The following is a 70,326-nucleotide window of genomic DNA, read 5'->3' on the forward strand; positions in this document are numbered from 1 at the left end:
AAACTGCAGCAGCTGTGGCTGCTGGCTCCGCCCACCTCAGCTTCCCAACATGGCTACGTTTACCGCCAGCTCTGGGAGCTATCGTGGGTCTATGCTTTCAGCCAAGCAGCGTGTAGCCCAGAAACCTCTTTTTTTGTTTTGTACTAGCAAAGGCTAAATCCACCATGCAGCTTAATGTGCCACTTGCAGAGGCCTCATTCCCGCCGTATGGCGGCAGGTTGAGCGCACACTCCAGGAACCCACCAGTAGCTCAAACCAGCAGCTACCGCTCATTTGAGAGAGACAATTAGGAACTGTTTTTAGCTTCGTTTTAGAATCTTTTTTCTCAGTTTTTAGGTGGAAACTCTTGCCACCACATTTGATGCCATTTGTAGCTGGAGTTTTCCTGCCTGGCCCACAGTCAGGACAAGTCTCTCTCACCTGTCAGTCCCACAGCCGTCAGACCCGACCAAGTAAACACAGAGACTTATATTGGTTACAAACTGTATGACCATGGCAGGCTTCTTGCTAACTGTTCTTACAGCTTAAATTAATCCATTTCTATTAATCTATACCTTGTCACGTGGCTCGTGGCTCACCGGCATCGTCACATGCTGTTTGTCCTCGTGGCGGCTGGCAGCGTCTCTCTGACTCGTGGATTCACCTGTCACAGAGCTCCCTCCATTTTTGTGTCCGGGTTTTTTTTGTTGTTGTTTTTTGTTTTTCGAGACAGGGTTTCTCTGTGTAGCTTTGCACCTTTCCTGGAACTCACTCTGTAGACCAGGCTGGCCTCGAACTCACAGAGATCCGCCTGGCTCTGCCTCCCGAGTGCTGGGATTAAAGGCATGCGCCGCCGCCACCACCCGGCTGTATCCATTTTTCATTTGCAAATGACTCCACTCTTTTTAATTCCTTCGTGTACCCAGGACACCAAGTGTAGGCAGCAGCTGCGTCTCGGCGACAACTGGTGGCCTCCATCCACCCGAGAGCCCTGTGTCCCCACCTGGGAGGCTCCAGAGCAAGAAAAATGCACTGATATCTCCTGTTTTCCTCTCTGACTCCCTGAAGGTCCTGATGGAGATGGTTCCTTGTGAGGAGGAGGATTTGCCTCTTATGAAGGTAAAGTTGTCCTTGTCTGAGATAGAAATGTTGTTCACTTGGTTTCTGTCTGTCAATCAACTTCAAGCCTGAAACTACATACCGTGTACAGGACTTGGCAGAATTGCCTTTGCAAAGGATGGTAAAGTGCAGGTGTGTTGCCAACTGATGCCCAGTTGTTCTCACCATCTCTTACCAAGTTTGCACAGCGAGCATTTTGCTCAGCATTCCTTTCCCCCTTCAGAGAGAATATTGTATGTGCTACCCAAGACGGACTTGAAAGTGCTTCCATACAGTGCCCTTCCGTTTCCTTAAATTCTCTCTGCACTTCACTTGGGGGTCATGGCCTTCACCTCCATTTCCATCCAACCCTAGTGTCACTGAAGTGCTGTGCAAACAGGACTTGGTTTAATCCGGCCCTCTTAGTGTCTTTATTTCTGTAATGGCTAGGAGACTCCACAGACAACGACAAACATACATATTCCCAACTAACTCACACACTGAGAAAAAGTTCATGTTAAGAAAGGTTGAACTTTTTGCATGGTTGTGTCGAACAGTATCCATCTGGTGGCTCCCAGTTTCCTTTTGGATAAAATGAACGGGAGTTTGGTGAATGGAACCTGTGGTCCATTGAAGAATACAGACTATTGCTGTCCCCAGGAGCAGCTACATCATTTTGGTGGTGTGTGGATTTGTGGGCATGAGGGCGGGAAGGCCTCTGGGAGAGTCCTTGTGAATGTGTGCAGATCTGTGTGTATCCTCACAAAATAGATTCCCACAGGGAGATGGAACAGAAATGAATGGCCCAGACTAACTTAACGTGGATCCTGGCACTGATACTCGGAGGTACACCTACATTCATCACTCAGCCATGGTATCACTTGAACACCAAGGACTGGATCCTAAGCCTTTGTCTAGTAGGAGGATAGTCTGTGGGTTTTCCCAGGCTCTGCCCATCATCACAATGTGGTCACATTAGACACATTAACCAGAAGGTACATGTAGAAGCAGACACAGCTCACGTGGTTTGGTTCAGGATAGAGATTCTGACAGATTAACATCTTCCAGCACTCTGGTCCTTCTGACCCCACATGCATAGCCAATGCACATCAGAGCCCTGTTGTTGTATCTAATAACATGATGCAGATGCTCAGTTTCATTAGGGGACACACCCAAGGGCCATTGACAGACAGCTCAAAGCCAACTTGTTCCTTGTAGTCTGGGGCACAGCGTCCTTGGCCCACATCCCTGGTTCAGCCAGAGGAGGAGTGCTGGCACTTACCACATGCCGAACTCTGTGATGAACTGTCACGCTGATGGAGCTAGCTGACCTGGGCAGCCGTGACTTTGGACAGAAAAGGCAAACGGGAAGCAAAAATGTTACCTGGCTAGTCACAGTGACTTGTTAATGGTAGCACGTCTGTATTTTCAAATCATTTTTAGTTAGATATTGTCATTTCTAAATGATTAGCCAGTAAATGTAACGGAACATCTGCTTAGAATCAGATTCAGACTCTGAACTAAGGATGACGCTAATCAAGGACAAACCGTCAAGAGATACAGTACATACAGCAGCGTACGTGGATGCTATGGGAAGCAGAAGGCGGGAACTGAGCTCAGCCTCTGGGTGCAGAGGCAGGGTGGGCTGGGCCCTGACCTGCAGCAAGCCCTTCAGGCACACACATGGATAAGTTGCCTTGAGCTTATTTTTTCCTGCTCCTCTCTCCCATCTCTTCTTGCTCTGTCTTCGGGTTCCCTGAGCATCACCGCCAGTGTGCTGACATCCCCTCCGGGTCCTCCTGGCTGTCCCCGGGGTCTCGCTGGACTCCCATGCAAACCTGGGAAAGGCTCACAGTGTTTGATGAGGACGTGCTTCACAATCACTGTTCCTGGAGAAGTTGAAGCCTCATTTAACTGGGAACATCATCCCGCTGTGCCCTCTGTATCTGCTCATGGCATTTGACTGGCCAGAGTTCTTCACTGACAGTTTCCTTATTCACAAGTTGTTTTGAAAATGCCTCAAAGTTCCTTTTCCATGACCCATCTTTAGCATGAACTCTGGGCTGAAAGTTCCTCCTGAATAGGGCCTGGCAATGGCCAGAGATGATACCACATTCTGGTGGGAATCTGAGACAAGAGAAGGGCAACCAAAGTTGGCCCTGAGATAGAGGTTCACAGGCCCAAGCATCCTGAGTATAGACCAGGCACCCCTCTCCATCTTTCATCTGCTTCCAGATACCTACCATGTGGTCCTGATGTTGACACTACTGTTAAAGTATTTTTTTGTTCCAGAAACAAATGATGCTCACCTGGGATAAGATATTACTCTTTCTGGAAATTCCACCCCTCAGCCTGTGGTGCCCAGATGCAGACAGCTGTCCATCCGGGCTCTGGCTAGGCTCAGGAGAAAAGAACGGCTCCTGGATTGAGCAGTTTGTCTTCATTCTATCCCTGACATTTCTATTGCGTCTGCACACTATGCCCATCCAAAGAGTGTAGCTAGGCCTTGGCGTTAGCATCACTGAATTAGTGTCCCTAGCACCTCACAAAAAAGCTAGCCTTGCATGCATGTACCGAGGGAGGACTTGAGAGTGTGGAAGCTGATCAGGGCAAGCGAACTCTGCAATAGAACGCCAGGAAAGGGCAGGTCAGTTTTTCTCATTGTTGGACTCTCTTTGTCTTTGCGACCCAATACCATAGCTATGACAAAACGTGCTATTTTACATTGATTTAAATGAGATTAATCATTCAGAAGCTCAGCCCACTCCCCACATTTCATGCTTGTAGAGAAAAGTGCTGGCTAAAGAAACCCACCCTGACCCTGAAGTCCAGAACCAGGGAAATAAACACACCCTGGATCTGGGACCTGAGCCAGAGAAAGAAACACTTTATCCCCAAACCCAGAACCAAGGAAACATGCCCTGACTCTGAAACCAATACCAAAGAAACACACTTTGTCCCTAGAATCAGAGCCAGTGAAAGAAATATGCCCTGGCCTTAGAATTAGCGTCAAAAAGCTAAGAAAGGCCAGTGAAAAAAACACAGTTTGGCTCTGAAATCAGGGCCATCTCTGCCCCTAACCCACAAAACTAACCAATCCCTGGACAGAAAAATCTTCTCCCTGGAGAAACTCTGCCCCCGAGAGATCCTATATAAACCACCCTGCCTGTTCAGCTGTTGGCTGTTCTTTCCCACCCTGGTAGAGGCAGGCCACTCTCTGGACTCCTCCTTCCCAAATAAATCTCTTTCTCAAAGGGGTTTTGGGTGTGAAGATCTTCATTTGCCAGCACAGAGAAGAACCTTGCTAAGACATCCCTTAGTGGACTGAATACACACACACACACACACACACACACACACACAAAAAAAAAAAAAAAAAAAAACAACAACAAAAAAACCTTGCAGAGACGTTCTCTTAGTGGGGCTGAGCAAGGAGGAGCTGAACAGAAGAAGCTGGCAGAGATGTCCCTTAGGGGACTGATAAAGATGGAGCAGAAAAAGTAACTTTTCAACTGAGCATGAGGAGATTGCTAAGTTTCTGCAGGGATTTCCCCTTCAGCAGAGTGAAGCAAAAGAAGTAACATCTAGGGTCAGATAAGCAGAGCTCCGCAGGGAAGCCCCCTTAAGTGGGGGCTGAGTAAAGATCAGCTCTAGTAGCTCTCCAAGAGAGGAGCAGGATTGCTATATCCTGCAGGGAGATCATCCTCCATCACAGCAGGTATAGCCTGACTCCAGGAACAGTCAGGATACCTTTCCCTCCAGAGCTGAGCTGTCCTAGCAGCTCAAGGTATTCTCTGGCTCTGCCTAGCAGTCAGGATTCCAGCCATCGTCCCCAGTGCACAGTGAGGTGACTGTGGCTGGTGGGGGGGCGGGGATAAAGATGTGAGGAATCCCTGGGCTCTGAGACACCAGGAGCAGCGAGCACTCCCTGGACTTGAACCCTGTCCTCCTTTCCCCAAGGCCACTCCATCATGGTCACTGTCCTGGTATGTTCAGAAGTATGTTTCGTGGATTCTGAGGATTAAGAAAGAGGGAACAGAAACTGGTATGTAAATTATCCTCTGTGTTTCTCTATGTGCTTTCAATTTTTAAAATTTTGATTCATCTATATCATTATTGGGTTTTATTATGCCATTTTTATAGAAGTATCTCATTCCCATTCTAGCTCATCCCCCTTCCCCCCCCAATATGGTCCTCCATTACTATCACAGCACACACACACACACACACACACACACACACACACAGTAGCTCATATAGAAATACAACTTGGGATAATTCTTTAAATTGTATTTGATGTGAACTGTATACTTTAGTTGGTTATAATATATTTCAAATAAAGATTTCCTTCAGAAATCTTTGCTGCTTTTTTAAAGTTTTTGGTCATACTCCATGATTCCTATAAAACAATGCTGTAAACAATTTCAAGGAAGGAAAGAAAATGTTTGAAATTTTAAAAAGCACGAGGCTGGGAATATCACAATACCTAACTTCATAGTGTGTCACAGAGCCACAGGGGACAGAGTGGAGGAGCCAAAACACACCCCATGGGAGTAGTCACCCGATTTTGATGAATGTGCCCAAACACACTGGAAACAAGACAGTCTCTGCAGGTGGTTCGGGGAACTTGCACATCTACTTACAGAATGAAGTAGATGGCTGCCCCTCATCCTGGAAAAGATGAGTTCAAGGAGCCAGTGGTATGGCTCAGTGGTTTTGTAAAAGCACTAACATGCAAGCCCAAAGAGGCAAGCCCCATCCCCAGAACCCATGCACAGGTGGAAGGAGAGAATGGACTGGGGCAATATTTTGTGTACCCCCATAAAGCTTGCCTGGGGATCAGAGGACAGAGCCTGCCCTATATTAAACACAGAGCCAGGCGTGGTGACACATGCCTTTAATCCCAGCACCAGGAAGGAAGGAAGATGGCAGGGCCCAGAAAGGTATAAAAGGCGTGAGTAAACAGGAAGTCTCTCTCTTGAGGCTGAGGATTTTGTGGAAGTAAGAACGTGGCTGGCTTGTCCTGTTTCTCTGATCTTTCAGCTTTCACCCCAATATCTGGTTCTGGGTGTTCTGTTTTTTTTTTTAATAAGACCTTTTAAGATTCGTGTCACAACTGACTCCACAAAATTGTTCTCTGACCTCCACCATGTACCACAGTGTGGGTCTCCCTATGTCATCCGCACATGCACAGCAACAGCAAAAATAGTCAAGAAGGGGTCAGAGACCTCCATGTAAGACAACAGACTTTGTGAAGGAGAAACATGGGGAAGGCACATCAAGAGACAGGGACGGACGAGGAACCCCCAGGGAAGACTCTTAATGGTTCGGGGAACGGCAACAAGGATTGTCAAATGGGACAGCACGAAACTTAAAAAGCTTCTATACAGCACAGGAAGCAGCAAAACAAGCAGCAAGACAAGGCACTGATTGGGAGAACGTCTTTGCCAGCTATCCACTCGATGGTGGTACACACACACACACACACACACACACACACACACACACACACCAATATATGAAGAATTCCGGGGACCCTCGAAACCCAGATGATCTAAGTGATAAACGGGCAGATGAAACGAAGAAACACCAAATGAAGCACACATGACCAATAAAGGTACGAAAAATGTTCAACATCCTTCACCATCCTGGAAACAGGAATCAAAACTGCACTGGTATCCCATCTCAACCCAGTCAGGACAGCTATCCACAAGAAAGCAAAGCACTGTGAATGCCAGCAAGGATGCAAGATGGAGACACATTTGCACAGCGCTCGTGGGGATGGAAGTGCAGTCACTGTGGAAATCACAGGGAGGACCCTTGAAAAATTAAGACCAGAACCATCATGCAATAGAACTAGATCCGTCCTGGGAATATCCCCAGGAATCCAAGTCAGCATGCACAGAGAGACCTACACAGCCGTGAATGTGGTCCACTATGCACATCAGCCACATGATGGAATCAGATGTCCATTCACAGATGAACAGATTTGGAAAATACGGTGTATATATACATAGAAGTTTATTCAGCCTCTTTATAAAAAAGAATGAAACTGTATCTTTTGCAGGAAAATGGATGGAAGTGGAGAGTCTCATGCTTTCTTGCATGTGACACACACACACACACACACACACACACACACACACACACACACTTCAAACATACTAGTCAGAGAAAGTGAGTAGAAAAACCAGGTGTGATATTGCACATCAGCAATCCCAGTCTTCAGGCGGCTGAGACAGGAGGATAACCATGAATTCAAGGCCAACCTTGAGTAAAGAACTATCGCCTGTCTCTCAACATACACACACACACAAAAAAAAAAAAATTGGTGAATTATTCCTACTAGTAACTGTATCAAAGATGCACAGTTCAAAAATTCTAGATAACATCAATCAATACGTACTGCAGATTTATGGAAACACTTTTTTTTTTCTAAGACAGTGTCTCTATGCAGACCTGATCAGCCCGGAACTTATATGTGTCACAGGACAGCCCAAACTCAATGGCAGTGTCTTAGTCACTTTTCTACTGCTGTGACAGGACACCATGACCAAGACAACTTATAAAAGAAAGCATTTGATTTGGGGCTCATGGTTCCAGAGAGTTAGAATCCATGACCGTGGTGGTAGGGAGCATGGCAGCAAGCAGGGAGGCATGGGAGCTGAGAGCTCACACTTGCTCTACAAGCACAGGCAGACAGAGAGCTAACTGAAAACGACACCTGCTTTCAATACCCCCAAACCCACCCCCCAGTGACACACTCCTCCAACAAGGCCACCCCTCCTAACCCTTCCCAACAGTTGACCAACCGGGGACCAAGAATTCAAATATATGAGCCTACAGACGCCACTCTCTTTAATCCACCACAGGCAGTCCTCCTGGAAGTCAGTCTCCGATGTTGTTAATAGAAATATAATCAGCATAGTTCTTTTCCTCAAATGTCTTTTTAATTCATTTTCTTAATATCGGCATCTTCGCTATCTCTTCATTCCCCTTCTCAACATGTAATGACTTCCCTACAGGTGCTGGTCTCACATGAGTCCTAGAGAGTCAGTGTCGGTTAAGGCCCTAGACAGGTCCCACCTTTTGACATAAGTGACATGCTGTTGTCAAATAAAGTTTTGTTTTGTTTCCTAATCACACGGACACGCACACACTCGTATTTTCAGTAAGTTTATGATTTTGGGTGGGGGCACACTCATAGCTGTCTCCCACCTCATGTGGCCAGTGGCCCACAGGTTATACATGTCTACCAGGCTGCTCAGCCTCTTATTGGTAAGAATATTTGGGAGTAGCCAGGTGGTAGTGGCGCATACCTTTGATCCCAGCATTCAAAGGGAGTTCCAGGACAGCCAGAACTGCTACACAGAGAAACCCTGTCTTGAAAAACAACAACAACAACAAAAGAGAGATAATTTGGGAAGTAGAATGAGGATGATACTTAGCTTAAGCGCTCATAGCAAAGCCTAGAAAACTCTGGTTTGAGATGTTAGCCCCTCCGGACACTCGTACATGTATTCTGTCTCACGTCTCCTTTAGGAGTGCCTTGATGCAGTTGGGGCAGATGATGATCCCTGTTCCATTGCTTTCAAGACTGGATGGGAGAGTGGAGTATTTGCCTGTCTTTAGAAACAGTTCTGCCTTCCCCGCTGGTTTGTTGGGGAGGAAACACATAGAAGGGGGTTCCCATAAGTTACGCCACTGTAATCGTGGAAAAGTAACCACGTTTACCTGAATACACCAGCTGTCTGCACACATTCGGGAACAACGGTTGATATTTCAGCTGAGGAGTTGAACCTCTTTTTTATTCTCAACATGTTCTTTTTGTTTGTTTGGTTGGTTAGTTGGTTTTGTTGTTGTTGTCGTTGTTTTGTGTTTTGAGACAGGGTTTCTCTGTATAACAGCTCCGGCTATCCTGGAACTTGATTTGTAGATCAGGCTGGCCCTTGAACTCACAGAGAGCTGCCTGGCTCTGCCTCCTGAGTGCTGGGATTAAAGGTGTGCAACACCACCGCCCAGCAAATTGTTAGGATAGTTCCCATCCTTCTTTCATCATATTTCCGTGATCAAGGAAAAAAATAGTGGCAGACATTCTTTACTCACTTGTTTTAATAAACACGGACAGGAGTGGAGACTGCCTGCTGGCTAGCACCAAGTTCAAGCCACAACATAAAAGGGAAAAACAATGTTAAGCACAGTATATAATACCGTGTGGGTCTGGGATCCAGTTTTTGAAACAAAACACATCATCTTGCATGACACACGCGGACATGTGAGACACTTCCCACGTGGCACTACAACAGCATCCCATAAAAAGGCAGGTGCTCTGAACATTCTATAATGAATGGTCACCGTGGCAACGTGCGTACGCACGTCTGGCCTTCCAACTGTCTCTGCGTACTGAACGGTTCACGTCTGAGAGCAGTGCAGACAGGTTTTAGGTTGGTACCTAGAATTCTCTTGAGATGGGAAATCTGAAATGCTGCTACAGAGGTATGCCCACTCACCTCAGAGGAGCCAGTTTGGTGTCACATGATGTATTTCCCCTGCGTGTCACCGTCCATTTCCAATTTCCTACCGACTTTAAAGTTCGTTTTTCATATTACTTGACACGTATTTGTAGTTCTTCTCTCAGACTGGCTGACTTAAATGTTTTACTAGTAGTATTAGTACATTTCCTGCTTCCAGCTTTTGTACAGTCTCCTGGAGAGTGGGCACAGGACAGCATGGCCACCCGGGGGAGAATCTTGACACTCAACCTAGCCATAGACACTCCATGAAAGGACAAGAGAAACTCTTCTCGATATCCAAATTCAGGACTGGGGAGACGGCTCAGTGGGTAAAGAGCTCATAGCAAGCCTGACAACTTGAGTTCAGATCCCCAGATCCCCGTGTAAAAGCTGAGCAAAGTCGTGCCAGTGTGTGTGATCCCACCGTACCCGCCCCTACTGGGAGTGTAAGGACCAGCGAGCTTGTAGTACACAGCAGTGAACAAGAGAGACCCAGGCTCAAGTATGAAGGCAAGGTATGACACTGGAAATTGGCATCTGACTTCTGCACACATACCATGACATGAGAGAGAGAGAGAGAGAGGTGCTCAGAGCCAACATCATATTATAGCACTCAAATTCCAGAGTTGCTAGAAGGAAACTAAGTGGGATTTCTGTGGAGACGGGCTTCAAGCTGTCTGGGAGTTGCTGAGACACTGGTGACATGGTACAGTGCCCTAAGTTCAATGAGGTACTTACTTAATGATGGAGGCAGAGAGGGCTTGGCTGGCATTCAGAAAGTGTCCTGTGTGGCGTCACAGGCTGTAGCTAAGATACAACACGTCCACTCTGCTCCCGTGAGTGGGCTGTGAGTAGGAGGTGTGGCCACTGCTCATTCTCTTCCAAGCCTTCGTCTAGATGCTCAAACCAGATGACATGGGCACATACTGACTTCCTCCACTGAGCCCCTGCCACTTTAGGCCCAAGAGGACTTCAGGATACCACATAGACAAGACAAAAAACAAAACAAAACAAAAAAACAAAAAACTTCCCCACACAGAACAAAGAAAGGCTATTGGAAGCTGCAAGAGAAAAAGGCCAAGTAATCTATAAAGGCAGGCAACAGTAGAGCAACAGGTGATTGGACAATAGACACTTTGAAGCCAGAGTCCCTGGAGAAATGGATTCAAGCTCTTAAAGACCACAACTGTCAACCGGGACTATTATACCCAGCAAAACTATCTGTTAAAATTGAACAAAACAAAATAAAAACTCTCTATGATTAAAAAAAAATAATCAGAATATAAGAATTTATGATCGCTAAGCCAGCTCTACAGAGGACACTGGAAGGACTAGAGAAAAGGACACACACACCCAAGGGGCCGCACGGGACAAACAGCACTGGGACAGTGAATCAAGAGGTCTGAGGAAACACCGTAAACTCAACAAAACGACAGAAACCAAGACCCAACTTACAGTGACAACTCTGAATGTCAATTGTCTTAATGTCCCACCCAATTGGTGCTTTTTGTTAAGGACAGTCACAGACTGAACAGTAAAACCCCAGAACTTGGGCTGGGGAAATGGTTCAGCAGTTAGGGGCATCTTCTGTCCTAGGGTTCAGTCATCAGCAACACATCAGGCAGCTCACAACCACCTCTAACTCCAGCTCCATGAGATCCAACACCCTCTTCTGTACACACACACACACACACACACACGATTTTTTTTAAACAACATATTCCTAAAGTCCACCTGTAACATGGCCTTCTCAGTGTCTGCCAACCACAGGTCTACTCTTACCTCACGGAGATCCATTGGTTTTTGTTTTTGTTTTTGTTTTGTTTTGTTGGTTGGTTGGTTGGTTGGTTGGTTTTATTTTGTTTTTGGCTTTTGGAGACAGGGTTTCTCTGCATAGCCCTGGCTGTCCTGGAACTCACTCTATAGACAAGGCTAGCTTTGAACTCATGGGGATCCGCCTGTCTCTGCCTCCTGAGTTCTGAGATTAAAGGCGTGCACCACCACTGCCCAGTGAGTCATTTCTTAACATCCCACATGTGAGATGGAACAGACTTTGCTCTGTATCTGGCTTATTTCACTCTATGTGATGTCCTCTAGTTCTACCCCATGTTGCCCCAAATTACACAATTAACCTTCACCACAAACAGTAATGTGTAAGTCATGTTGAAAATGCTATCATTGGATGATAAACATATTTCATAACAGACTTGCCTCAAATATGCAGTTATTATATGCCAGTCAAGACAGTGTTTTACTATAAATAACTATTAAAATTTAGCCAATGTACAATGTCAACAATTGTCTTCAACCTCTTCTGTCTCCTAGGTTGTTGCATCCCAGATGAAGATGTTCCTCAGAGGAAGAGACATTTTGTCCATGGAACAAGGATCCGCTTGTGGCCACCCAGCAGGGTGGAGCCCACATATCCCAATGACGGTGTGTGAAAATTCAGTCCTTGAATCAATAATGACTCTATATAGTCAGTGTTGTGCATTTCAGAGAAAACTGTAACTGTGTTAGGTCACACATTTCTGTGTTCGATGAATGTAAATTCAGTCAATCACTAGTAACCTCAGAAACAAACACCTATTTACAACAGTATGTACCCTGGGTTGGTCTCCAACCTCTGGATAGCCTCCTACCTCAGCTTCTCGAGTGCTGAGGATACTTGTGTGCCTCACCACAGCTGGGTTTTAATGTGGATTTTTCAGCGACATCATTTGATGACAGCCAATGTTCAGTTCAACTGGGCCATCGTTTTTGTTCTTGCTGGGTCAGTCAGTACTGTTTAAGGGTTAGTGGAGTCTTCCTCTCTGGCACTGCATTCATCTGTGCCACGCTGCAGGACTTTCTAGTACCTTCCATTTCCTTCTGGGTTCACTCCTTTTTCTTCTTTGACCCACAAAGGAGCGTGTCCCAGCAGCAACTGAAACCACATGTCAATGGGCCCCCTCCGCCCCCTCCAGCTCTGTGTCCACACCACACAAGTTCTTGAGTCTCTCGTCAGTAAGGCCAGTGGACTGACAGTAGCCTGCTTCCTACCAGTTTCCAACAGGGTCATCATGGAGGTAGTCCCCTGTGACTTCTCAGAAGAGGATGAGGAACAGTCTATCTGGAAGGTAAGATGTGTCCTCCTTTGTCTGAGGTAGACACGTTGTTTTACGGATTTCCTTCTTTGGGGATCATGGGTAGGTAGACATTAGACATTAAACTCTATACACAAAATCTCCTTTCTGGAGAAATGCCAAGTGCAAGTCTGTTGCCCACTGATGCCCAATTCAAGACGATCTTCCTAAGTATCAGTATCAGCTACCAACGGGAGCCAGCTCTTGTCTAACTTCACTTTAGGGACGTTGTGTAGATCACTGTTCCCCATGCAGTTTTCTAATGCCACCATAGTGAACGAGAGACCCGAGCAAACAGGACTGGGTACGATCATCTGATCCTTACGTCATTCTCCTTTCTGTGACTACAGGTGGAATCCTCAGACAAGGAAAACAGTAAGTGTTCCAAACTCATATGCTGAGGTCATTTTAAGTACTACAGAGGGATAGATTTTCCTTGCCTGTTTTTGTTGAGAAATCCATCCTGATTATAGATCCCGGTTAGAAAGGAGAAATGGGCTATAGTGAACAGAGTTGGTGATGCAAAGAGAAGTTAGGACCGTCTGCAACTTCTGGAAGCAGCTATATTATTTTGGTAGTGTGTATTTGTGTACATGAGGGTTGGAGGTGGAATAAACCCCCACACTCCAAAACAAACAAGACAAAAACAAAGTGCACACTTCACATAAGTTTTTATTCCTTCAACCCAAGCATGGCTTAGTGTCAAGATCAGTTTCATACATGCAGAGAGACTGCAGAGCTGATTGGTCCAGGCTCATGGCTCTGTATGGTCAGAGGCCAAAGAGGAGCTAGGCGTGAGTCCCAAGGTGGATGCTCTGAGCTCCAGACCCATAGTCTAGTCCAAGTCATGGGATCTGTAGTCACCATGCCCGGGTGTTTAAGCTCAGGCAACCACCTGGTGCGATTCCACCCTATGGAGCTCCCAACACCGCCCATCACTGGAAAACAGCCACAGTGTTCACACAGTCCAAGGCTGCAATGCTGCATTCAAAAGCACACACGGAGGGAGGCCTGCAGTGCTGGGGCACGCCTTTAATCCCAGCACTTGGGAGGCAGAGGCAGGCGGATCTCTGTGAGTTCAAGGCCAGCGTGGTCTACAAAGTTAGTTCTAGGACAGCCAGGGCTACACAAACTCTGTCTCAACGCCCCCCCACCCGAAATAAAAAGCATACACAGAATTCATTAATGTGAAATTTGAATAGCCCCCGTGGGTAGGTGAGGTACCTTTAACACAATGTAAGTCAACATCTGCCAAGGCTGCGTGAGCTCTTCCTCATCCCTTGCTCACAGCAGATAAGCATCTTGGAGTTATTTGACTGTACTTAATGAGATGATCATCTAAACCCTTACAGACACTCAAATTCCCTAGCAGGCATGTCTAAAAGACCTTGGAACAAAAAGTTCCAACTGGCTGTTACTCTTGAGTCCAGCTCCCTTGTAGCACACCTGTGGCATACCTTAGATAGGGAGTGGAGCCACCACACACTAACTAAGCTGAATTGTCCCCCTGTGGGAGCCTCATGTGAGCTCGTCAGCCATCAACCCCGTGGGTCCACTGCACCTTCTGTACAAAAGGAAGACAAGGAAAATTGCCATACCTTTGAGGTGGTTATTTGGAAATGACAGCCTTTCATTGTTTCCATAGTTAGAAATTATCTCAAAAAGAATTCCATTCTCTTTACAGACTTTTTTTTTTTTTTTTTTTTGGTTTTTCGAGACAGGGTTTCTCTGTGTAGCTTTGCGCCTTTCCTGGAACTCGATTTGGAGACCAGGCTGGCCTCAAACTCACAGAGATCCGCCTGGCTCTGCCTCCCGAGTGCTGGGATTAAAGGCGTGCGCCACCACCGCCCGGCAACAGACGTTTTTTTGTTTTGTTTTGATATAAGACATCACTTTGTAGTCCTGGCTGGCCTGGAACTATGTAACCTTGAACACACAGATTTACCTGCCTCTGCCTCCTGAGGGATAGTATTAAAGGCGTGCACCACCATACCTGGCAAAGGTCACATTTTTGTCTAGTAAACGAATCCTTTAGGAAGAGGATACCCACAGAAGCAAACGGAGATCTGGGGAAGAAAAGGTCCCAGAAGTTACCGAGAAGATGATGGCAGTCGAGGTCAACTACTTACAGGACAGAGGAGGCAGGGGACTAGGTCCCTGGGGCCCAGCATACGCTTCATGTTCATCCTGTTTAGATAGTGTTACATGCTAGGATGCCTGGAGAGCTGGATTTCCTGCCTCCCACTCCCCCCTCCTCCTCCTGCCCTTGGCCTTCTGTCTTTGCCCAATCCCTGTCCACGGATGCTCTTGCATGATCCATGAGCAGCAGCCCCAGGAATACTGACGGTGCCTCCCTCTCTTCCTAGTAATCCTGGAGACCCTGAGGGATCACTTCCATCATCACAGAAGATCAGAGGAACCCATGGAATACTCTAGTAGGTTGATTGCATCTGTGTAGAATACAGAAGTAGCGTTCTAGCAGGTGGTGTTTCCAACGGTATCACAATACGATTGTGAGAACACAGACACATGGCACAGCACAGACAGACATGCCAATGGGATTTTACGGGAGTGGCAAATGTCACAAAATGTCACAAACATTCCGTAGCAGCTTAGTCCTGATACATCTCTTTCCTCACTAGAAGACCGTTTTGCATTAGCCAACAGTAACACAACAGCAGACATCATTCATGAACACCTCAGGTTTCTTTTTTTTTTTTCAGTTTTGTTGTTATGTGTATTGGTGTTTTGCCCGCGTATCTGTCTATTCACTATGTGCATGCAGTGCCCACAGAGGCCCTCAGAGAGTCTTGGATCCCCTGGAACTTGCATTACAGATAGTTACGACCTGTAATGGTACCACTACGTGGGAGCTGGGAATTGAACCTGGGTCCTCTGGAAGAGCAGCCAGTGCTCTCAACCACTGAGCCATCTCTCCAGCACCACCTGGTGTTTCTCGACAGGAGTAGATTTGCACCATGCCCTTGGATTCCCTTGAATTGACCACGCTTTCACATCTCCATGTCTGTGTCCCTGTGTGAACAGAACCCACTTCACAGGACATAGCACAGGCTGATCTCCATAATGATCCCTCTCTCTGTTATTTATGGGTCAGTGGTCAGTGCAAGGGGAAATGGAAAGAGAGAGGTACAGCACAATCCCTCACCCGCTTCGGGACAATCTAGACGAAAGAAGGGTGGGAGTGTCCTGCTGGCTCAGTGTGGACAGCCAACTTGATTTAGCTTCCTATTATGACTGTTGAGGATCAGATGAGAAGTATGACCAACCTCTGCACTCCATGAGAGCAATGGTGCTCCTTTTAGGTGGTGTAGGGTTGGGCAATGGGGGCATAGTGTGTCTATGTGTGAATCCATGCGTTACAGCCCAAAGGTCCCTCTGTGTGACTTCATACACATTTGGTTGTTTAGCAAGTTTCATTCCAAAACAAAATGTGATCCCCATGGGAACGTGACTGTATATTACAAAAACGGGCAGGACAAACACAGGAGGAAGCTTCCACACACGAGCAGCCTCCCACCGACAGACATTCGAAAGGTGCTCAGGAAACCTAAAAGGTTATCCTAAATTGTATATGCATGCAGTTCTTTGATGTCACACAGACCTCAAGGAGCAGCAACCACAAAAATAGAACCCATTCACTCAAAGATGTTCACTCGGTTCTCAATGGTCAAGGTGTGCTTCACAACTGTGGTCAAAAGATAAATACCCTTATTGCTCATTAATGAAGCTTTAACGTCATTAGCCTCTGAATAAGATCATAGCATTTGATTGGCGAAGATTTTTCACACCGATCTCAATTGAAATCCTCTACTGTCACAGTACTTAGAAGCCATTTTTCCTACCACAACATAAGCATGGAGAACTGGGCACGGCCCTTTGTTAGGCGTGAGACCTCTGGTACAGCCACAGGTCACTCCGCATTGTGGTAGGAATCTGAGACAGGAGGATCGACTTCAGGGTGGCTCCTGAGACACAGGTTCCCAGGCCTAAACTCCCTGTGGTCAGGACAGAGATAGCATCTGTGGCTCACTTGCCATAGGAAGTCCCCTTTCCAACTGGTCCTGGCACACTGAAACTGGATGGAGCCTCCAAGGGTACAGCCAGTACAGCTGAAAGGTATTGGTCTCTCAGGGAGGGTAGGGCATGAAGGCATGGCTCCAATAGAGGCCAAGCTTAGTATATTGGTGGGGCATGACCCCTCGCTCCAGGTTATTACATTAGCTCTCATGTGTGGCCCTCAGAACATAACACTGAAGGCCTCTGTTACATCTTTACATTGCCACTTCCAAAAATGTTCTTCATACTGACAGGCATTCTGGTCATGACTCTGACAACAGGACCAGAATTTCTCCTTCTCTATCAGCTCAGCTCTAGACAACAATCACACTCCTCATGAGCATCTCCTGAGCTGGGATGTTGCTCACGTGCAGAAAGCAGAAAGCTCCCTCCTCACCTTGTTCGGCCTACTGTGCCCTACACAGGTCCAAATGTCTACTGGCTATGACCAGCTCAGGGGTGAGGGTGGCTCCTGAAGTGAACACCTTGCCCCTTCTGTTTCCAATGCTCTCATTGCTTCTGAACAGGATGGCCCTGGGCCTTGCTGGAGTCCAGCTGGGCCTCCAAGTTAAACTCATTGATTCAGTATCCAGAGGACTTTACAGAATGCCTAGTCCTTTTGTACATGCCCAGTGAGCCTTGTAATGTGTGATGAGATGCGGCAGCAAATTCCTCTACAAGAGAGCATGAAGGGAAGGGAGGTTCGGATCTCCTCATGTTTGCCCTCTCTTTCCCATCCAACACCATAGCCACCCAAACAACGCATTATCCGAATTATATCAGTTCAAATACATAAACATCGAGAATCCCAGCCCTGTGGCTGCAGTTCATGTCTCTGGTGGACATATGTTTACAACGCAGGAGAATAATACCATCATCTCATGGGCACCTGGCCTATGTTCCCTGATCTCAGCTACTTCAACACACACACACACACACACACACACACACACACACACACACTAGCACGGCAACAGCACCTCCTGGCTTTTGTGAGCATCATCTAGGCTCATCCCAACACTTGTACATATGAAAGAAAGGGGCAGTAAAAGGTGAAGTACAGGGGAGTCAGATGTGACGGGAACTAAGCAGGGTCTGAGCACACCACAAGAACGCCACATTGGGGTGATGGCCCAGTGACCTATTTGTGACATTCCTTTATTTACTGTGTGTGAGTGTGGATGGGCCTGGGGGAGCACGTGCTGCAGCACAAGTATGGAGGTCAGAGAGCAACTTGTGGGAGTCAGTCTTCTTGCACCATGCGGATTCCCGGGGTCAAACTCAGGTCATCAGGCTTGGCGGCAAGCACCTTTCCCCTGCTAAGCCAGCTGAGGCCACATCCCACCTGAGGCCACTTCCGAAAGGTTTTGCCTCCCTTCAACACTGCTGCACTCACCGCTGGAGGGCACACCACACCTCCAAACCACACCCCACCATCACGACAAGAGACACAGAAGGAACAGGGAAGACTGTCCACTGACTGTCTCGCTGGTGTTTGTGTTTCTAAAGGTTGGCATGTCCACAGGCAGTGGGACTGGAGCAGCGACGAGGAAGACCGTGAAGGTACATGACCTCTTGGGGTAGAACCATATGGGAAAGGGTTCCTGGGAGGACTGGGGTGTGTGTGCTGCTCTGGGGACTATGAGAGGGGACAGGCAGGGAGTAGAACCAGACAGCAGAGATGCCTACCGTCTTTCCTTGTTTTACGGTGCAAGAATCAGTGCTCGCTGCTGCGAGCATCTTTTTTTTCTTTTCTAATTGACACTCACCCTCTCCACAAGCCCCGCCTCCCACTGTTCTGTGCAGACACTGCCACAGTTGACTGTGATTGTGGGCCATCTGCTGGAGACGGTGCATACGATATTTGGTTTGGGGTTCATGTTGACCCACAGCTTAAGGAATCGAGAGACACAGGTCTCACTCTCAGGCACGACATGGGTGGTGGGAGAGATGTCCACCTCCTTTGTTGCTCTATCAGGCCTCAGAACTTCAGCCATTCTCTGACCTGCCTCTCACTGTACACCTTTTTGTATGGCCACTCCTGGGAGGGATGAGTTACAAAACAGGCCACTGGGAGGCTGGTGCATGCTCCTAAGTCCTGGAGAAGACTGGTGAGTGCATCATCACTCACGTCTCACCTCCACTCTGACTCAGTTTCCCATATTGTGGGACTAGGAGTAAACCCGGAAGATATTTCCAACAGGGACCCCAATGTCCAGTGGCCCCTTGAGCCTCTCTGAAGCAAGGCAGTCGTAACAGAGTGTGCGTGGGAAGGGGCAGCACGCCCAGGCACTCAGCCTGCCACAGGCTCAGAGTGAGGCTACGTCCAGCAGGTTCAAGGGGCTTTTATCCGATCCACCTCCGCTGCTCTACACAGAGAGCGTCCGCATCTTCTGATCCTGTCCCTTGTGCTCAGACCCGCTAGTTACCACCATCTCAGCAGCGTAAAGACTGCCTGGCCCCTTTCCTTTAGGTCACCACTCATCTGTTCTCTGTAAGAGAAGGAACAAGGGGGACCTGGCCCTCTTGTTCAGCCTGTCAATTTGTGTTTAATGTCCCTTGTCAGCGATGGAACTGTTGTGACATCCCAATGTCCACCAAGTCCCTCGGGTCATCACAGGCCCAGGATATTCATCAACACGTGTGTTGGGTTGTCATTCTACTGCAGAAGACAGACACAACTCCTGGCCCTTGACGGGCACACCTGTTTATAAAGGCCATAGTTAACTGAGTGGTTAGGGAGGGGACAATATATTCCAGCTCTCTCCTCCAATCTCCCCGCATTGGAGAACTCCATGGGAGCAAGGTTACAGAGGAGAGAGAAAACTGGCAGCAATGATTGAGATGGGCAGTGTGAGGCAGCACCCAGGGGTGGGGGTGGGAGAGCCACTGCCAGGCACAAAAAGTCATGGAGACTGTGCCAGCCTCTAGGAAGAACAGAACACCGGCACTGCCCCTTGACATTATGGTGGAGTCTGGGTTGGAAAAAGATCACCAGAGCCTGTCCTGAGTGGCCAGGTAAGGGGACGAAGACCCCGGGACAGGAGCAGAGGGATGAGGGACTGAAGTCCGAGGTAGTGCAGCAGAGGCCCGGATCCTCACCCTAGACTTGAACTCCCTCCTCCTCTCTCCAAGGCCACACCATATCTGTCACTGCCCTAGTACACGCGGAAGCATGTTTCTCTGACGCCAAGGATGAGAAGGCAGAACCAGCCATTGGTATGTAGCTCCTCTTATTTTTGTCTCTGATTTTCTTACCAACTCTTTTTTTTTTCCCCCCCAAAACAGGGTTTCTCTGTGTAGCTTTGCACCTTTCCTGGAACTCACTCTGTAGCCCAGGCTGGCCTTGAACTCACAGAGATCTGCCTGCCTCTGCCTCCCAAGTGCTGGGATTAAAGGCGTGCACCGCCACCACTGCCTGGCTCTTCCCCATCCCCCCATCCCATGTTTTCTGACTTTCCTGTGATGGGTCCCAGTCTGGTGCCTATACTTGTAGTCCTTGAACTTCAGCATACGTTCAATTTCCTGGCCCTTCACCCTCTTTCCGAGCCCAGGCTCAGTTTCCTTTTCTCTGTTTGGTGATGTTATACGTAGAACCCAAAGTCTCATCCGTGCTGTGCCATTAATCTCCAGTTCTAGTCCCCATGGTCTCTGAAAGTCATAGGATAGACAAGGTGGCGGCGTTACATGACTATCAGGCACAGAAAGAGAAACAAGCAGCTGTCCTTATTTACCCTGAGGGTCTCAGGATGGACCAGAGAAAGCGAAAGGGTCATGGTGAGGGAAGGCAGGTCATGGTGTGTGGGGTGTTTACCCACCAACCCCACAGCTCCCCAGAGTTTCCTTGAGTGTGAGCAGCAGGAAATATTAAATAGAAGGATTTATTGCAGAGATAAACAGATAGAAAATGAAGGATAGCCTTGAGAAGGTCTGGAACCTTTTCCAAAGGGCCCTGACTATCTCTGCCCCAGGGTATTTATAGAGACGCCAAGGGGTGGAGCAAAAGACCTCCCCCCCCAGCACAGCCAAGTGCAGACCATCCCAGACACCTGCACTCAGGCCCGTGGTCCTAATCATCCTCTATGCGGACCTGCTGGGTAAAGCCACGAGGAACCCGAAAATGGGCTCCCACAATGGTGCCACTCTCTTATCAGAACTAATGATCTCCAATGGGATTCAGCCTGCTCATCCCACCATCCAAGGGACAGCCTATCCTCAGGCTCAGGTTTACTGTGTTTCAGGATGCCGTGATGACGTCTGCAAGGAGATGGAACTGTGATCGTGAGGACAGAGGCTGCAGCTCTCACCCTGTCCCCTTTGTGGAGGGGATCACTCGAATCGTTTAGACTTAGCGTTTTTTGTACATATGTTTGCTCCTTTTCATTGTCGCAAATGCTCTGTTTTGAACGTTGGCTATTTAACCCTGTAAATACGTTTCCTCTATATTGGTGTATATTAATATATATTGTATATCAAATGAAAGTTGATTCCTGCCAGTCTGTAGTAAAACCTCTCTTGTAGTGTAAGCATCACTAAAACAAATCCCTAAAGAGAAGTTGATCTCCAACTTAGTGACCCGCCATCACTCCCTTGAATAAAGCGTTTTTTTTTTTCCAAAAAATCAGCAAAAAAAAAAAAAGTCATTAAGAGAATGATGTTAAAGCATGAAAGGGCATCATTAATCAGAACGAGGGAAACTCAGAAATGGGTGGACAGACGCCAAGGGAGGAGCAAACAGTGAGGGGGCACTTCGGTGATGACTCTGGGAGGACTCCCTGGGGAGTGCTCCTTCCAGGGAAAAGAAGGTGAGAGAGGGCAAGACTCCGCACACGCTAAGGGAGAGGGGTGGGGCTTATTTTGGCTCATGGTTCCAGAGGGGGAGAGTCCATCGGAGAAGGGAGGTCTGACAATGAGCAGGAGGCCCGGTGGCAAGTGACAGATGAAGGGTTCCTGATGTAAAGTAAGGAGTCTCAGGCAAGCGGAGGAACTCCTGAGCCTGAGGCTGGTGGCCTGCCTGACGAGAAAGCTAAGGTAGCAAGGAGAACACCCACTGGCATCCTTCAGCCTTGGGACTGTAAATACATCATCCACTGGTAAAACTCTCCTCCCCGGGTATAGAGCAGCGGTTCTCAACCTTCCGAAAGCTTCGACCCTTTCATACAGTTCCCCGTGTTGTGGTGACCCACCCACCCCCCAGCATAAAATCATTTCCCTTGCTACTTCAGAACTGTAATTCTGCTCCTGTTACCAATCATAATGTCAACATCTGAGCTTTCTCACGGTCTCAGGCGGCCCGCCAAGGGGTCGTGACCCACTCGTTGAGAACCGCTGGCGTAGAGGCAGGACTACAGGAAATTACGCGTTCCGGAACGATCTAGCCCGTGTCCCTTTGTTCAGAATGATAGCAAAGTCTCACGTGGCGACGAGAACTTGGTGGAAAGAAAGCAGAAAAACCACCACCACCACCACCACCACCACAAAAAAGCCCCAGGTGTGCTCACTAGGGATTCCCGACGGTGCAGGAAGGCAGCCTCAGCGCTGAATAGGGGCGGGCGAGCAGCTCCAGGATGGAGCACCATTCCTCACCATTCAAGCCCCACTTCAGCCGCTCTCATCGGCTTACAACATCTGTGCAATGGGCCCTTTTCCTCAGGGAGGACTCAGCTCAGTCGGACACCGAGGGGCCAAAAAAGTGAGGAAATTCCTCAGAAAAGCGACGCCCTCCTCCCACAGACGCCGCACAGCCGGCTCCTTACCCGTCTCCTCGTGCAGCAGTCCTCCCTGACAGGACAGGCCGGCCACCACCTCGGAACAGAGCACCCAAAAGAGCACGGGGAGCGCCCAGCCCCGCCCCCGTGCCCTGCCTGGCCAATCACAGCAGCAGCGCCCGGGCCACGCCCACTCCCAGAGGCCGCTGCGGCTTCCCACCTTTTTCCTGCTCCTCCGCGCCCCCTCTGGCCGGAGAGAGTACTGCAGGTCGGAGGAGCGGGGGGGGGGGGGTGGAGGGGGGGTGGAGCCCACGCTCACTGCGGTTCCCACAGCTCGCTGCAGAGGGAGCTGATCACCCCAAACCCCAAACCCAAGCCATGGCTCCTCGGAGCCCACCGCAGCTCTGCCAAGCCTGTAAGGATCCTGACTTCACCCAGTGTGATTCCGTGTGTCTTGAACGTTTCTGAGGAGCGCCGTAAGCCCAGGCACTGTTTTCTGTGGCCCCGAAATCCCATTCTGAGGTACTCAGACCCCGACTAATTTCCTGTGTGAAAGCTTGAGGTAGAGAGTGTAGTTCAATGGTAGGACATACGTGTAGCATGCACTCTCTCCTAGGCTTAATGACCAGTACTAACGAATAAATACCTTTAAATCTTGCTTGAGAGTGTGAGACAGAGTAACAGTCAATGCATCAATGCATATGATTTTATTTTGAAATTACAATAACATTTTCCGATCAGTTCCAGCTTGATGATCTACTAAATGTTCTGACAAGTGTAAGCAGGCCGTTGAGAACAGCAAACTACAAAAATGCTGACCAGGTAAACAGAAGGACTGTCAGCACATAAACAAAGCCTAGCCCAGCATCGGTGGTACACGCTTTTAATCCTAGGACTTGGGAGACAGAGGCCGGTAGATCTCTGTGAGTTCAAGGCCAGCTTGGTCTACAAAGCGAGTTCCAGGACAGCCAGGGCTACACAGAGAAACCCTGTCTTGGGGAAAAAACAAAAACAAAAAACCAGAGCCTAAACTCAGTCTTCCTCAGAAACCTTGTCAAGTGAATTTCTGCTTCTCAGGAAAAGCTACTATTTCCCTTATCCACCCCCTACAGCCAACTACCTCTGCAATGGATCTACTTTCCAATGAACTCAAACAAGCCTGGAACAGATCGAAGTCCCCATGCTAGTGACCATGCTGTTCCAGCTTGTACCTCACTTCCTGCTACTCCAACTCCCAGGCTGTTCTGGTTCACACACACACACACACACACACACACACACACACACACACACATGCACACTCTCTCACACACACACATTCTCTCTCACACACTCACTTTCTCTCTCTTCACACACACACACACACACACACACACACGTACTCTCTCCTCATACACACACACACTCTTTCTCTCACACACACACTCCCTCTCCACACACACACACACACTTACACACTCAAAAACACACTCACACATAAACATATACATACACACTATCACATACACACTATCACACACTCACTCACACACATATACACTTTAGCCTATTCCTTTAAATCTAGAAAGGCTTCTTCTGCCTTTTGCTGTTTTCTCGGCCTCCTCCCCACCTCCTGAGTGACAGCCTTGGCAGTTTGATCTCCCAATAAACCTTTCTTTCTTCCTACAGTGATCTAATTCAATGGTTTCACTGCACTCTCAATTACAATAACTACTCTAAGTCACTCCACATGGTCTAAAATGATGATTTCAGGCTGTGCCTTTCCCTGGCAGACTCCATTTTGAGAATGCAGGATGATTGCAACCCTGGGCAGCCCCAGAATCTGCAGTCTGTCAGGCTCCACCCATCCAGCACAGACTGATAAATGACTTATTCCTGGGAGTAGAAAGGGAGCTGACCTATATATTTATTGGGGGGAGGGGGGAGATTGAGCTTGTGTTAAAATCTTATCAGGGAAATTAGGCCCTGGAAATCATTGGACACACCACCCCTAGGACGTAATAAAGTGATGGACAAGCCTGGTCATTATCGATAAGTTCTGCTGGTGTAATTCTTATTTCATAAGCAAGTTTATTAGTAAATCCTTTATAGCATCAGTGTTCCTACTTCAAGTATCTCCCACCTCAACACAAGCTACGGTCACCTGAGAAGAGGGACCAATCAATTGAGAAAATGCCTCCATAAGACTGGCCTGTAGGCAGGCCTATGGGGCATTTTCTTAATTGATTGATGTGGGAGGGCCCCGCCCATTGCGGGTTGTGTCAACCCTGGGCAGGTGGCCCTGCTGTAAATGAAAAAGCAGACTGACCAAGTCATGAAGAGTAAACCAACAGGCATCCATCTATGGCCTTTGCATCAATTCCTGTCTCCAGGCTCCTGACTTGAGTTCCTGACCTGACTGCCCTGCATGATGGACAGTCTGTAAAGTGAAATAAACCCTTCCATCCCCAAGTTGCCTTTTTGGTCATGGTATTTTATTGCAGAAATAGAAACCTTAACTAAAACAGGATGTATAGATGTATATTAACTGTGTGGTGTGATATGAGGGTTGATATTTGTGATGAGCATTGCCCTCCCCCAAAATGCCTTTTAGACATGAAAAAATAGCTTAGTCAGGAACCCCACTATCCCAAGGCTTCACCTGATAACCAGGACCCAGTGACACCACTCACTCAAGATAACCAGGCACAGGACTGCCTAAGAGAAGAACCTCACATTGCCCGCTTGACAGTCTATAAGCAGAGACCAAGAGCAATGCATCGCTCTTCACATCTTCAGGACAGCTGGGGACATCGGAGAGATGCCACCTTGATCGGCCCTGCAGCTGGAGAGTCTGGCCCTCAAGACTGGCTGTGACCTTCGACTAAGATATCTCCTATAGGTGAGCAGCCTTGGGGAGGTAGGCTGAGGGCGACAGGAACTTGGAGTATGTTGTTGTAAGGATGTTGTGTAATGACCCTCAGCGTTAACTATGCGTAACTATGTCTCTGCCCAAGACATATTTAGTAATTAAGATTGAATAAAAGAGTTTGAATTTGCCTCTGCCAGATCACCGGGGCAGATACGATTATCTGGCCAATTGCTACCACTGGGACTGCTGAAAAGACATATCCAATGCTCCCCACAGAGCCTGTCGGAAGACTCCTGAGCCTTCCTTCCTTCTTGTTCCTTCCTGCCTTGAAGAAAGGAAACTGGTTCTCACTTTCAATTCTCGGGAAAACCTGGTTTCGTTTCTCAGTCTGGCTAGCTGCAGAGCTGAGAAGCCGATCCCGAGGGAGGAGCAGAGCGTTGCCTGGAGACATCATTCAGCCTTTCCCCACCCTAGAAGCAGAGACAAGTCTCTCCATCCCACGGTCTCCTTCCCCAGACTTTCATCTGGGCAAGGCTGGAAACTTCTCCCTGAGCAAACACACAGAGGATTCACCCCAAGAGACAGGTTGATCCTGCAGAGATGGATCCAACCCCCGATCTGTATGGGACCCCTGGGGACAAGCTGGACCACTTCCTGGAGCACAGCCTTCAGCCCCAGAGGGACTGGAAAGAGGAAGGGCAGGACGCCTGGGAGAGAATCGAGGGGTTCCTTCGGGACCAATGCTTCCGTGATGAGCTGTTTCTGGACCAAGAAGTCAAGGTGCTTAAGGTGGTGAAGGTGAGCACAAAGGGTCCTGGGTTCAAATCCCATCTCTGCCCTGTGGAGTTTGTGACCTTGGGAGATGGGCCATTTCACCCCTCTGAGCCTCAGTCTCCTCTTCTTTAGTTGGGTTTATTATAAGCAATAAATGGATAAAGCACAGGAAAGGCTTTTGTATATAAAATCAGTCTTGCAAAGCTGAAGGGCAGAGGTGGTAGTGAGAATTTAGGATTCTCAACTTTGAGTGGACCAGTTTCCACAAAGTATGTGCCTTTGCTTCTTGCTTAAGAAATACCACTTTACCTCTGAAGCCGTAAAGGAAACCTATTGTTCTAAGTTAGTGCCCTTGGTCAAGTCAGAAACTTTCTAGCAAGGCAGTACTTGGTAAACTCAATGGGATTCCAGGGGCTGCCTGGGTAATCAATAAAGCATCTATTTAGAAAGCATCATTTCTCCCAGGAAAGCGCCAGCTTAGAACACGTCCCCTCCAACCAAGAGAGTTCGAATCAGAAATCTGAATGTTCTTCATTTTGCTAAAATGAAAGACATTTCATATCAACTGGAGTAAGCCAGGCTTTATCTGGAAACCCTGAGTCATGGCCACAGAGGTTAGGCCTGGAGACAAAGGACTTTGGGTTACGAAGAACCTAAACAGACAGCTGACACCAGAGATTAGGAAGAGCTGTTAGCAAAAGGGGTTTCAAGACGGAAACTGAAGCTCCCACAGTCGCTTCAAAAGATACAACTCGCCGGGCGGTGGTGGCGCACGCCTTTAATCCCAGCACTCGGGAGGCAGAGCCAGGCGGATCTCTGTGAGTTCGAGGCCAGCCTGGTCTACAGAGCGAGATCCAGGAGAGGCGCAAAGCTACACAGAGAAATCCTGTCTCGAAAAAACCAAAAAAAAAAAAAAAAAAAAAAAAGATACAACTCGCCCCTTTTGTATTCTGGCCCTCCAAACCTCTGACTCGGCTGCCAGCTCCCAGGTCCAGCCCTCTAGCAGCCTCTTCGCTTCTGGGATCTGAAAGAAACAACAACAGATAGAAAGTCTAGAGCTGGGTGTGGCAGGCGCCGCCTGTAACCCTGGCACTTAGGAGACTGAAGCAGGAGGATTACCAGTTTAAGACTGTCAAGTCTGGGCTACCTAGCAAGTTCCAGGCTTGGCTACCTAGTGAGGCACTGGCGGGGAGGGGACCCTGAGATTCATGCCCTCTCACCTCGTTCTGTTTGGTTTTTAATTAGATAACAGTATTGTGTTTCATTATAGCATTTTTCAAACAGTAATTTGTTTGGGGCTGAGGATGTAGCTCTGAGGTTGATATTTTGTTTCCCTAGTATGGTGGCTTACAACCATCTGTATCTCTCGTTCCAGAGGACCCACCTAGACCTTCTTCTGGCCTCTGGGGACAACAGGCATTCATGTGGTATACAGACATACATGCAGGCAAAAAAAAAAAAAAAACATAAAAAAAGTGTTTGTTTTTTAAGTTTGAGATTTCAGAACATTTGGATTTCTCAGTTTCGAACTAGGGATGCCCAACCTGCGATGCCCACAGCAAAGGTCTCCATGATGGGGACCGATGGCTTCTTTTTTGTGCGTGGTTTTTCCGAGACAGGGGTTTTCTGCCTAGTTGTGACTGTCCTGGAGCTCAGTCTGTAGATGGTAGTTGATTGGGATTTTGTTGTTGTTGTTGTTGTTTACTCGTTTGGCTCTTCAGGGGACCCACCACCCCAAATAAATCACATGAGGCTTATTCTTACTTATGAATACCTGGCCTTGGCTTGTTTCTAGCCAACTTTTCTTAACTTAAATTATCCCATCTATCTTTTGCCTCTGAGCTTTTATCTTTCTCTCTTTCTGTATACCTTTCTTTACTTCTTTCTCCATGGCTTGCTGTGTAGCAGCTGGCTGACCCCTGGAGTCTTCCTCTCCTCCTCTTTCTCACTCCTCAATCTCTCTTCCCAGATTACTCCTCCTATTTATTCTCTCTGCCTGCCAGCTCCGCCTAGCCTTTCTGTTGCCTCTCTATTGGCCATTCAGCTCTTTATTAGACCATCAGGTGTTTTAGACAGGCACAGTAGTAACACAGCTCCACAGAGTTAAACAAATGCAACATAAAAGAATGCAACACATCTTTGGATCATTAAACAAATATTCTACAGCATAAACGAATGTAACACATCTTAGATTAATATTCCACAACAGTAGACCTTGCTGGCCTCAAATTCATGTAGATCCGCCTTCTTCTGACCCTGAGTGTTGGGATTAAAGGCATGCACCACCGCCATCTGGTCAAAGGCTTCCCTCTGCAAGTTCCCTATACGAGGGTTATATAGGGTACTTACCACCGATGCTTTGGGTGTACCTCTCAACCTCAGAGCACCGAATCTCAAGATAGGTCAATTTAGCACTGTCCCCTCCACAGGGAGGCTCCTCGGGAAAGGGGACAATGCTGAACCACAGATCTGACCAGGACATAGTTCTGTTCCTGAGCTGCTTCTCCAGTTTCCAACATCAGGCGAGACACCGAGAATTCATCATCGACTTCATTGAGGACAAGCTCCTTCACTGCAGGAGGAGCCTGGCGTACAACATCACTGTGGTTAAACACAAAGAGGGGAATCGGACCCCTCGCTCCCTGACCTTAAAGGTCCAGCCCAGGAAGAGTGACTGCATTATTCGGATGGATGTTCTCCCGGCTTATGACGCTTTGGGTAAATCCTGTGGTGGGTCAGCTTCAGAGAGATGGCTCTGGGGTCTCTTCCTTCTGGAAGAGTTTAGAGAAAGTAGAAACCAATGGAGTTTGCTCTTTAGTGGGTAGGCAAGACTGGAAATATACCGTGAAGATCCCATAAATGCATGGGTTCCCGTGTACCAGAGTTGCATGGGCAAAGAGAATTCATCAAAACGATTTCCTACCCACCCTCTGGAAAACACCAGATCAAACAATCAGTCTAAGGTCTTTGGAGTCAGACAGAACTGGATTAGAATCATCTTTAAAACAAGATTCTCATATCTTCACATTTTATAACTTGTATTACCTTGGGCTAACAACTTAGCACCTCCGATGCAGCATACAAACTTAGTGGGTGCAATAATGTTAAGGAGAGTCATGGGGACGGACAGTATTTGCCCACATTTGAGTTACAAAAATGGCAATTGCCCATGGTTGCCGTTACAATTACCTCCCTTATAGAGCTGATCTGAGGATTCCATGAGCTTGACTGTGATCCCCGTACTCAGGAAGCTGAGGTGGGTGGATCATAAGCCCAATGATAGCCTGGGATACACAGAGAGGCCCTCCCTGTCAGGAAAGGACAGAAGGGAGGGAGGGAGGGAGGGGGATGAAGGAGGGGAGGGAGGGGTGAAGGGGGATGAAGGAGGGAGGGATGAAGGGGGATGAAGGAAGGGAGGGAGGGATGAAGGGGGATGAAGGAGGGGAGGGAGGGGTGAAGGGGGATGAAGGAGGGAGGGAGGGGTGAAGGGGGATGAAGGAGGGGAGGGAGGGAAGAAGGGGGATGAAGGAAGGGAGGGAGGGATGAAGGGGGATGAAGGAGGGGAGGGAGGGATGAAGGGGGATGAAGGAGGGGAGGGAGGGATGAAGGGGGATGAAGGAGGGGAGGGAGGGGTGAAGGGGGATGAAGGAGGGGAAGGAGGGAGGTTTTCCTATCTTTCCCATCTCAAAAGCTAGAGTTTCCTGACCAGATAACTTTCTCCTCCCAGGACCCTTTTCCCGAGACTTGAAGCCAGCACCGGAAATCTATGAAAATCTAATAAAAAGTAAAGGCTACCCTGGAGAGTTCTCTCCAAGCTTCACAGAGCTGCAGAGGCATTTTGTGAAAAGCCGCCCCGTGAAACTGAAGAACCTCCTTCGGCTGGTGAAGTTCTGGTACCTGCAGGTGAGGGCTGGGAGAAGAGGGAGGGGTGGGTGGGCACAGCCCGGCATTTTTTTTTTTTTAAGAGTGGGAAAACAAACAAAAACGGGCTGGGATGTCGCTTGTTGGCAGGGAGCTTGCTTGGGATGCGTAAGGCCCTGGGTTCGGGTCCTCGGCACCACCAAGAGAGATGGAGTGGGGATGAGAAGAGTGGATGGGAGGCAGGATGCAGAGTGAATGAAACTGGGTAGATGGAGGCTGTTCACGACCTGCCGTGCACAGCACAATATCAGAGCCAGGCATTATTGTGGCGATGGGGTTTGTGTCTCGCTTAGAGACTCCTGCTTCCAGTGACACCTTCCCCAAAGGCAATTCAGGGCTTCCTGGTGAGGAAAAACAGGCATGCGGCATTTTGATAACCATAATAACAATAATAGAGACCATTATGAAATACTAATTATGTCCCAAGATCTAGGCTGCACACGCCACACGATTTCCCCCATTCAGTCTTTTTAGCAAATTCCTAACGGGAGATGAGAAAACTGAGCTGAGAGTAGAGCTGAGGTTTGAACAAGCATGCTCGACTCTGGAATTTGTCTTCTTCCACAGTGACAGGGACAGTTCTTCACAACAGCATTTCTTTCTGGTTATCTGAGTATTGCAAAGGGCTCATTATATAAAAAAAAAAATCTCTAATAATGCATAAGCAAGAAAGTGAAACTCACATGCAGTCTCATGTAACCAGTCACAATGCAGTGGCTGCCTTTCCTTGTTTTTTTTTTGTTTGTTTGTTTGTTTTGTTTTTCTGTATTCACACAGCTCACTCTCAAAAGACTAGGTAACTGGCATCATGCCATCCCACTGTGTTTCTGGTCCACCCTTTAAACAAACACACCTGCTGTTGACCTTTGGCACCGAATGTGAGGGCACCGCCTATTTCTGTCATCTGCACACTTTACTTTGTCGTTTCCTCGTCAACTTTAGACCTCATGAACTGAAGGTATTTACCATTCTTCCCATCTGTGCCGCAGATGTTTTCATCAATACCCCATTCACCTACTGGCTCTAACTGGGCCAACTTTATGAACAGAGTGAACTGGAGAGATAGTTCAGCCATCAAGAGCATGTACTGCTCTTGCACAAGACTCAAGTTCAATTCCCAACTCCCACACTGGGCAGCCCACAACTACCCTAACTCCAGCTACAGGGAATCTAATGCCCTCTTCTGGCCTCCAAAGGCACTGCACTCACATGCACATACTCGATCACTAACACACATTTACACATAATTTAGGGACATAATGATTTTTTTTTTGCAAATTGTGTGTGTGTGTACGTGCATGCATGCACTGGAGTGCACACATGTGTCTGTATATCCATGGGTATCTGTGTGTGTGAGTGTGTGAGTGTGTGTGTGTATAGGCCTCAGGTTGATGTCAGGAGTCTTCCTCAATCTCCTCCATATATACTAGGACAAGGTCTTTCTGTTGACCTTAGGCTTATCTACATGGCTGTCTAGCTAGCTTGCTCCATGGCGATCCTGTCTCTGCCTCCCAAGAACTGGGATTATAGGCATGCTACAATACCCACTCAGCATTTATATGGCTTCTGGGGATCTGAACTCTGGTCCTGACCTTTGTGTGGAAAACTGCACCCTCTCCCTGGCTCAGATTTCTGCACATGAATGTTCCTGACCCTCTATGATAAATTTTGGTTACTTATCTGAACCACCTCTCTCTCCATAGAAAAAAAATACATATATGGTTATCTGAATATTGCAATGGAGCCATCATAAAAATTCAAACAGCATAAAATACGTATTAAAAAGGTAAAATTTTTTGTGTGTATGCATGTGTGCATATCAGTGTGGCAATATGCTAACCCATGCTCATGAGGGCAACTCCAGCTGGACTCGTGTGTGTTTAATAGCCACCTAATTTTCTTATAATATTTTTAATATATACTTTAATCCATTTTTAACTTCTGTTTGAATATGGCATGACTTTGGCGACACCTTTATTTTCTTCCAAATGGCTAACAGGTTGTGCATCACATTTTGAATTTTGCACCCTTTTCTCACCGAACTAAAATACTACCTTTGTTAAAACTACTAAATCCACAAATCTAGTGGGAACTAACCCTGAGCACCCATTCTGTTGCACTTGACTGGTTTTCTTTTTAAGTTCAGAGGGATTGAACCCAGGACCTTGTGCATGCTAGAAAAGCACTCAACCTCGAAGCTATATCCCTAACCCTTGACTACTGTTCATTTTTATGCTCAAAACTGCTGTTTTTGTTACCAGGTAGAAAATGAGGACTGACACCCAAGGTTGGCCTGTGAGGTCCACAAGTGTGGCAAGCATCCCTCCCCCACCACACACACACACACAATACACATACAAGGCAAAAATCATTGAGAGCCCGGGCATGCTGCGCATGCATACCTGTAGTCCCAACACACAGGAGACTGAGGCAGAAGGACTGCAAGTTTCAGGCTAACCTGGGCTACACAGCAAGAGTCCGTCTCGAAATTAAAAATCACCTGGGTTTTACATAGAATCTACTACTGTCGTTTTGCTAATGGGCACGGCATCAAATTGTCTTCTAAAGACCTGACATTAAAACCACGGCTTAGTGCAGCTCTCTACTCTCATTGAGAAGACTTTCCCCCCAGGACACAGGTGCTATCACAGATTCATGACAAGTGACAGTGGAGTTACTCAGCCCCGTGTGGAACGTCTGAGGAAACACTGTGGAGAGGAGGCAGAAGGAGACTGAGCCAGAGGTCAGGGAGGGTGGCTAGGAAATAGTGTCTCCAGGATGTGACAGACTCCGGCGCTCACAGCAGCGTCAGCTGTCTGCATGAGCAAGATTAAGCCGGTCAGCATCCCAGCGTCAATGGGGGAGAGCCGAGAGCCGCTGGCTGTTGATGGCTGCTGGGAGAGGGAGAGTTCATTTTCTCCTCGGGGTGTGGCTCCTGACAGGTTGCCCATGCTCTGGTGGATGGCCCCACATCCATGCACATAGGGCCGCTCCAACTGGACTCCATGGGTTAAAAAAAAAAAAAAGTAGAAGGAGGAGGAAGATATGGGGGGCGAGAAGGTGAAAGGGGGTGAGGTGGCTATGATCAAAAGACATTGCATACAGGTATGGGATTCCCCAAGGACACATAAATAAAATAAAATAAATCTAAAGACTGCCATAAATTCATAATTAATTTCGGAGGAATTAAACATTTGATGCCATTCTTTCTTTTTATTCCATTCAGTTTATTCTGTTCTGAGCTGTCTGTGTGTTTTAGATTTTCCCAGTTATTCCCTGTATCTGCTCCGCCACATTGCCTCCTCCATTCTAACTGAAAAGCACAGGCTGATGTGCAGATGGTCCACGGGAGACCCTAGACCAAAAGCCCACCCAGAGCCACCAGTTCATGGCTCTGTCACAGGAAGCAATGGAGGAACCTGAAAGTTTTTAGAGCATCAAGAACATATTCTCTCTCTCTCTCTCTCTCTCTCTCTCTCTCTCTCTCTCTCTCTCTCTCTCCCTCCTTCCCTCCCCCTCTCTTTCCCCACCCTTCCTTCCCTTTCCTTCTCCCCCACCCCCTTTCTCCAGTACCTGAGAAGTAAATATAGAAGAGCAGCATTACCCCCAAAATATTCGCTGGAGCTTCTGACCATCTACGCCTGGGAAACGGGTACAGAGAGCAGTGAAAACTTCAATTTGGATGAAGGGTTTGTAGCCGTGATGGAGCTCCTCAGAGACTACCAAGACATCTGCGTATACTGGACCAAGTACTACAATTTCCAAAACGAGGTCGTCGGAAACTTTCTCAAACAAGAGCTGAAAAGGGACCGGTAAGTACCATCAACCATAGCATTTACGGCTTTAGGGAATGGAAACCCTGCCTGAAGCAGCTTGGAAAAATAAAGGGACTCACGTGGCTTTTGTGGTTGAAAACATTCAGAGGTAAACCTGAAGCATGGCTGTGTCCCCAAGGTTTCTTTCTGTGAGTTGTTCAGCCCTGCCCTTCCCGGGGCTTCACTGTCAAGTTCCGGTTTATCCCTTCAAGGTTACAGCGGCTCTAGCCTTCTCTCGACGCCTGCTTTCCGGTACAAGAAAGGGCATGTCCAGCAAGATCTCAGAGATCCAGTCTCTCGAGCTTTCTTAGGCTCCACTCCTAACGAAGGGCTTTACTTGCAGGCATTGCTCTGACCCAAAGGTGCCTACCACCCCTGTCCTGGACATTCTGAAGAATGCTCTGTTGGCCATACTTTCTGTTACAAATGAGTGAGTTAATAAGAAGTATGTGGTAGCAGAAGCAAAAGAAAACAATAGCAAGTAGCAGGTAGGGAGAAGCAGCTGATAGCAGATTATCATCCAATCAAATCAGGTGCTCACAGATCCAGCAGAGACCACTGGAGTAGCCTGAGCGGGAGAGCGAACAAAAGGAACAGCATGGAACTGCTTACAACACCCTGCAGAGGTCACCCAGGGACGTGGAGGGGTCATCCGGAGTTCCCAACTGATCTTTCTCTCCACCGATGAGCTTCCCATGTCTGACCCATGGCTGAACTTCCAGCCCTCTGTCCCCTCCGTAGCATGGGATAAACAACAGTAGCCTCCGGGTGGAAACGGGTGTGTCCGTCCATCCGTGTGTGTGTGTGTGTGTGTGTGTGTGTGTGTGTGTGTGTGTGTGTGTGTGTGTCCCGCTGCTGTTCTCCAGGTTCAAGAGTAAAAGCATTTTGTTGTTGTTAATGCTTCTCTTCCATTTTCCCATTACGGGGCAAGGCGGCAGGTGGGAGGGACAACCAGACCCGAGACAGAGAGTCTCGGAAGAACACTTCAACACACATGTTTGGCTTTAAAACTGTGGGGGTTGTGGCTCCAGAGCCAGCTTTTTAGTGAGCTTAAACATCACGTGACAACTTACCATTGTAATGTGCTTTATGATTGATTCCACAGACATGAGTGCCAGAGGCCAGTATCCTGACTGTAACAGGGATCTGCTTCCATTCTCTCCCCCAGGCCCATCATCCTAGACCCCGCGGACCCCACCAACAACTTAGGAAGTAAAAGCGGGTGGGACCTGGTGGCCAAAGAAGCTTCTATCTGCCTGCGACAGGCCTGTTGCTGGACTGAAGACCCCAGCGGGGGCTGGGATGTACCGGTACAGTATCATAGTCAGAACGTGTGTTAACACTCACATGGAGTACCTGCAGCTCTTCCCTCAGCACCCATAAGCCCCAGAACAGGCGACATATTGCAGCCCAATTCTCATCTACAGACGTCTCGGCCTCAGGCCTTTCCCCTGTAAGATGGGCAGACAATCTGCCCCACACTGTACTCACTACAGAGATAAAGAGTTTACTCACATCTGTCTATCCCATTGGCTCTCTCTAGAGTTATATTTCCCCCTTTGGTGGGTCATCAAAGTATGGTTTCTTGCTACATAAATAGTAAATGTATTAAGTTTTTTAAAAAAAAAAAAAAAAACTAAGGCTTGCCGGGCGGTGGTGATGCACGCCTTTAGTCCCAGCACTCGGGAGGCAGAGCCAGGCGAATCTCTGTGAGTTCGAGGCCAGCCTGGTCTACAGAGCAAGATCCAGGACAGGCACCAAAACTATACAGAAAAACCCTGTCTCAGAAGAAAAAAAAAAAACAAACAAACCAAGGCCCCTACAACCCACTGCAGACAACAGACCGGCCTCGTAGCCTTCCTGTGGACGGCCTTTCCCCCTTGGCCACGGCTGTCTTGGATCTGAGCACTAAGTCCGGATCCAACGCTTGGACACAAGGATTGGACTTAGGGGTTCCCTGGGGAACCTGTCTCCCCGACCTGCTAAGCCCACATAAATCCTGTCCCTTGAACCACGTTTTATCTTCTGTGGGAGAATTCAGAATCTGTCCTCAAAGGTGGCCCACAGCGAGTGAGGCAAGGCAGACAGACAGGGTCTGACAGGGACCTGCCACCTGGCCATCGGGTCCCAGTGGCTGAGAATGTCCCCCAAACCAAGGGACCCTTGAGAAGCAAGAAAAACGAAACAAAAATCACCAGCTTAACTCTCCCTCCATCTCAACTCCCAGTTTCTCAGAAATCCCGTCTCCCAGGCGTCCACTTGCCCCCACTTACCTCCCTTCTGTAAGTAGGGCCTACGTTCCGTGTGTGCCCACGACGCCATGTGTTCTCACCTAAGTTATTTTTCAATGGGTTAGTCCTTTACTGAATTATCTAACAGACAATTCCCTAGCCCCACATACATACAGATCCAAAAGGCGTCACCCTAGGACACAGAGTCCAAATCAGGACGCTTTTGAGCATGACATGGGGTAATGTCGATTACGCCCGCTCAAGGGGCTTATGCTAGGATCGTGCTAAACAAATATGAGCATGAAACCTGTTTCTGATACTTCTCTCTGGCTGTGATAAAACACCACGGGCAAGGCAACTTATAAAAGGGAGTGTTCGTTTGCACTTACAGGTGCACAGGGGTGAGTCCTCCATCATGGCAGGGACGTGTGGCAGCAGGCAGGCACGGGGTTGGAGCGCACATCTTCAATGATAAGCAGGAGACCAAAACAGTAAACAGTGAATGCTGGGGGCTTTTGAAACCCTAAAACCTGCCCCCAGTGATATACCAGTACTCCCCTGCCCCCCACTGCCCCAGCAGGGCCACACCCTCTAAGTCTTTTCAAACAGTTCCACCAACCAAGAGCCAGATGTTCAAATGCCCAAGACTGTGAGGGATATCTCATTCAATCAACCAGGAAACCATCCCAGATGCAAGCCATCTCTTCAGCAAATATGTCAGCAGTATTCTAGGAAGTGTTTTAATGTCTAGAACCAGTACCCTGTGGCAGACTTTTGCTGGAACAGTGGTCACCCTTGAACAACCATCCTAAGGCCGGGCACAAACATTCAGTTACCTCACTGTAATTCCCAGGCTTCCATAAACACGACACTGTTGTGTGCCCATGGTGGGTGAAGGTTCTGCATAGCTCCACACAGGAAGAGTATTATTTAGACACCAGTTGTTGCTCCAGTTTGGGTAAGTTGAGGAACACAGTGTGACTTAGTGGTACTCTAAGCCTAGGGTGGCCAAGTAGCTTTCCTGTTGCCCCATATAATTACTCAGCATCTCCCGGTTTGTCTCTATCAGGAGCTAGAAGAGAGAACCTCTGTAGACAGTAGACAGTTCTTACCACACAGATGCCCTTTCTCTTTCTTACCTCTCTCACAGCGAGCAAGGGACGTTCAGGTAATGGTGAAACAGACAGGAAGAGAAACATGGAGCCTCTGGGCAGACCCCTACAGCCCCATCAGGAAGATGAAGGCAGAGATCAAGAGAAAAAACAACATCTTTGGGGATCTACGCATCTCCTTCCAGGAGCCTCAAGGAGATAGGCAACTGCTCAGTAGCCAGAAGACCCTATCAGAATATGGAATATTCTCTAAGGTGACCATCCGGGTGCTGGAGACCTTTCCTCCTGAGATCCAGGTCTTTGTGAAGGATTCCAGTGGCCAGAGCAAGCCTTACGCCATTGACCCTGATGCTACCATCTATGACCTGAAGACGAAAATTGAAGCTGCTGTAGGGCTTTATACAGAGGATCAGGTACTGATGTTGGAGGATGAGGCGCTGGAAGATAATTACAGCCTTGCAGAGCTACAGATCAAAGACTGTGACACCATCCAGCTCAGAAGGGTGTTTTCCCATACATACAGAATGAAGTTCAAGTCTCTTTGCTTAATAGCCAGTCTTTAATATCATCAAGTTGAGCCCTACTTCCTTCTCCTTCCTGACTCAAAACACACGGGTCTCCTGAATACTCAAAACTCACACCAATGCTGAGTCATGCCTCCATCACTTTGAGTCAGCTATCCTTTCTCCCTGACCCATGTTTTCATCTTTCAAGATTCAGACTTGTAAGTCACTGAATCTCAAAGTACAGACCTCAGATTGACAAACTTGCCGTCACTCCAGGAGCCCGTTAGAAAGGAATATTAACCCGAGCCAGATAATCCACTGAGAATCAGTATTCAGTGTCATAACAAACCCTCCAAGTTATTCTGATGCACGCTCAAGTTTGAAAACGACTACTATACAGCCCATGCAGCTGGCCAAGTCATCTTATGCTCATATTCTCTCTCTTCGTCCACAGTAGACTTCTGTGAAAGGAAGTGGGATATTAATCACGTTGCTTTGTTAGCTCTATCTCTCTAGTCTACTGAGACTTGATTTTTTTTTTGAATGCCTTATGCCTTGGCCCTTGTGGTCTAGAATAGTACCAATTCAGTGTAAATGTTTGACATGTGCCTGCTGAATGAATAAATGAACCAAAGAATGACGCTGAATCCTTCAACATTGCCTTCATCGTGTCTGACGCCATTTTAGAGTCCACACGGTTTCAAGTGCCCTTAGCCCACATGTCATTCTCTGAAGATGCACCCAAGTGACCTTTACAAACCCCATACTGGTGGGTAGACACGGTCTCCCTCTGTCCAAATCCTCTTGGACCAAAGGTGATGAGGGTAGACTCCATCCACTGGCTACTCCCTAGCCCATCGTATATTTCAATCTTGGGAAGTAGGGCCTGGTACAGTAAAGGATTGTACAGTCAGGATTGAAAGAAGCTAAACAGTTAAGAACAGATCCACCCAAGCCCTTACTTAAATACAGAAAGAGAGCCACTCACCCACAGAATAGAGCCCCACACAGCAAGAGACGAAAGCCAAAGCCCTCATTCACGCCCAGGGAGAGGCTACATGAGCGGTTTGTCCCTCCTTTCTCCCAAATTCTCTTTTTCATCATCCTTATGTCACTGAATAAACCCAAGTGGGGCATCTTTTCTGCCCTGAGACCTCTGTGTTAGCAGCTCAATTCAGTTCACTTATCTGTCCCTCAACACATGCAGAATCCCATGCACTGGCGTGGCCTTTATACCAAGAGTCTCCACAGACAAGAGTCTCCGCAGACAATATCGTTTGACTGTCTTTACAGCTGCCTTGAAGTTGGATGGACCTGTAGGAATAACAATCCTTCTACATTTTACAGATGGTGGGGGGGGGAAATCTTAAAATATAAGAAATTAGCCAGGAGGTGGGGATGCATGCCTATAAACCCAGTACTCTGGAGGCAGAGACAGGTAGATCTCTGAGTTCGAAGCCAGCCTGGTCTACAGAGTGAGTTCCAGGACGACACAGAGAAACCCTGTCTCAAAGACAGACAGACAGACAGACAGAATATAGGAGATTATGTTTACACAGAAGCTGAGAAAGAGGAACCAGGAAAGGCTTTTGGGGAACATCCAGGCTCTCCCATGTCTCCTGGAGGATACTTTTCTCTCCTACCTGGCCTCCCTCCACAGTAGGCACATGCCAGGAAGTCTGGCTTCATCATCCTGCTAGCCTTCTCCAATTCTCAGTAATCCTGTTGACACCAATGACTCTACCCTCTGGCCTTAGCAGATTGGCGAGGGATGATCACCTGACCCAAGATAGACTCAGCCCCTTGCCTAGGCTAAGGCAATCAAACTACGAATTCTACAGACTGGGGACTCTTATTTCTTGAGACTTTCAGTGTGCTAGGACCAGTACAGATCACATGCCATTTATTTCATTACCACAACAGGCTTAGATTGGTAATCAATCACCCTGTTTGACAATCAAGAGAACAGAAATGCAAGTGTTCTAACTGCTAGTAGAACTGACACACCAGTGTGTGTGTCTGTTCAGAGACAGTGGCCATCACCACCGCACACTCCTACTGTCCTAGAGGACCTCAGTCCGCTCTCCCTCCCTGACCCCTGTGTCCCTCCTCCAGTCACCCGCATCCTGCAAACTGGACCTCTCCTCTCAATCCTGACATGCATCATTCCTCCTGCCCAGGGTGAAGGCTTGGAGAGATGGATCAGTGGTTCTCACAGGGAACCCGAGTTTGATTCCCAGCACCCAGCATTTGCAGTTCACAGCTGCAACTCCAGGTAACCCAGGACACACTTCCAAATGCTTCCAATGGTGGTTACACACACAGAATACACACACACACACACACACACACACACACACACACACACACACACACAGAATACACATACACACACACAGAGAATATACATACACACACAAAGCATATGCACACAGAGAATACACACACACACAGAGCATACACACACACACAGCATACATACAGCCTGCACACACATGCACAGCATACACACACACACACACACACACACACACACACACACACACCTCTATGTACATCACAGACCATTTTTAAAAATTATTAAATAAGCCGGGCGGTGGTGGCGCACGCCTTTAATCCCAGCACTCGGGAGGCAGAGCCAGGCGGATCTCTGTGAGTTCGAGGCCAGCCTGGTCTCCAAAGCGAGTTCCAGGAAAGGCGCAAAGCTACACAGAGAAACCCTGTCTCGAAAAACCAAAAAAAAAAAAAAAAAAAAAAATTATTAAATAGAGCAACCATCAGTTGTCGTCAGTTACTTTCCTTTCTGCTCCAGGTTCCCTTCATATCCTAGATCGGTCGAAGAAGGGACTCTACAGTCCATAGAAGGGAGAAATCGTCCACTCTGATGTTGACGACTCCCTTACTTTTAGTTCTATGCTGGAACCAAAGCGACAAAAACAGAGAAAAAAAAAAATGTAACAGCGGTTCCTGTTTTCTCTCAATAACCCTCCTACCTTTCCTCGCTGGTAACAGAATTTTAAGCTAGATACATTGTTAAAGGCTAAAAACTATATTTTCCTGTCTTCCTTGTGACTGAGTCTAACCATGTAAATAAGTTCTAGCCAGTGGAGTTCACTGTATTTTATGCATACATTTGCATGTTTACCTTTAAATTTACATTTGTCTGTTGGGCTCAGAATTCCCAGAAGATGAAGAATCCCTCCTGTTTTGCTTGTTTGTCTTTTTTTTTTTCCGAGGAGGGGGAGTATGTTACATGTGTGTCACATGATGTGCAAGAGTATGAGGATGTGTTTGTGCACCTGTTTGTGCAAGTGGGTGCAGACACTGGAATGCCGTGACTTCCATGGAAAGGTCAGAGGGCAACCTTGCAGAGTCAGTCCTCACCTCTCCACTTTGTTTTGGAGACAGGAGCTCCTCCCCACGGCACAAGCCGGGCTAGTTGAGCTGTGGGCTTCTGGAGAGTGTCCTGTCTCCATGTCCCTCTCTAGGTATAGGCGCTCTAGGATGATAGACCCTTGCGTTACTACATTCATCTTTTGCATGGGTTCTAGGATCTGAACTTGGGTCCCCTGTCAACACTTACACCCCCTGAGCCACCCTCAGAGTCCCATCTCCTGCCTCATGTTGCGAGAAGAGGATGGAGAAACATTTACTGCAAGACACGGACAAAACACTTCTGTGAAAGTCTCTGGAGTTGGGGAGGCCTTGGGGCGATGCTACTTCCTTCCAAGGTGCTCCCGCAATCCCAAGGGGAAAAAAAGAGCGAAGTCCACAGGCCCAGGGGCCTCGCTGCTCTGTCCATGTGTGTGGAGAGAAAGTGTGAGGATCTTCAGGGAAGAAGTGGAGAGTGCTGAGGACTTGTGGGAGCCTGTGGAAATCAGAGCTGGAACGAGTCTGGAACCCAGGAGGAACCCGCCGACTTTATCTCCAAGGAGAAATTAGACAAACACTGAGATTTCCAGGAGGAAGGACCTCAAACGATGGGGCCTTCCATTTCCTCTACACCCCAGGGTCAGTTCCTTTTCGCTCCAGCCAGGGCCCCACACCCTCATGGATGCCTCAGTTTCCTGTGTCACTGTCCACTGGTTCCTTTAAGAAGCTGTATTATTCAGGGTTCCCTAAAGGAACAGAGTGGAAAGGCTGCAAACAGATTGAAAGGGGATTGATTAGATTGGCTTACAGGCCTTGGTCCAGCTCATCCAACAACGGCTGCCTCCCACTGGAGAGGCCAAGAATCCAGGAGTGGTTCAGTCCACAAGGCTGGCGGTCTCTGCAGTCCAAGTCTGTTGACAAAGGCCTGGAGGATCCCGCACGGCTGCCAGTCTTCAGTCTATGTTGGAATCCCAAAAATATTGGTTCTAATATCAATATGGAATGTCACAGCAACAGGATGGATGGACTTCCCATTGAGAGTGAGGGCAAGCGGGCAGAAAGCAGAGTCCTTCCTCCATGTCCTTCTATCTGGGCTACCAGAAGGTGCCTCTCACATTTTGATTGGGTCTTCCCTATTCAAATGACCTGACCAAAAAATAATAATAGTAACAATCCCTCCCAAGGGTGCCCAGTGGCTTGCCTTTTGGTTGATTCTCCATCCAGTCAGGTTGACCACTAAGCTCATCCATCTCAGGATCCTTCAGGTCACAAGCGACAGATGCATCAATGAATGTAGTTTGAGCTAAACTGAGTCAAGACCAGGTGGCGGCTCACATCTGCAACCCCAGGACTCAGGAGTCCGAGGCAGGAAGATTACTGTCTGGTTGGAGCCTCCAGCGGCCCCCTCCCCACTCCGCACAGTCTGGAAAGCCCCATTCCTGTCTCTTTCCAAACCCCGCCCACTCAGAGAGCCTGGGAGGACAGGTGCCAAAAGCCCAGCTCGGCATTCTTGGCAACTACCACGACTTCCTCCCCTGTTGCCGCCAGCCGCCCGAGTCACGGCCTAGGCGCTCAGCTTTTGACCATACTTGGGCACAAACCCAGCTTGTGGCGGACATGTCATCGGCCCTCCCCTGCCATCTATAAAACTTTCCTCCCTGGCCCCGGTGCTCGACTTCTCTGGCCTCCATCTCTGGGACCGGAGAACCCGCCCACAAGGTGCTATTTCAAGTCGGCTTGATCAAGCTTTCTGTGGCAGCAGAGAAGCTTATTATGGGGGTAGAGGTGCAGAAAACCTATTGATTACCATGAGCTTCAAGAACCGTCTGGGATATACAGTAAGTTCCAGGCCAGCCTAGAGAGCAAAACTCTGTCTTTAAAAGAGAGAGAGAGAGAGAGAGAGAGAGAGAGAGAGAGAGTGTTCAGATGTGGTGACACATGCCTTTAATGCCAGCATGTGGGAGGCAGAGGCAGGTGGATCTCTGAGTTTGAGGCCAGCCTGGTCTACAGAGTGAGTTCCAGGACAGCCAGGGTTACACAGAGAAAATCCTGTGGTGGAGGGGGTAAGTAATTAACCCTGGGTGTAGCTGGATGATGTTAGCCAGGATTCTCCAGAGAAACAGGACTAATGAAAAGGAGATAGAGAGAGGAGAGAGAGAGAGAGAGAGAGAGAGAGAGAGAGAGAGAGAGAGAGAGAGAGATGTTTGCTATCTGGGCATCTTATAGTTCAGATAAACTGACTCTTAAAATCAACTGTCATGTGGATACCATAGTCCAAATGTCTTCCGGTTATTTGTGCTGTATAGCAAGGCACCCTGAAACACCCCCCACCATTCATTTGCTCCTGATTGAATTCACTGAAAGGTCTGTCTGCTCCGTCTAGCTTACCCGAAGCTGGAGGAGGTTCAGAACAGCCCAACCACAAGTCTGCCACTTGGGCCAATAACAGCTGCAAAGTAGGGTTGAGGTGGGCACCAGTGGGGAGGGGAGGAGAGGGAGGAGCGCCAGGGCTGGGCCTCACAAGCCTTGCTAACATAAGAGTGCTTTGCTAGCTCCTGTGATCTGAGGCTACGGGTAGGCAATGGGGGAGTAGAGACCCAAGGACCCCAGCACCCCAGCATTCCCCCCGCCCCCAGAGCTTGTTTACACTTTCTTCACGTACCTAAGCCATCCCTACGTGTTTCTGATTCCTCTCTGGGAGGTGTTTTGCTCTACTGGGACCCATAAATTTTAGAGTCGGGGTACAGGCAGCCTTCTCTGCAAGGTGGCCCGTGCTACCCTCCCCTTCAACGGCAACAAAATCTGGGTGTTTTCACCATGGGATCTCATTATCCATTGTCAAACTAGCGGGATCACAGCCCGCAAGCCACTCTAATAAATCCCATAAACATCCGTTCTATCAGTTCCGTCCCTCTAGAGAACCCTGACTAACACACATGCAAATAATACTAATACGCAGCCAAACAATGTAAGGATACACAGGCAGCTGCCAAGGTAATGTTTCTTGGATTTGCAGTCTCTACCTCCCAGCATCCCCTACCTCGACCCCTTGAGAGCAATTCCAGAACAAACTGTCCTCACCAAGTCCTCACTTGATACTCTGCATTACAGACACTCCAAGCCAAGACAATCTTTCACATCCAGTCCCAACTCCTACCCCAAATCGCATCACCCTCTTCCAAACGCTGGCTCTCCCCCTTCCCCACAGAAACCTGCTTAATGAAGTGGTGTTTTGACACTCCAGAGAGCCAATGCATTACTGATTCCGTGCCCCCTTCTAAAACTTCCAAATGCCATCCAAAGTATTAGTGGTGACATGGTTGACGTTGTTTGGCCCTCGGATGCTTCATGAAGGTGAACAGAAAGATGATGCGAGGCCTGAGCAGTTCTCATGAGAATAAATTATGTCACTAGAAACACGGTGAATGGTGACGTCTTAGTCTGTGTTGACCACCCTTTGTAAAATTGCCACGGCTCTTTAAAAATGTCATGTGAATAAATTTATGTCACTAGAAACACGGTGAATGCTGACGTCTTAGTCTGTGTTGACCACCTCTTGTAAAATTACCACGGCTCTTTAAAATGTTATGTTATAGTATGACTTAAGAACTAGGTGCTGGGCTGGAGAGATGGCTCAGCAGTTTAGAGTACTGGCTGCTCTTCCAGAGGACCAGGGTTCAATTCCCAGCACCCCCATGGCAACTCACAACTGTCTGTAAATCTAGTTCCAAGGGATCTGACACCTTCATATAAACATATATGCAGGCAAAACACAAACGCACATAGAATAAAAATAAATAAATTTAAAAAAAAAGAACTAGGTGCTAGATCAGATGAGGGATCAGGGAGGGATAATTAACACTAAGGATGTCTGAGAAGTTATATAGAAGTCTGCTATTTTATAACCTCATATACATATACATACAATACTTTAACTGGCATTATCCTACATAGAGAATAATGCTCTTCCCAGAAGCTAATCATTGCCAAAAAAAAAAAAAAAACCCAAAAAACCCAGCACCAGACTTCCCCTCTAGTTGTTATTCAGGGGTACCCTGGATATCCCCCCAAAATACAGGCTATTGTCATTGCTCTTGGCTGTCCACCAGAATTGATAAGACTTTATTGCTTGCTGGGTGTGATGGCACACTTCTTTCATCTCAGCACTCAGGATGCAGAGGCAAGAATCTGTGAGTTTTCTGACAACCTGGTCTATAGAGTGGATTCCAGATCATGTAGGGCTACATAGTGAAAAATAAAATAATAAAATAAATTTCTGTTTTAGTCACAGGTCTTGGGAAAGTCAGCATCATGAAGCTTCCTCTGGTGGGCAGCTTTCGCAGTCCAGGAAGGTGCTATGCAGGGTGCTGAGGATAAGTCATCAGCAATCTTACCCAACTGTGGACCCTTCAAGCTACGGTAACGACCACCCAGCAAGATATGCTCCTGGGTGCAACGGTGGCGTGAACATTATAGGGGTCTGCTTCCTGGTTGCATTTAAGGTCTGTTCCATGGGAGGAAGCACATGCCCAGTACCGTAAACCTAGCCCAGAATCCATAGCGGGGGAACTTGTAGGTCTCAAGGGTAAACCTAGTACGATTGTTTTCCTAAATGAACTCTAAATTCATGTCTCAAAAATACAGGGCCTAGGGAGATGGAGAAAATACAAAAAAAGAATTCCTATCTCTGTACCCACAGATCAGGGCAGCTCTCAGACTGTATCAGAGAACTTTCGTTGTTGAGTGGTTATTACACAAACTCCTAGCCAGCTAAGGGACCGAGAATAAGCGTGTGCGGCATGCTCAGCCATCACCGGGACATACGTCATGCCTTTCCTCGCCGAGGCTCAGGAGCCATCAAAGGAGGCAGAAGTCAGGGAGGATCTCAGCAAATCAGCGTCTTGTGGACGCGACAGGACCACCGTCTTGTGAACTCACAGTGGCTGTGGCTGCCTGCACAAGACCTGGACAAGATCAAGCCGGCGGGGGGATGAGAGCCTCGGAGCCCCCACGCTTCGATGAGGAGCCAGTGACAGTAGATGCCTGCTGGGGAGGGAGTCTGTTTCCTTTCTTTCTTTCTTTCTTTCTTTCTTTCTTTCTTTTCTTTCTTTCTTTCTTTCTTTCTTTCTCTCTGTATAGTGTTCTGTCTGCATGAGTCCCTACACGCCAGGAGAGGGCGCCAGATCTCATTACAGATGGCTGTGAGCCACCATGTGGTTGCTGGGAATTGAACTCAGGACCTCTGGAAGAGCAGCCAGTGCTCTTAACCACTGAGCCATCTCTCCAGCCCCGAGTCTGTTTTCTTTAAGGGGCTGGCCTTAAAGAATCATGCTCCAGTGAATGGTCCCACACCTGTGCATATACAGGAAACACCCACGCTTCCTCCTTTTTCTAACGTGGCCCAAGGCCCACACCTAAGACCCAGCAGTCACCCATGTTTTCTCCTGTCCTACCTAATGTCTCTGTTCCCTCCTAAACAGACTTAGAACCGAGCTCCCTTTCCTACCTCCTCCATGTCCAATCATTACCCCCACCACACACACACACACACACACACACACACACACACACACACACACACACACCTTTTCTTTCTTTCGACAGGGTCTCATTATGTAGCCTCTGCTGACATGGAACTCACTAGGTCGACCAGACTGGTTTCAAGCTCACAGAGACCCGCCTGCCTCTGCCTCCCTAGTGCTGGGGTCAAAGGTGTGTGCCGCTGCTGCCACCACCAGCCAGCCCACCATTGTGTCCTACTTGGACCGCCACACGTGGTCAGGACCTTACATCTACTCTTGCGTTTCCGCCGTCCATCCTCAGGGCAGAAGATGACAGAGCGGTTGTCCTAGAGTCTAAACTCGCTGCACAATGTGCTTCTGACTCACCACTGCCTTCGGGGCAGAGTCAGGACATATTCACCTGGCATGTGACCCAGTGGGCCACTTCCTCTTTCTCAAACAATATTATCACTCGGCTTCCAGAACATTCTTTTCTTCACCCTCCAGCATTTTCTTATTCTTCTTTGCTGAACTCTTGCATCTCCTCAGACTCTGAATCCTGTAGCTGCTTCAGAGCTCAGTCTCCATTCACTCTTTCTTCTCCATGCCAGTCTTCTGGCTCTAACTATCTCTGTGTTAGGGGCATCTTTTTTTAAATATTTCATTTTATTAATACCGTGTGTAATGCACATGTGAGTGCCTATACACACATTCAAGTTATTAATTAATCAAACAAAAGGTGTCTTTTAAAATATCAGTCAGAGCCAGGCAGTGGTGGTGCACACCTTTAATCCCAGCACACGGGAGGCAGAGCCAGGAGGATCTCTGTGAGTTCCAGGCCAGCCTGGGCTACAGAGAGAAACCCTGTTTCCAAAAACCAAAAGAGAAAAAATAATCAGTCAGCCCATATAGCCATCCTCTGCTCAGAACTCTCCAACTGTTCCTCATTTCTTTCAGAATAAAGCCAAAGTCACAATAGTCTTCAAGAGGCTGCAGCATTTGCCTCCCACTCTTTATGACTCAGTTCTTATTCCCTTTCAGCTCCCCACCGTGATCATTCCGTTCTAGGCACCCCAATATTCCTCAGACCCAACAAGCACATTGCCACCACAGGGCCTTTGCACATGCTCATGTTTTTCTTTCTGCCACAAAGGATCTCTTCCATCTGCCGTATATCTCTGCACTGCCTTCTTGTCTTTGCTCAAGCCCTCCTCAAGTGAGCCCTCCCTGATTATATAGACCAAGCACCCATATCACACACACACACACACACACACACACACACACACACACACGCACACACACACGACCTATTGGCCCCTTTCTGTTTTATTTTTCTGCTTAGTTCTCATTGACTTTTTACTTACTCTAATTTTACTTCTTAATATGGCTCGTTGTCTTTCTAACTGGTATGTAAGTTCTCTGGGGACGGGGATTCTTGTGCCTGGAACACAGGAAGTGCTCAGTAAATGTCCATTGGATGAACGAACACAGGAAAGTGGGGAATAGGTGAGTGAGCAGCACTGTGCTCTTCCACCCAGCTGTGTCCCCTCCTCAGCGAATGCCCAGGTCTGCTCACCCTGTGAGTCCCCGGCAAGCAGCCTTCCTCCCACTTCTCAGCCTCGCGCTCGCGCTCCCTCCTTCCTGACTGATTTCTGGTTGGCCTGCGTTCGTTCGTTTGTGGTTCTGTGGGATTGAGCCTAGGGCTTCACACCCTCTTCAAACCCTCTGCCCCTGAGCTACTGAGCTACGGCATCCCTCTGACTCTAGTCTGCAAGACTCACGTTACACGGGTGTTTGCTGGCACTGCCATCGACCCTCAACAAATTCTTCTCCCTGGCTTCCTCTGTCCAGGTCTCTGGAGCAGGGAAAGCACCGCACCCTGGACTCTAGGAATCTCCCTTCCTGCTCATTGGCTCCATTGCTCAGAGAGCCCTGTGGGGTCTGAAGCTTTTCTTAGTCTTTCTAGTGCGGTGTCCACGGGCCGCTTTAATCGATGCTTTGTAAGAGAACAGAAATTCTTGACCAGGCTGTTTTCTCTGCTCAGTAAGTAGTCGTACGTTTCAGCAGCACGAATTTATGAGGTGGCGCTCATGACTAAACCGAGCTGGTGCATTAAGAATGTGAGGGGTCTGGGCCGGCAGGATGGCTCAGCAGGCAAAGCTGCTTGCTGCCAAGCCTGAGATGACCCGTGTTCGATTCCTGGAACCCATGTGGTGGAAGCAGAGAACTGACCCCCTGCAGGTTGGCTTCTGACTCCTACGTTTGCACCAAGGCATGCACCCCCTCTCCCCCCCCAAAAAAAAAAACCCCATAAATAATATAATTTAAATTTTAAGATTCCTTTAAATAATAAAGTAGGAAGGTCCACGAGGCCGAGCCTCTGGTGACTTCAGAGTGTCCTTTCGATTCCAGTCCTCACTCTTTACCACAACCATGAGTTGGCCCTTTCTCTTTCCAAACCTCAGTTTCCATATGATGGGTGGGGGCAGCTGGCCTGAGTCATCTAGACAAGGTGTCCCCAGAAGGTCAAACTCAAGCCAATTTCAGTTTACACACGTCACAGAAGGGAAACTCGGTGTGTAGAGAATCGAAACCTACAGGCACAAAGGTTGGCAGCATGCCAGCCTTGTTAAGGCGGCCCCGACCCGCTTGTTAAGGAGGCCCCAGCCTCCCGTCCCCCAGCACATCTCCCATGACAATACATCTCCAAGAAGGGGACCCCCCCCCCCCCAGTGAGCCTGTTACTCTCCCGTTCCTCTCTTTTCCCATCCTTTCCACCACAGGGTGTTAGAGGTCAGCTGGAAAAGAGCCACCTTAAAAAAAAAAAGGAGGTGTGTCCGGGAAGTTGGGTGGGTGCTTGGCTATATAACCCTGCAGCAGTGGGCCAGTCGGCACCAACATGGCACTGGCCCAGGAGCTGTACAGCTTCCCAGCCTCCAAGCTGGACTCCTTCGTGGCTCAGTGGCTGCAGCCAACCAGAGAATGGAAAGAGGAGGTGCTGGACACTGTGAGGGCAGTGGAAGAGTTCCTGAGGCAGGAGAACTTCCAGGGAGAACGTGGACTGCCCCGGGATGTGCGGGTGCTGAAGGTGGTCAAGGTAAGACTGGACCCCTCCCTTCCCAACCAGGGGAAGGCGAAACCCAGTGCCAGGGGTCCCCTTAACTCACAGTCCCTAGTTCACACGTCTGACATCTCAGGATACCCCAGCTAGCCATCTACATACAGCCCACTGCCTTGAGCAGAATGAACCAGTAAAAAAAAAAAGCTAATAGACCACCTTTGGGGAGTATGGTAGCCTAACTCTTAATGTCCCGTCATTAAGGCTTACATTCTGTGAGGTAGATACAGTTCTTTTCCCACTTTACAGATGAGCCGAACAGAGGTGTAAGCGTTATAATGGCCACGTGCAATGCGAGGCCTCTCATTGGATCCTGACAACTAAAATTCAGTAACATACAGTTTGGGGAGCCCGACACGGGGGCCCACTCCTGCGATCCCAACACTTGGGAGGTGGAAGCAAGAGGACCATGGGTTGGAAGCCAGCCTAGGTTACAAGATTCAGATAAGAAGAAAGAGTGTGTGTGTGTGTGTGTGTGTGTGTGTGTGTGTGTGTGTGTGTGTGTGTTTAGGGACGATTGGTAAATGTTTAATACGGCGTGCGTTTGGGTAAGAAAATCGCTGTTTGTTTTGCCAAGTCTAATAGCACCTGCTGGGGTTGGGGGCTCTCTTTTGGGGGGACTCACACGCTATGCTGTTTCGGGACAAAGCTCCTTACTGCTTGTTAAGGTGGACAAACGTTCAGTGTGTACGAGACTCTGGACCTCTGAAAGACAGACAGACACAGACGTGACAGGTTCTGATGTGCTGGGTGCCTGGGTGTTCTTTGTATCTTCCTCCTGCTTGTCCGTGTTTTAATTTTCTGATAACAGAAAGAGTTTTAGAATGGAGGCTGAGAGGGGCAGTGTGGCTTGCTCAAAGTTGCATGGCTGGTGGTGGAGCTGGGGTGTGAATTTGAATACTCAAGCTGTGACCCAAGGTGCTAAGACCTTTTCCCCTGAAATCCTTCCTCCAGCTACCTCACCCACCCCGAGGCTAGCTAGGATCACAGCTCAGGACAGGCAGAGTTCAGCAGACTCTGGAAGGGGCAGGGCAACTGTAAACTGAAGACCTGCGCTGGATCTCCAGCACCCCCGTAAAGAGCTGAGTATGGTTGCACACACTTAGAATTGCAGCCCTAGGGAGGCAGAGACAGGAGAATCACCAGGACTTCCACCAGCCTAGCCGAGTCAGCAAGCCCCAGGTCACAGTAAGAGACCCCCAGTGTCTAAAAACAAGGTGGACAGCCTAAGGAATGATCCCCAAGGTTGACCTCTGGCCTCCACACACAGGCACACACACACACACACACACACACACACACACACACACACACACACACACACACAACTTTAGAGAATTAACCTCAGCCCATTGTTCATTTAAACATGAAGGAGACTGACCCACAGAGAGGGTGACATGGCCTAATGTCACACGCCAAATTGGTGGCAACATCCGGGCTAGAGTTAGGACTCTGGATTCCCAGCCTAAGGCTTTAACTTTTGCTCTTGGGAAGGATTCAGTAGCGTTACTCCCCTGTGCCTTCCTTGCACCAATCCTGTCTCCAAGGCCCCAGGTCACGTGATTTAGAAGTGACGGTCCTAGCTGTGCCACCGCTCAGAGCTGGATTTGTCTCTGGGCTTTTCCTCTCAGCAGCTGTGTGGCTTTGATGGCACCGTCTCGTGTCTCAGACCCTTGGACTGCCCGACTGTGGTTGTGGCATTATGAACATCAACTCCCACCACCCGGCACAGAGGCAGTGCAGCCTAGAGGTTATCTCAGGGTAAATTCTTAGACACAAAGCTTTCGTTATGACGCTTACCTAGGGCTTCTTTCTGGCTGGTGGGACTTCTCTCTTGGGCAAGGCCATCCTCTCGACCACTCCCTCCCTAACATACCTAAGGGTGCGGTGGATAGAATCGAAAGTGCCTAGGAAGAGTCAACAAACAGAATGAGTTTTGATGGTGACAGATGCTAACTGCTAAGCCTCAGTTCTCCTTCCCTTAATCCACTAAATGATAGCCACACCCAAAGAGCAAGACGCCGAGAATACACCCTAGACTCAAAGCCTTCATTCCTTGCACCTTTGGAGTTTCCGGGGGAGCGGCGAGGGTGGGCCCTGAGCTGTCCACATGAATGAATGCTCATCTAACCAATCAGGTGTGAGTAGATTCCAACAGAAGCAAATCATGAAGTCTGTTCTAAACTGCTCAGGGAAGGGAGTGGGCAGTGTAGACAGGACCTGAGAGGGATTGCCCACATCCAGCACCAATCTCCAGTCCTTTCTCTCAGGGTAGGAATACTGAGTCCGAAGACTGGTGGGATCAGAATAAAAATGGAGAATAATGATGGCAGGTGCCTGCTCCTTGGGAACAGAGTGTGGTTCATGGACAGCATCCCAGGACGTAGAGGAGGAAGAGGTACCAGCCGGCCATGTCTTCTGATTTTCCGTCTGGCTCCCTGTCTGGCTGGGAGACCTTGCAAGCAGACTGTGCTCCACTCCCTCTGTCTTCCCAGCTGGGGAGATAGGTCTCCGCGGTGATGAGAGTGGAGAATTGTATTAAATAGTCTCTGGTGGTGCCAGATACAGGGACCGCTCAGTCTGTGGCGGCAGAATTTTAATTTCTGCAGTGACTCCCCTGACCAGGACCGGTAGCCACCCGGAGACTGACCCTCCCCTGGCAGCCCCACGCGCACCAATGTGGCGTGAGAAAGAGGGGAGCCAGAGGGATTGTATGCCAGGGAGGCAGAGCCTGGAGAGTAAACTTGGGCTCTCTCTTCAGAATCATCTGGTTCTTTGGCCAGCGGGATGGCTCCGCATGGAAAGGTGCCTACTATCAAGCCTGTCAACCTGGGTGTAATCCCAGGAACCCACTTGGTGAAAGTGGTCACACACACACCCATATAAAATTTTTAAAAAATTAAACAGTTCAGTCTCCTGCCATTAAGAGACAGGGAGACTCTATCTAGGCAGCGGAAGAATCAACTAAATGAAAAGGAAGAGACACACACGGACATCCAGGACCCCGAGCCCCACACCCCGCCCTCGGCATACAGTATTGTAATTGACCTCGCCTGGATTCTAATGACTCACATTTCATCATTATTTTCATTTTATTCATGATGGACTTTGGGCTCCTAATGATCACATACCAGATAAACCAGGGATGAGATTCAAAGGTCAGGTTTAGGCATCCAGTACCAAAGTGCTTGCCTACCGACATGGAGGCTCCTTGATCCATCCAAATACAGTTTCAGGGAGGGAGGGAGGGAAGGAGGGTGGGGGGGAGCATGGACGGATGAGGCTGACTATCTGTTTCACAGCCCATGCAGCAGATATTTCTACAGGCTGGGAGCTCTTTATCAGATACTTCAGGCCCAGAAGTGTTTCAGGTTTAGAAATCCCCCACACACTGGGCTTTGACCTCTTTACATAAACATAATGAGATACCTTAGGATAGGACCCAGATCTACTCACATGTCCATGTGTTTTCACACAGCCCGAAGGCACTTTTGTGCAATATTTTGGGTCACATGAGGTCACGGATGTGGCATGTCCGCAATTAAAATACTCTTGGCTTCTGAACATTTTGGAGTTTTCAGATTAGGGATACTCAGTCATTATTCCCTTGGAGTGGGCCTTTCTCTGGGTTGGACAAGACTGAGTCTCCAAAGGTGTACAGTGTAGTGGATAAGCAGGGACTGCTGTGGCAGGGCACGCCTGTAACCCCATTGCTTGGGAGGCTGAATCAGTCAGGAGGCTCGTGAGTTCAAAGACAGCCTGAGCTACGCAGCAAGCTCTAGGATACCTAGGGAGACCCGATGTCAGAAAAGAAACCATAAGGAGGCCTGGGGTGCTGGAGTCCAGCTGCCAGAGATCCTGAGGGCCAAGTTCACCCTCCATCTGTCTGCACCTGTGACGTGAGATGGTAGCACTTCTCACCCAGCCCCCGTGGGAGGACTATATATGAAAGGGATATACTGCATGGAAGAGCCCCAAGGCTGCTGGGCACATGGCAGAGGGCCTTGGGGTGACAGAGTCCTGTCTTCCACAGGTGGGCTGCTTCGGGAATGGCACAGTGCTTCGGAGTACCACGGACGTGGAGCTGGTGGTGTTCCTGAGCTGTTTCCACAGCTTCCAAGAAGAGGCTAAGCATCACCAAGCTGTACTGAGAACCATACAGAAAAGGATGTACTATTGCCAAGAGCTGCTGGACCTGGGGCTCAGTAACCTGGGAGTGACTGAAGGAGTCCCCACTGGTCTCATCTTCACTATCAGAACAAGGGAGACCTGGGAACCTGTCACTGTCACCATCGTGCCTGCCTACAGAGCCCTGGGTAAGGGGAACAGACGTCTTACATGTCCGGCCTACCCACCCCAGGAGACTGTGACCCCTTGCCTCTTCTGGTGGCCACGTGCATTCCTCCACGCTACCCACATCCTGGGCTGGGGCTCAGCTGCCACCATGTGCTCAAGACTAACACACTCAGACCTGGGAAACAGAAACTTATCACAGAGGCACACTCTGAACACATGACAAACGGCGGGAAAGAATGGGGTACGCTGGATAAGGACCAAATCATGTTCAGGGAGGGACTTACCGTGGGAAGAATACTCGGAAAGCTCAGACACCCAAGCAGGGGAAGGACTCAGATTAGGAACTGAGTCCTTCCTACAAGACACTTGCCGTGTCTGGACACACACCGCATTCCCAGAAGCAGACCTGTGGTGAAGGGACATGCACTTCATTGGGGACTTAAAACAGAAAGGGGAAGGCGCTAAATGCCTCCCTCAGCCTGAGGAACTGGCTTCCCGCCCCTGCAGAGCTCAGATGGTTACTATAGGGACCTCCTCCACCTCGTCCACTACCCCCTGGCACTCCCGTGATTATCGGTTAGCTGAGGGCAGCCCCAGACGCGGGAGGGTTAAGTCACCTGCACTCTGGCACTCAGGCAGAGACTCCTAAGTGTTGACTCTCCACCAGGTCTTACTCTAAGGCTGGTGATATGATGTCAGTCAGCTTCACAACACTGTGACAAAAGACCCAAGAGAAGCGACTTACAAGGAGGAAAGCCCTGGTTGGGCTCACGGTGTCGGAGGTTTCAGTAACTAACCGTGCGGTTCTTTCTGTTGTCTCCAGCCTACATGCCAAGCTAGCGTAGAGTAATGTAATGGAGGAAGAGACTTGCTCATCTTCCAGGAAGGAGTTGTGGGAGGGAGGGAGGGAGCTGTCCATAAGAGAGGTGTCTCTATAGTCCCTTCAAAGGCAGCCCCAATGACCTGACTTCCTTCTTCTAGTCTCCACCCCTTAACGGTTCACCTCAGATTGACAACTAGACCTTTAGCACATGGGTCTTCAGGGGACACTTAATACCCAAACCAGGCCTGGAGAGATGGCTCAGTGGTTAAGGGAAATTACTCTCGCCGAGGACCTAGTTTATGGACCACATGGCAGCTCACGACCACCTGTACCTCCAGCTCTATAGGACCCAGCGCCCTCTTCTGACTTCTTTGAGCACCCATGTATGTTGTGCACATACAAACTCGTGCAGGCACACACACACACACACACACACACACACACACACACACACACACACACTATATATATACACATAAGTCTGAAAATCCAAACCATAATGAGTGTGTATCATATGCCAACTCCCACTGATTATAATCTGCACAGCATTATTCTGTGGGTGTTAAAAATAGGATCCAGGCCTGGCAGTGGTGGCGCACGCCTTTAATTCCAGCACTCGGGAGGCAGAGGCAGGTAGATCTCTGTGAGTTCGAGGCCAGCCTGGTCTACAGAGCAAGTTCCAGGAAAGGCGCAAAGCTACACAGAGAAACCCTGTCTCAGGAAAAAAAAAGGAAGGAAGGAAGGAAGAAAGAAAGAAGAAAGAAAGAAAGAAAGAAAGAAAGAAAGAAAGAAAGAAAGAAGATCCAGCCTCAGGAAGAAAGTCATTTATGGCATGGCATGGGCCCAGTTCTCCCCTATGAATATCACCAGATTTCAATTAATCACCCAGAAAGAGATCTATTGATAAAAATGGAATTAAATTAAATTAAAGAAAAAGTAAAGAAATCTGGAAGTGTTGGGGATGTCTGGGAGGACCTGAACATGGAGAGCCCAAAGGTGGCCCTCTGGAATAAGAATCTCACCAGATGGGATGTGTTGGAGGATGCCTTTAATCCCAGCACTCAGGAAAGAGTGTCAGGTGGATCTCTAAGAGTTCAAGGCCAGTCTATAGAACAAGTAGCCATGGGTACCTAGTGAGACTCTGACACCAAAGTAAAATTTAAAGAATGAAGTTTTTAAAGAACCTTACCAGCAAAGCTTGGTTGTAGTGGTGGTGGCACACGCCTTTAACCTCAACACTCGGGAGGCAGAGGCAGGTGGATCTCTGTGAGTTTGAAGCCAGCCTGGTCTACAGAGCGAGTTCCAGGGCAGGCAGGCGAAACCCTGTCTTGAAAAAAAACCAGAGAGAGAGAATGAATCTTACTGGAAAGACCATCACTCAAGGTCTCAAGTCTCCCTGGAGACAACCCCAGAGTGACTGAGCCCTCCCCAAATACCTACTTGGTTCCCCAGGGCTTCCAGAATCTTCACTCAGTCTTTGTTTTCACTCTCCTCAGGGCCTTCCTGTCCTAACGCTCAGTTACCCGCTGAGGTCTATGTGAATCTGATCAAGGCTAATGGGTACCCTGGAAGTTTCTCTCCATCCTTCAGCGAGCTGCAGAGAAACTTCGTGAAACACCGGCCAACTAAGCTGAAGAGCTTCCTGCGGTTGGTCAAACACTGGTACCAGCAGGTAAGGGGACTGCGGGGGTGGGGGGTGGGGCATTGAGAGGAAACGGTCAGGGGAGAGTGGGAGAATGCTAGGATGTAGTTAGCATTTTCTTTGGGCCACCCACCAGCTCCCAAATGAAAACAGGGAGACTTATTAATTACAAATGCCCAGCCTTAGCTTAGGCTTGTCCCACTAGCTTTTTTTTAACTTAATTTAACCTGTTTCTAATCATCTATGTTTTGTCTCGGGGCTTCTTACCTTTCTTTCATTCTGTATGTCCTACTTTCCTGCTTTCTCCGTGTCTGGCAGGCTGCCCCCAACCCCTGAGACCCCCGCAACCCCCTCCGGCATCTCCCTGGCATCTCTTTTTCTCCCCTGCCCATCAGCCTAAATTTCTCTCCCCTGCCTGGAAGTCCACCTATACCTCCTCCCTCACTATTGGCCATTCAGCTTTTTATTAGACCAATCAGGTGTCTTAGGCAGACAAAGGTAAAACAGCAACACATCGTTACATAATTAAACAAATGCAATATACCTTTACATAGTTAAACAAATATTCTTCAACATAAACAAAATGCAACACATCTTTGCATAATTAAACAAATGCAACACATCTTTGCATAGTTAAATGCTCCCCAACACCGGGACATTTGCAAACTTTACAGTCTCCTTTGTCTGACATCTGCTTCTGGGGTGTGTGAATGTTAAGCCCAACACGTTGATGGCAAGGAGAGGAAAGATTCCTTGAAATCCAGTCATACTATTCTGCTTCTCCGTGATGGTCGCTTCTGAGTGTCCTGGTCATCACCGAATGAACCGGCCTCGGTAATGTGACATCTGGAAAGAACCCAGTATATGTCAGCACAACCGGGTGTGCAGAGTTATCTAAACTGAGAAAAGGGGGGATCAGAAACAGCTCCACCGTGAGCACATGCACTCATGGTAGTGTGTGTGGGGGTGTCTTCTTGTTAAATAAACAGATACACTAAGAGAAAGGTGAGGCACAATGGCACACACCTTTAACCCCAGCACTTGGGAGACTTAAGCAAAAGAGATAGCCTGGACTATATAGTGAGCTCCAGGCCAGCTTGGGCTACAATAGTGACACCCTGTCTCAAAAACAGCTACACAGGAGCTAGAGAGATGCCTCAGCCGTTAAGGGCAGGCACTACTCTTCCAGAGGACCTGAGTTCAGTTCTCAGGGCCAAGATCAGGCAGCTCGCAACTGCCTGTACCCCCAGCTCTAGAGGATCCGGTCAGTGTCTCTGGCCTCCATGGGTACCCACACTCACACGCTCATACACATACATGAATACACACACACACACACACACACACACACACATACATGATTTAAAAATAAAGTATTTTTTTAAGGAGTCTGGTAAAATTCGATCTCAGTCTCCTTTGATGGCACTGCTCACCTTTACCTGTGAATTCATCTCCAGCTACACTCCATAAATTCACTATACTGGAGTGAGGAAAAAGAGATTGCCCATGGATGGATTCTCTTTAAAAAAAAAAAATTAGCTGTCAGGTGGAATACTCATCTGTAACACACACACACACACACACACACACACGCACGCACGCACGCACGCACGCACGCACGCACGCACGCACGCACGCATGAACCTGGGCTTCATAGCCAGGCCTTGAAAAAAGAAATAAAAAGAGTTACGTCTTAGTTTGAGTTAGCTGTCAGGTGGAATACTCATCTGTAACACACACACACACACACACACACACGCACGCACGCACGCACGCACGCACGCACGCACGCATGAACCTGGGCTTCATAGCCAGGCCTTGAAAAAAGAAATAAAAAGAGTTACGTCTTAGTTTGAGTTACAATTGCTATGATGAAATACCACGACCAAAAGCAAGTTGGGAAGGGAAGGGTTTATTTGGCTTACACTTCCACGTTATAGTCCATCATTGGAGGAAGTCAGGACAGGAACAAGAAGAAGGAGGAGGAGGAGGAGGAGAAGAAGAGATTCAAAGATAAATTATATTCCCCTAAATTTTAATTCAGACACAATTTGAATCCTACTAACCTAGGCCCTTAATCCTAAAATGGGAAAGCCAAGGCCCAGAGAGGGAAAGCGACTTGGCCAAGGTCACGCAGCCAGTAGGTAGAAGAACTCAGGTCAGACTTTGGACTTTCTGCCCCTGGGCCGAATGCCCTCCTTACACTTAATCTTTACATCCCTCTCCGTCTCTCTCCCCTCTCTCTGCAGTATGTGAGAGACAAGTGCCCCCGGGCCAACCTGCCCCCTCTCTATGCCCTGGAACTACTAACTGTCTATGCATGGGAAGCAGGCACCCAGGAGGATGCTAACTTCAGGCTGGATGAAGGGCTCGCCACTGTGATGGAGTTGCTCCAGGACCATGAACTCATCTGCATCTACTGGACCAAGTACTACACGCTGCAGAACCCAGTCATCGAGGACTGTGTCAGGAAACAGCTCAAAAGGGAAAGGTACTGGGCCACCGCTGGACACAAAGTCCCACAGGAAAAAGCAAAAAGACAGAGATTGGGGAGAAATATGGAGTCTTATGACTTGACTTTATTAAGTGTGCGCTGAGACTGCCTTTGGGACAGCATGGGCTGCTCCCTGATCTTCTCGGTCAGATAGTGGGGGGATGCCTGGAGCCAAAGGCATGGAGCTCAAGGTGTCCAGTTCACCCCAGGAGCCTGCTTTCACATTCTATCCCAGGGACAAAGTCACCACTCCTAAGCCCCGACCTCCAGGAACACAAAGTGTAGGTCTTACTTATGGACATGGAGTCTTCCTCAGGCAGTCTCCCAAGGGACCCATGAAGGCCATCGGACTCCACTCAAGCCAGTAACGTTGAGTCATTCAGTGTTTGCATACAGGAGAGACATCTTAGAGGCAGCCTGAGCTTTCCCTGCTGAGGTAGGAGAGTTGGAACAGCTAAGAACCTTCTCTATCAACCGTGAGACCTTACGGTCTAGGTCTCCATTCCTTCGCCTCTAAAACAGGGATAGCAATAATAGGAAGGATAATCCCTCTAGAACTGTCGGGAGGATTAAACCTGGTTCACTCAGGTTCTGGTCCAGTGCTTCAGAGGTTATCGATAGATGATGGTGGTGTCACTGTTATCAAAGGCCGTTCATCAAATTTAGCCTCAAAGTTGTGCAGCCTGTCATGACTTTGAGAGGTCTCCCCTGCCGAAGTGGACATCTCGTACCGCTCCAGGATGCATCCAGCAGCCTCATCCTCTCCAAAATCTCATTTTCTTCATGCCTTTGCTCTCCTGTGATAGATAGTTTAAGGCCCTCCTTGACTGACAGCTCTGGGGGATGGACAGATGCTCCGTGGCTGGAAAGGATGGTGGCTGAGAAGCGTCTCCCCAGACAATAGCCTCCAAACTGGAAAGATCCTGGGCATCCTTTCTCTGTGTTGCAGACCCATCATCCTGGACCCAGCAGACCCCACCCACAATGTGGCAGAAGGGTACAGATGGGACATAGTTGCTCAGCGGGCCAACCAGTGTCTGAAACAGGACTGTTGCTATGACAACAGGGACACCCCGGTCCCCAGCTGGACTGTGAAGGTAATGGCTCCTCCCAGGACTCTTAGTGGCCTGACAATCCAAACACTACCTGCATAGTGTTCGTCCACCCAGTTAGGTGCCTGTGGAGAACAGCACTTCAGAGGCAGGAAGCCTGCGACACCACCCTGCAGCTATGAACTTCGACTTGTCTAAGCCTTGAGATCCCAACTTTTACATCCTTACCCTCTTCCCCTACTGGAATCTCAGGTTCACGTTCCCGATCACTGCTTGTGTGCTCTGAGTACAGCTAGGTCAAGTCACTCAGCCGTTAGGTGTCAGCATTGGACTTGGGGTTGGGGAGAGAGGGAGGAGGAAGTGTGGAAGGTACAGAAATGGGACGTGACCTTGTCGTCGAGGAACACATACAACACCATTAGCAGCAAACTAGAGCAAGTTTGCGCAAACCTGCAAGACAGATTACCAAAGAGATGAGACTCTCGGACAATGAGAAGCGCTAAGAAACACTGTACGATGGTACATCTCGGACACAGACAAAGAGCGTAATAATCTAGTATTTACAATTTGCAAAGTATTTATCTAGGGGCTGTCTCTACTGAACTTCACAGGCAATTCTAAGAAAGGGTTGAATATTATCACTATCTTTATTGTTTGTTACTGTCAGGGCTATTGTTTCCATTTTTCAGAAGGGCAAGCTGAGGCTCCGGAGGGGTTAAGTCAATGAATCAAGGTCATAGTGCTAATAGGCAGCAAAGTTAGGTTCAATTAGGTCTTTAATGAGGCTCTGGAAACAGACAGTAAACACTAGCTAGAATCACCAGGCAAGATTCCCTGCAGGAACTTCAAGCTGGAGTGAGCCCAAAGCACCCGACAAGGATATCAATGCCGGTGAGAAGGCTCTGTGGGTAAAGGGGCTTGCTGCTAAGCCTGAGGACCTGAGTTCCATCCCTGGTGCCTACATGGTAGAAGGAACAGAATTGACTCCTGAAAGTTGTCTGTCCTCCACATGCACACTGTCACACAGACATATACTCTCTCTCACACACACATACTCATACACACATACACACTCATACACACTCACACACACACATACTCATACACACTCACACACTCATACACACTCACACACACATACTCATACACACTCACACACACACACATACACACTCACACTATCTGTCTGTCTATCTATCTATCTAGCTCTTTCTCCAAGATACTCCAGGTTGAAGAGAAAAGAACGGGAGGTGGGGATGAGCAGCGGGTGTGTGAGAACAAGAGGCTGCAGATGGCAGAAACTAGAGCAGAGACTCTACAGTAAGGTCCAGGCAGAAAATGAGGGGCTACAGCCAAATAAAACCAGTGGATAGGATGGAAAGGTATGCCTCTGGGGTTTATTTATGAAACCAGGACTACGTAGCCCTGACTGTCCTGGAGCTCGCTCTATAGACCAGACTAGCCTCAAATTCACAGAGATCCGCCCGTCTCTGCCTCCTGAGTGCTGGGATTAAAGGCGTGCACCACCACACCCAGCTTGTGCCTCTGGGATTTTTGAAGCCAGGCTTCACTGTGTATCCTAGGACACTCTCGAGCTCACGATCCCCTGTTCTGAGTGCCAGAATGACACATATATGTCACCCCCAGCTGGGCTGGAGGATTTTTTTTTTCTTGAAGACTTTACAATGCTAGGCTTAGAGTCCTTCAAAACCCTGCTGTGCCATGCAGTGAATACTGAGCTCTATGTGGGCACAATCAACCTCATGGGGCTGAAAATGTATTCATGGGAGATGCCCAGTAAGAGCCTACAAGTGATTGGCACTCCCCAGACACCTGCTGCTGCGGCTGCTGCTGCTGCTGCTGGTCATGATCATGGCAGTGACGAGGAAGCTGTTTTTGCTATGACGAAGATGAATCTGGGAAGGGAATGTACAGGTCATCAGACAGAAATGTGAGCCTAACCCTGCCTCTCCTGTCTTGCAGAGAGCACCAGATATCCAGGTGACAGTGGAGCAGTGGGGTCACCCGGATTTAATCCTCTGGGTGAACCCTTATGAACCCATAAAGAAACTTAAAGAGAAAATCCGACGGAGTCGGGGCTACTCCGGCCTGCAGCGCCTGTCCTTTCAAGAGCCCGGCGGCGCCCGGCAGCTCCTCAGGAGCCATTGTTCATTTGCCTACTACGGAATCTTCTCCCACATCCACATCTGCCTGCTGGACACCATCTCCCCCGAGATCCAGGTCTTTGTGAAAAACCCGGATGGTGGAAGCCACGCCTACGCCATCCACCCCCTTGACTTCGTCTTGAGCCTGAAGCAGCAGATTGAAGACCGGCAGGGCTTTCAAAGCCAGGAGCAGCAGCTGGAGTTCCAGGGCCACGTCTTGCAGGACTGGCTTGACTTTAAATCCTATGACATCCAAGACAGTGTCACCCTCACCCTGTCCAGGAAGAGAGAGGGGAAAGCTTCATTTGCACCCAGCTAGTTTCCTCTGTAAACGCCTCTGCATTTTTGATCACTGTCTTATCCTAGACTCAGCCTCATTGCCCCTCATTCCAGTTCTCTGCCGGGATGGTCCGAGTCTTCAGTACCCTGCCAGGGGGAACCAGGAGGGATGTGAGAAGTCATATGCAACCAGACAATAGCCAGACCCTCTGTGTGGCAATGGAATTCTACAGTCACTGCAGAAATCCTCATGGCCACACTACCAGGATTTGGTCAGTAAATGGCAGTTTCACTAATAAACTCTTAACTTGTTCAGAGGAAGCCAAATAAGCCTCCCAACCAGTTACACTGACCCAGCTTCAGGATGTCTTATCTCCAACTTGCCTACACCAGAAACCTCCATCAGGGCATATCTGAAGCTTTCCCTGTTCCCCACCCTCCTTCTGCCGGCCTCTGACTATCAAAGGCAGGGTAAGCATCAAGTTCCTTTCGAATTGAGAATAAACAACCTTTGTTTCTTCCCATTTTAGTGGTTTTCATTCATTTCCACAGAGGCCTCTCAGCTCTGGGGACTGATGGATATAGAGAAACTGAGATGAAAAGAGACAAAGCCTAGGAGATTGAAGACCAGACAATGTTTTAAAATCCCTCCTTGGCATGATAGCAGGCCTTTAATCCCAGCACTTGTGAAACAGAGGCAGGTAGATCTCTGTGAGTTGGAGACCAGCCTCGTCTACATTGTGAGTTCTAGACCAGCCAGGGCTACGTCGTGAGACCCTGACTCCAAGTTGTCTGCCTATAACTCCTAAAACCCACACATAAATAGTAAATAATAGTTTAGAGACAAAGGGAAAAAAACTCATTTTTATTGCCAAAGGATATTGTGATTGGGTTTATGCCAAACAACCTATCAAAGGCTCCCTTTTGACCTGCTTTCTGGTGGATTTACCATAGTTTCAAGTCCACTTCATAGCTGGTTTTCAAAAACCTCTGAATAATTTAACATTAGTATTCTATACCTTTCCTAGTTCCCTTGCCTCCAGGGATTGAAAGAGCATCTCTTTTGCAAAGGGTAAACAGGCTAGCTCACCCATAGTTTTGTATACTTCATAACACAGCCCCTGTAGGTGCTTTGAAAAAGGAATGAACAGGGCTGAGGCAGATCCACCGGCAGAACACTCACTTGGTACCCATGACGTCCCAGTTCAATCCCCAGTACCTCCCAAACCAGGTGTAGTGGCACACCCCTGTAATCTCAGCACAGAGACAGGAAAATCAAGAATGCAGTCATCCTTGGCGACATTTGGGGCCAGCCTGAGCTATGTGAGACCCTTTCTCAAAAGAAAAATTGACTAGATGAACAAGTCACTGTCTTGGTCCATTTAGACTCCTATAACAAAACCATTAAGCCCAGCGGCCTATCAATAACAAGCATTTGTTTCTTACTGAGAAGTTCAAGATCACTGTTACCTCGTGAGGACCTCTTGCTGATTTACAGATTGCAGCTTCTCACTACGCCCTCATGTGGTGGAAGGAGAGAAAGGCAGATCTCTGGGAGCATTAACAGCAGTGATAAAGGCTCTGTTGCCTGTCAATCATCTCCAAAGGCTCCATCTCCTAATGCCATCAGCTGGGGAGGTAGGAATTCCACACAGGAGTTTGCAAGAGATTCAAATGTTTCGATCACAGCAGTCACTTAAAAAATGTTAAGGCTTGCCGGGCGGTGGTGGTGCATGCCTTTAATCCCAGCACTCAGGAGGCAGAGCCAGGCGGATCTCTGTGAGTTCGAGGCCAGCCTGGGTTACAGAGTGAGATCCAGGACAGGCACCAAAACTACACGGAGAAACCCTGTCTCAAAAAAAGAAAGAAAGAAAGAAAGAGAGAGAGAGAGAGAGAGAAAGAAAGAAAGAAAGAAAGAAAGAAAGAAAAAAGACTGTTTTCCTCTCAAGAAATTTTTTCACATCATCACAGACATATAAGAATGTGAAGTAAGCAGGCAAAAAAAAAAAAAAAACACTTACAGAAAACAAATTATAAAAAATATATATTTTAAAACAATTATTTGGAACCAGCAAGATGGCTTAGGAGGTAAAAGTCTTTGCTGCCAAGCCTGGCAAACTGAGTTTGATCCCTGGGAACCACATGGTAGAAGTGCAGAACTGACCCTCTCAAGTTGTCCTCTACCTTCCACATGTTTGTACACACACACACACACACACACACACACACACACACACACAAATAAATATAACACAAATCTTTTTTTAACAGTTATTTGGTGTGTATATCACTTGCCGTTGGTTAAAGACTAAAGCAGGTGTAATTACAAGCACTCACTTGTAATCCTGATATGAGGGAGGCAGAAACAAGAAGGGGCAATGTAAGTTCAAGGCCAGCCTTGTCTACGTAGCAAGTTCCAGGCTAGCCAGGGATATGTCCACCGGTCTCAAAAGGGCAGGTGGGGTGGGGATATTGCTCATTCAGTAAAGTGTTCACCTTTGCAAGGGTCTGAGTTCCACACCCTGAACCCACATAATAAAAGCCAGGCATGGTGGTGCACCCTGGTGATCCCAGCACCAGGGAAGGAGCCAGGCAAAACCCTAGGGCTTGCCGGCCAGCCAGTCTAGCTTACTCAGTGAGTTTCAAGGCCAGTGAGTGACCTTGACTTTAAAAAAAAAAAAAAAACAAGGGAGACAGCACCTCAGGAACAATACTCCAGGTTCACCTCCGACCTCCATAGTCATGCCCACCTATGTGCACATGTATCTACACACACATAAACATGCATAAATGCACACAAGGGAAACATAGAGAGAAGCAATGTTGCATGTTAACGAGATTGATATGTTTGCTTAATTTTATTTTTTATTTTTATTTTTATTTTTTTTTGGTTTTTCAAGACAGGGTTTCTCTGTGTAGCTTTGCGCCTTTCCTGGATCTCGCTCTGTAGACCAGGCTGGCCTCGAACTCACAAAGATCCGCCTGCCTATGCCTCCCGAGTGCTGGGATTAAAGGCGTGCGCCACCACTGCCCGGCGTTTGCTTAATTTTACATAAATCTTGCCTAAATATTTGATACTGTGGGACACAGAACTTCTTCAATGTTTGTCAGAGTGGATCAATATTTTGGTTCTATAATCATCAGTGCTGAGAAGGCCTCTTCTCAGAAATACTCTGTACAAAACAGCTGACACACATCTAAGGCCATTCCAGAAGTTGTTGGAAACACTGCCCTAAACCCAGGGCAAAAGTCAACCATTTTTAGATTTATTTATTTATTTATTTATTATGCATACAGTGTTCTGTCTGCATGTATGCCTGCAGGCCAGAAGAGGGCGCCAGATGGTTGCTGGGAATTGAATTCAAGACCTCTGGAAGAGCAAGTCAGTGCTCTTAACCTCTGAGTCATCTCTCCAGCCCCAAGTTAGTAACTTTTACAATCAAATATTGTAATAGAAAACAATCCAAAGATGTAGTAATTTGATATGTGCTAAGGAATGACATTAAAAAAAAAAAGCATTCTTTGCATCCCGCAGTCAAACCGTTGTGTTTCCTTAGAGCAGACAACTTTGTATGTACAGTAAGAACACTGCAGCTCATGGCATGCATTAGTCTCAAAGCCAAGCCAAAGAGTTTCAGCATTCATTGGTGTTACATGTCTGAAGACACATGCAGTACTGTGTGCATATCATGAGTTCAATGCCGCAGTAAAGTTTTGCAAGCACCAGAAACATCACAGGTTCATCACATGCTTGGTTTTGAAATGCGTTTGCTCTTTGCAAATTCAAAACCTTTACTATTGCCCAATTTTTCATGACCTCCACATTCAGTTCCCCACAATATAAAATGCTGGGGGGAGGACACAAAATCGCAGTATTTCCCAGACTGAACTGTTCATCCAACCCTTCCTCAGGCTCACTTTATGTACCAGTCACAGGAGGAGTTTAGAGACCAGAGTCTGCATCTTAAACCAGATCTTAAGTGTTAATCTGCAGCTGTCTTATGGACTGCTGTAACTGGCAAGGCCTCGGCTATTCCAAGAGTCATTCTGACCTGGTCTGTCTTCTCGTTTGTAAGACCCCGAAAGCCTATAGTTGAACAATCTTCCTAAGATCAAAATATGAACTAAAAAAGGCAGTTAGTTGCCTTCCCAATTTCATCAAATCGCAAATAAATTCATTTTTCCTTAAAAAGAAAAAAAAAAAGAACTAATCCTGCTTCTGTTATTACCTCCTTGTCTGACTTTAGGATATTACTGTTCCCTGTGTGTATCTCATTTCCCCCCATCCAGTAAAGAGTGGAAGCCAGGCTTGAGGGTGCATGCCTATAACCCCAGACCACAGGAGGGTGACGCAAAAGGATCGAAAATTCCAGGCCAGAATAAGCGACACAGCAAGACCCTGTGTCAAAACAAACAAACAAACAAATATTCAAGAAATAGAGGGCCGGGCGGTGGTGGCGCACGCCTTTAATCCCAGCACTCGGGAGGCAGAGGCAGGTGGATCTCTATGAGTTCGAGGCCAGCCTGGTCTCCAAAGAGAGTTCCAGGAAAGGCGCAAAGCTACACAGAGAAACCCTGTCTCGAAAAGCCAAAAAAAAAAAAAGAAAAAAGAAAGAAAGAGAGGGGGTAAAGGGAAGGAGGGAAGGAAGAAGAGAAAATAAAGGCTAAGGAAAAGAAAAGAGAAGAGAAAGAAAAGGAAAGGAAAAGGAAAAAATGGATTGGAGAAGGTGGTCATCTCTTGGACCCTGCTACAGCTCATCTTTCAGGACGGTTCACCGCCCATGGTGGCCGGAGAACTACAATCCCCATGATGCTCCGAGCGTCCCTCGCGCTCACGTGCGTCATGGGAAAGGGGAGGTCCCATCCAACATGGACGGTTTCCCCACCATCCTCTGCGGCACCTCAAGATGGTGGCGCCCAGTGGTACCATGAGCGATTCCGAGAGCTGCAGCAGCAGCAGCAGCAACAGCGATGCGGAGGAGCTGGCGCGGTGCCGCGAGGCGGCAATGCCCGCCTGGGGGCTGGAGCAGCGCCCGCGGGAGGCGGAGAAACCCAGAGCCGGTAGGGGGCTGTCCGAAGGGCGGGGTTCCTCCCCTGGGCCCGGGGAGGGATGGATGGTGGGATGCAGTCGCGGCGTCTTGGCGTCTTCGAGGAGCTTCCGGAAGCTCCTGAAACCAGCTGGGGGTCAGAGTCACACCGAGGGTGGAGGGCGACTCCTTTATTCCAGCGGAGAGAGCCGAGGGACCTAAATGTCTCCTGACGGCGCTTTCCTCCACGCGTCCTTACTGCTCTTCTCTGGGGAGGTAACCATGACCGAGGTGCACCCTGTGTTCTCAGAATCCTGGCTTTCCCGGCCCCTCACATGCTGTCCCACTCCAGGTCGCCAGTGAGTGTGTCTAACTGTGATTCCCTAGCAAACTGGAAATGAATCCTAAATCTGCCAGTATAGGGATTCTTAATCATGGATAGAGAATCCAACAGGTCCTATGATTTGAAATAGAAAAAAATACTGCATCTTTACTTTCATTAACTCCGAGTTAAAGTTGGCATCTTTTCCCGTCATGCGTGTGAGCGACAAGCCAGCCATTTGACAATGCCTGTTACTTGGTTGCAGCGGAAGTCACCATACTGTTATATCCCTTCCATTACACTCTTTTACTTAGGGATACACTGAAGTATTTTTATTCACAATACAGTGTTGGAAAGAAATCATTTACACTCTTCTCTACTTTAAAATTCCTGTAATCTTCAGACCCATCTCTAGATCGGCAGATGGCTCAGCAATTGCCACACAAGCCTGCAAGCTGAGTTGGATCCCCAGAACCCACGGTGGAATAATAAACGTTTCAAGTCTAGGAAGGGGATGGACATGAAAACAGTGTATAACACTAACTATGAAAGATGTTTTGTTTGTTGTTATTGGTTTTGTTTTTTGTTTGTTTTTATTTTGAGAAAGGGTCTCTCTGTTGCCCTGGCTGTCCTGGAATTCACTAATGTAGACCAGGCTGGCCTCGAACTCACAGAGATCTGTCTGCCTCTGCCTTCTGAGTGCTGGGATTAAAGGCATATGCTGCCATACTTTTTAAAAAGTGATCTTGCCATTGCTGAAAGGTAATCTCCTCGGTTTAGAGATGTAAAAAACAAAAGTTTGTGGGGAGGGGCTTAAATGACTCACCCCAGGGGGTCTGGAGTTTGACACTGTTTTCTGTTTCCTGGGAGGACCTTGCCATAGTCATAATGGGAGCTACTCTTCATGACTCCGTGCCATAGAAGACAGTTGACCATCTCCCACACATCCATATCCAGGGGCATCAGGCATTTGAGAGTGCATTGACATAGAACAGTGTATCAGGCAGACACACTGTGAACACACAGTGACGCAGACACAATGGTGGCTCTGGAGTTAATGCACCGTACTCTGCATTGTGCTGGGAGCCATCAAGTGACCATCCTGGTCCTATTGTCCACCTCAGAATCTCAGCCATCATTCAGTGTCCCTCCCGTACAACATCCAGCCCATCCCACTGTGTAGACTCCATCATTACACTGTCTGTATTCAGAGTCCTTGGTGATGTGAGCAAACCCCGTCTGCCTTTGGCCTCTTGGGTCTTCTGTCTAGTGGCCTGAGATAGTCTATAAAAACCTAAGCCGGTTTGTATCGCTGGAGACCTTGACTCCTCCATCGGCTCCTCTTTCTCAGAACCCAAGTCCTCCTGCCGCCTTCCTGGGAGGCCTGGGTGATCGACCCCCACAGTCTCTCTCTCTGCTCCTCTCCTGGCCACACCAGCCTCCAGGTGGCTTTCAGCACCGCAGGTTCCTTCCTGCTTTGCGGGCTTTGCCTCCGTCTGCCTGGAAGACTCCAGGCACCACTCACCCCTTCGCCTCTCTCAGGTTTCTGCCCAGCTGTGACCTTGCAGAGCCCTTCTTGCCCACCTTTGGAGGAAAAGTACCCCACACTGTGCTCCTCGCCTCTCCTTTGTTGTGTGTGTTTTTTATACACTGTTGCTATCACCCGATTTTATATTGTGTTACCATCATTTAGCATCTGTTCTCACCAAGAACGTCAGTCCTCAGAGGACACTGGCATTTGTCTGAGTTGTTCGGCAGGCGGGGCACCTGCTCATTAGTTCAGCCATCCGTCACTTTGTCCAGCGGACTCCACCACCAGTGTCCCCAGTGACCATGACAAAAGCCAGTCTCTTCTTCCACAGCATACAGCCCCGCATAGTAGGCACTCAATAAACCATAATCATATCACACTAGGCTTGCCTGTTAAACATTAATGGGCCTCTGGAACTAAGTGGCCTGTACCCTCCTTCTGTACCCTCCTTTTGTACCCTCCTTCTAGCTCCCATTAAATCAGCTATTAGTCATGCATGAGCTCAGGACTAACCTGGGCTATGTAACAAAATCTCATTTTAAAAAAAAAATTAGCCGGGCGGTGGTGGTGCATGCCTTTAATCCCAGAACTCGGGAGGCAGAGGCAGGAGGATCTCTGTGAGTTCGAGGCCAGCCTGGTCTACAGAGTGAGATCCAGGACAGCCACAAAGCTACACAGAGAAACCCTGTCTCAAAAAACCAAAAAAAAAAAAAATTAGTTTTTAGACTCTAGCCAAATTATTTTTCACGTCTCTTTGGCAGAATGAGGATAATGGTCACCTCTCAAATGGAAGTGTGTGTGTGGGGGGGGGGATCCTTGAGTTATACATGTAAATCACTTAAAATGTACCCAGCCCACAGCTGCGGTTGTTCACTCTAAACGGCGTGTTTTCATCGCTCCACAGATGCAGCAGGTAAACAGTTGCCAGCGTCCCAGCCAAGCCTCAGGTACTGTGCTCTGGAAAGAAGCTTCTCTGGGCCGGGCAGTGGTG

General features: G+C 48.3%; 4 protein-coding genes across 8 annotated transcripts in view; all 4 read left to right on the forward strand.

Moving 5' to 3' along the window:
- Positions 1–207: 207 nt before the first annotated feature.
- LOC128120724 (uncharacterized) lies at positions 208–21,386 on the forward strand. Its single transcript, XM_052754929.1, has 9 exons — positions 208–217; positions 4,925–5,122; positions 11,916–12,026; positions 12,636–12,709; positions 13,066–13,090; positions 15,082–15,150; positions 18,302–18,355; positions 19,928–20,011; positions 21,034–21,386. Exons 1-9 carry the CDS (start codon positions 208–210, stop codon positions 21,069–21,071), a joined length of 663 nt encoding a protein of 220 aa, XP_052610889.1. The 3' UTR covers positions 21,072–21,386.
- A 2,600-nt stretch (positions 21,387–23,986) lies between these two features.
- LOC128120867 (2'-5'-oligoadenylate synthase-like protein 2) lies at positions 23,987–38,350 on the forward strand. The gene is made up of 6 exons (XM_052755097.1): positions 23,987–26,149; positions 28,555–28,843; positions 29,853–30,028; positions 33,617–33,858; positions 35,030–35,171; positions 37,243–38,350. The coding sequence occupies exons 1-6, from the start codon at positions 25,952–25,954 to the stop codon at positions 37,765–37,767; spliced, it is 1,572 nt and encodes a 523-aa protein (XP_052611057.1). The 5' UTR covers positions 23,987–25,951; the 3' UTR covers positions 37,768–38,350.
- An 11,129-nt stretch (positions 38,351–49,479) lies between these two features.
- On the forward strand, positions 49,480–63,340 carry LOC128120868 (2'-5'-oligoadenylate synthase-like protein 1). Of its 2 annotated transcripts, XM_052755098.1 has the most exons (6): positions 49,480–49,683; positions 53,738–54,020; positions 56,320–56,495; positions 58,715–58,956; positions 59,909–60,056; positions 61,995–63,340. In XM_052755098.1, exons 1-6 carry the CDS (start codon positions 49,486–49,488, stop codon positions 62,493–62,495), a joined length of 1,548 nt encoding a protein of 515 aa, XP_052611058.1. In that variant the 5' UTR covers positions 49,480–49,485; the 3' UTR covers positions 62,496–63,340. The 2 variants fall into 2 exon arrangements, with proteins under 2 accessions (XP_052611058.1, XP_052611059.1); XM_052755099.1 differs by lacking the exons at positions 58,715–58,956; positions 61,995–63,340 and having other exon boundaries at positions 59,909–60,019.
- A 3,865-nt stretch (positions 63,341–67,205) lies between these two features.
- CUNH12orf43 (chromosome unknown C12orf43 homolog) overlaps positions 67,206–70,326 on the forward strand; it is a 6,102-nt gene continuing 2,981 nt past the window's right edge. For 2 of the 4 annotated variants that reach the window (XM_052755102.1, XM_052755103.1), the window contains exons 1-2: positions 67,289–67,516; positions 70,240–70,282. In XM_052755102.1, the coding sequence (XP_052611062.1) occupies positions 67,363–67,516; positions 70,240–70,282 (197 nt within the window). In that variant the 5' untranslated portion in view covers positions 67,289–67,362. Of the gene's footprint in view, positions 67,517–70,239; positions 70,283–70,326 lie in introns of all 4 variants that reach the window. The other 2 variants (XM_052755100.1, XM_052755101.1) reach the window with 2 other exon arrangements.

The sequence above is a fragment of the Peromyscus californicus genome, unplaced genomic scaffold (assembly GCF_007827085.1).
Source record: "Peromyscus californicus insignis strain IS unplaced genomic scaffold, ASM782708v3 Scaffold_2__1_contigs__length_46816999, whole genome shotgun sequence".
Classification (NCBI taxonomy): Eukaryota; Metazoa; Chordata; class Mammalia; order Rodentia; family Cricetidae; genus Peromyscus; species Peromyscus californicus.

What these genes read in the sequence shown, in the direction of transcription:
- LOC128120724 (XM_052754929.1), top strand. An exon ending in GAAAGAGGGAACAGAAACTG is followed by an intron (nt 5,123 to 11,915) that starts GTATGTAAATTA and finishes TCTGTCTCCTAG; the next exon opens with GTTGTTGCATCCCAGATGAA. An exon ending in AGGAACAGTCTATCTGGAAG is followed by an intron (nt 12,710 to 13,065) that starts GTAAGATGTGTC and finishes CTGTGACTACAG; the next exon opens with GTGGAATCCTCAGACAAGGA.
- LOC128120867 (XM_052755097.1), top strand. Translation starts at nt 25,952, where the DNA reads ATGGATCCAACCCCCGATCTGTATGGGACCCCTGGGGACAAGCTGGAC. An exon ending in CAAGAGCTGAAAAGGGACCG is followed by an intron (nt 33,859 to 35,029) that starts GTAAGTACCATC and finishes TCTCTCCCCCAG; the next exon opens with GCCCATCATCCTAGACCCCG. An exon ending in GCGGGGGCTGGGATGTACCG is followed by an intron (nt 35,172 to 37,242) that starts GTACAGTATCAT and finishes CCTCTCTCACAG; the next exon opens with CGAGCAAGGGACGTTCAGGT.
- LOC128120868 (XM_052755098.1), top strand. Translation starts at nt 49,486, where the DNA reads ATGGCACTGGCCCAGGAGCTGTACAGCTTCCCAGCCTCCAAGCTGGAC. An exon ending in GCCTGCCTACAGAGCCCTGG is followed by an intron (nt 54,021 to 56,319) that starts GTAAGGGGAACA and finishes CACTCTCCTCAG; the next exon opens with GGCCTTCCTGTCCTAACGCT. An exon ending in TCCCCAGCTGGACTGTGAAG is followed by an intron (nt 60,057 to 61,994) that starts GTAATGGCTCCT and finishes CCTGTCTTGCAG; the next exon opens with AGAGCACCAGATATCCAGGT.